The sequence below is a fragment of the Xenopus laevis genome, chromosome 7L (assembly GCF_017654675.1).
Source record: "Xenopus laevis strain J_2021 chromosome 7L, Xenopus_laevis_v10.1, whole genome shotgun sequence".
Taxonomy (NCBI): domain Eukaryota; kingdom Metazoa; phylum Chordata; class Amphibia; order Anura; family Pipidae; genus Xenopus; species Xenopus laevis.
The window spans coordinates 116,235,556-116,307,644 of record NC_054383.1 but is presented as its reverse complement, the minus strand read 5'-3'; the positions used below and the strand labels follow the sequence as shown (position 1 = coordinate 116,307,644).

The following is a 72,089-nucleotide window of genomic DNA, read 5'->3' as shown; positions in this document are numbered from 1 at the left end:
GGTCAGTTGCATGAGAGCAGTTTAGCCCTATATGCCAGTAAATGAGTCCCATTCTCTATGGGTTATACAAATACTAGATATGCTAGATATTCTATTTTCAACTACTAGATCCTGCAGCTTTATTGCCGTTCACAGGGAACGGTTTTACAATATGACAGCTCTGACTCATCCATACAGTTCCCCTTTAAGTGGTGTTTGCAATGGAAAGATAGCTGGAGCTGGGATGGGTGTAATTCATTTTGCAATGCGTGGAGCCTGCAGAAACACAGTTCTGTGTCTGTCAGACAAGAGAACGGGAAAGAACTGGTGTCAGTCAATTATCTGCTTAAGATCTTATCAGTCACAGCCAGGGCTGGCAAACTGGAAACAAACAGTGGCTCTGTTGCACAGGATTATATATTATATATATATATATACAGTATATATATATCTATATATATATATATATATATATATATATATATCTATATATATATATATATCTATATAGATATATATATAGATATATATATATAGATATATATAGATATATATAGATATATAATATATTATATTATATTACATGTATTATTATAAAATATATAATATATCTTATATATATATTTCCACCTAAAACGATCTTTTGGAGAACTGTACATAATTTGCTTTGGGCCCCAGTATTGTAGTACAGAATGTGACCTAGGGGTTTCTGGTTAACAGATCTTTCCGTAATTTGGATCTTCAAACCTTATACTAGAAAATCATGTAAACACTAAATAAACCCAATAGGCTGGTTGTGGTTCCTATAAGGATTAATTATATCTTAGTTCTTAGTAAAAGGTTTTGTTTTTCAATTACAGAAAAAAAGAAAATTGATTTTTATAAATTAGGAATATTTGGATAAAATGGAGTCTATGGGCCTTTCGGTAATTGGGAGCTTTCCCTGTCGCTGCTCACAAAATCCCAGGAATCTATTTTAAAGGGGTGGTTCACCTTCAAGTTAATTTTTAGTATGTTATAGAATACCCCAATTCTAAGCAACTTTTCAATTGGTCTTCATCGTTTATTTTTTTTATAGTTTTTGAATTAAATGCCTTCTTCTTTTGACTCTCTCCAGCTTTCAAATGGGGGTCACTGACCCCATTTAAATGACCAATGCTCTGAAAGGTTACAAATATATTGTTACTGCTACTCTTTATTACTCATCTTTCTATTCAGGCCCTCTCCTGTTCTTATTTCAGTCTTTCATTTAAATCAATACATGGTTGCTCGGATAACTTGGATCCTAGCAACCTGCTGAAATTGCAGAACAACAGAATATCACTCGCTACATCATACTAAAGTTAATTTAAAGGTGAACAACTCTTTTAAATTCCCCTTAGTGTTGGACTCTTTATTATGCAGCAGAACTGATGCTGATGATTACTTTGCTAATGGAAGGGCATATGGGATGGGAACCTTAACACAGCCTAGCAGGTCAGGTGCCATTAGCAACTCGCTTAAGGGTTAGTTCACACAGGGCGTTTTGGGGAGATTTGGTCGCCTGGCGACTAATCGCCTTGTTTTTGCGGCAACCAATCTCCCCAAACGCCTTCCCTGTTCCTGCGCTGGCTGCCTCGTGAGGCAACTTCGGGCGACTTCGGAAAACGAACCGCTGAGTGTGATTAGCACCGGTGTTTTTTTCATTTTAGCCGGCGCAGGAACAGGGAAGGCATTTGGGGAGATTGGTCGCCGCAAAAACAAGGCAATTAGTCGCCAGGCGACCAAATCTCCCCAAAACGCCCTGTGTGAACTAACCCTAAGGGTAATAATTTAGGAATAGGGGAATTCTGGAATTTCCAGTACTGCTAAATGAAATATTCCAGCATCCATCCCTGCCACCAGGATGGAACAGGGGACATTACAATCAGGGGCCCCAAGAAAAACAGATTGGAAAAGGGCTGGGGGTGTGGAAATGGTTTGGGCAGATCACGGGCAGGATTTTGGTGTGATTTTGCATGGCCGGTGAATCAGGGGTGTGTCAAACATGTATGGTCCATTTTTGTTTCATTGCGGGCAGGTTGCACCACCCAGGATTAATAATTGACTGATAGCTAAGAATTGGCCCCACTGGGGGAGGACCTTTCTTCCTTTATAGTATGGGACCTTTAGGAATAAATATGGCCCCTATCAGAAATCTCTGGACCACAAATCTCCAGTCTTATTAATGTGCTTATATATATCTATAATTTAAATATCTTCATAAATATTACTTTTTTTGTATTTTACTAAAGGGCATTGTTACTCAGCCTGAAGTGTCATGTTTTCTATTGGTCATGAAACACCTTGGGGACTTTTATTGGGGCACATAATAAATTGTGGCATCACAAAAAGCGACAAAGAGAAAAAAAGTTTGCAAATACATCTATTTGCTTATTTTTCCATTAGGGCAATTTATACTGTATGCCTCACTGATGGTTGCATTTTTGGATCATGGGAATTATCTAGTTAATTGGGGCAGCTTTGCCTTGTATCCTGGTAATACAAACAATGGCATTCATGTTGACAATTCACACACTGGCAGGTGTCCTTTAAAGGTCCTGTTACAGATTATTAGGCTCAACACAACAATTCTAATCTCCAAGCAATTTATTATTATTATGTGACTTAAAACCATTATTAGATTAACTTCCTTTCCCCTAGTAACCTCAGCCTCTAGGAAGGGCTTATGTGGCCAGTGTGACAAAGGGCCAGAGACTCAGAATCCTTTTAATCAACCCTAAGGGCAGAGACACACGTGGAGATTAGGGGAGATTTAGTTGGCCGGCAGCAAATTGCCCCTTCTTCGGGCGACTAATCTCCCCGAACTGCCTTCCCACCCGCTAGAATCTAAATCACCGGTGAGATAGCACTTGGAGCTCTTCGTTTTCTGAAGTTGCCTCACGAGGAAACTTTGGCGACTTCGGAAAACAAAGCACTCCAAGTGCCATCCCACTGGCAATTTAGATTCTAGCAGGTGGGAAGGCAGTTTGGGGAGATTAGTCACCTGAAGAAGAAGCAATTTGTCGCCGGGTGACCAAACCCCCCCCCCCCGAATCTCCACGTGTCTCTGCCCTTAAAGACCTGGATCTAGGAAGGGACTGTGGCTGTGGGATAGCAGGTATAGTAGGGAGAGATGGTGCCTATAGTAATAGTGGGATAATAGTCTCTGGGAAGGGAGTGTGACTGTGGGATAGCAGGTATAGTAGGGAGAGATGGTGCCTATAGTAACAGTGGGATAATAGTCTCTGGGAAGGGAGTGTGACTGTGGGATAGCAGGTATAGTAGGGAAAGATGGTGCCTATAGTAACAGTGAGATAATAGTCTCTGGGAAGGGAGTGTGACTGTGGGATAGCAGGTATAGTAGGGAGAGATGGTGCCTATAGTAACAGTGGGATAATAGTCTCTGGGAAGGGAGTGTGACTGTGGGATAGCAGGTATAGTAGGGAGAGATGGTGCCTTTAGTAACAGTGGGATAATAGTCTCTGGGAAGGGAGTGGGACTGTGGGATAGCAGGTATAGTAGGGAGAGATGGTGCCTTTAGTAACAGTGGGATAATAGTCTCTGGGAAGGGACTGTGACTGTGGGATAGCAGGTATAATAGAGAGAGATGGTGTCTATAGTAACAGTGGGATAATAGTCTCTGGGAAGGGAGTGTGACTGTGGGATAGCAGGTATAGTAGGGAGAGATGGTGCCTATAGTAACAGTGGGATAATAGTCTCTGGGAAGGGAGTGTGACTGTGGGATAGCAGGTATAGTAGGGAGAGATGGTGCCTATAGTAACAGTGGATAATAGTCTCTGGGAAGGGAGTGTGACTGTGGGATAGCAGGAATAGTAGAGAGAGATGGTGTCTATAGTAACAGTGGGATAATCAGGATAGTCAGTGAGGTGCAAAGCCAAAGGGACCCCAACCAATTTATGAATATTAAATTTTTTTGTGTGCATATTTCTCTATTTTTTATGGCATGAGTATCATTATAATAATAATACATACAGCAGGTTCGCTACAGGTTTTCAAGTATTTCACTCTTATTCTACAAAATAGGAAGGCAGATAAAACCCATGACATTTTGCTGGGAATCGGGAAGCACAGACATGTTAGAGGAGCTGCATTTTGGCCCCCTCTCAGCTACGCCCTCATTCCATTTTCAGGAGGATTAGCGCTGACCCCTGTGGCTTTGGGAGAGACCATGCACAGCCTGTGGCCTTAGTAAGTGCCTGCCCTGGCCTGTCCCAGTGTGAGGGAAAGCTATGCAAGCAGAACGAACCCTTATTATCGTTCTTGTGGAGACTCAACTAAAGTGTGTGTGTGTGTGTGCCAAGACTGATCTGTGGGTTTTGGCAAAAGCCAGAGGGGCTGCTGTAAGTTGCCATAAGGTGGCCATACACGAGCAGATAAAGCTGCCGTTATCGGTCGTTTAGACCAATTTGACAGCTAATCTGCCTGTGTATGGAGGCTTCCAACGGGTCTTTCCGATCAATATCTGGACACGATATCGGTCGGGAAGATTTGATTTTTCTCCCGACCAAAGATCTTATAGTGTATGGCCACCCATAGACAGTCACTATATAATGGTGGTGGTGGGGTCTGTTTGAGCCTCTGTGTACTTGAAATGCCAGGCCCTTTTTTGTATTCTAGTTTAGACCTGGAAAGCAACAGTAAATAATGATTGGCAGGGCCGTTCCAGCCATGAGGCAAGGTGAGCACTTTGTCTCAGGTGGCAGTGAACTGCCAGTTAAAAGGGGCGGCAAAAAGCCGCCTCCTGTAACTTTAAGAGCCGAATTTCCGGTTTTTAAACCGTAAATTCAGCTCTGCTAGTGCAGTAAGCGCAGTACGCGCTCATTGCACTAGCGATACCACCCCTTTTGACCCACTCTGACTCTAAACTTTTAAGTACGGGAGAGGGGACGGCATCGGGCTATTGCCTCAGGCGGCAACAGCCCACGGATCACCCTTGATGATTGGATGTGAAAGATTTAGGTTGTGCACAATATAAGAAAGAACAGACCCAGTGACTCGGGGAAGGGGGGTATAAAGTATAGGGGTCTGATGATGTAATTGGGCAGGGATTGGGTCAGTAGGGGCAGGATCTAGAAGATTTTGGTAGCATGTATTGGGTGAATTAGGGATGCAAGTGTGTGCACTAAGGGTGCACCTCCAGTAATATAAATTTACCAGCTAATACAATGTTAGTAAATGTGTTTTACTGGCTCTTGCCAGCTTGACCAGTAAAATGCCACTCTGATGGCGAGGTTTATTCCCTATGTTTTAGGTAGAAGAGGTAGAAGAGAATTTCTATAACAATCTCTTAAAGGAAAACTATACCCCCAAAATGAACACTTAAGCAACAGATAGTTCATATCATATTAAGTGGCATATTAAAGAATCTTACCAAACTGGAATATATATTTAACTAAATATTGCCCTTTTACATCTCTTGCCTTGAGCCACCATTTCGTGATGGTGTCTGTGTGCTGCCTCAGAGATCACCTGACCAGAAATACTACAGCTCTAACTGTAACAGGAAGAAGTGTGGAAGCAAAAGACACAACTCTGTCTTGTTAATTGGCTCATGTGACCTAACATGTATGGTTTGTTGGTATGTTTGTGTGCACAGTGAATCGTACGATCCCAGGGGGGCGGCCCTTATTTTTTAAAATGGCAATTTTCTATTTATGATTACCCAATGGCACATACTACTAGAAAAGTATATTATTATGAAAATGGTTTATTTACATGAAGCAGGGTTTTACATATGAGCTGTTTTATGCAATATCTTTTTATAGAGACCTACATTGTTTGGGGGGTATAGTTTTCCTTTAAAGGGAGGGGGAGCAGTGAATGGGTCCCATTTCTACTTTTACCACTGCTCTATCGTTAGTCCAAAATTCCGCCACTCTTCATTCATTTCTATGGGATTTTGAAACGAGTATTTATTAAAGGATGAACTTTCACTTTCACCCATTGATAAATACTCTTTTAAAAATCCCATAGAAATGAATGGAGAGTGGCGGAATTTCACTCTAGAGGACTGTGGCGATCTTTAACTTCACTCTTTGATAAATAAACCCCTGCCCATTTCATGCAAAGCTCTACCTCCTCTAGTTGAGACAACTGGAAGATATGGAAAATCAGCACTATCTGACTGTTTCCCATATCCCAGGCCAAGTATTTTTATGTAAGTTGAATTAATATTAATGCATTTGCCTCGCAGCCTCCTTCTTTATATGACCATTGAATGTGTTGGTGACACCTTTTATCATAGCAACTAAACAAACTCCATGGTCAGTGCCTTGTATGTGACTAGGGTTGCCACCTGGCCAGTATTTTTCCGGCCTGGGGTAAAAAAAGATGGTTGATCCCAATGTTATTAATAGGGAAAAAGATAAATATATACGAAGGCCGGTATTTTTTTCCAGAAAAGGTGGCAACCCTATATGTGACTATTCACTATATTACGATAAGTTCCTCTTTACATTCACGTGATAATTCACTTCCCTTTTATCTAATTGACTTGTGCTCATGTTTTGGGAACTGGAAGGGCCAGTTCATTTGCAGCCAGGGGTGATGTTGCCATTAGGCAGCTTAAATAATTGGCCTCTGGTAGAACCTCAGTGAGAAGACAAAGGACAAGTCATAGTACTCGGGTAGAGATGTAAATAAGAATTATTGTGCTCCACGACCATAAATAGCAACTCTGTCCCACAGACCTTGGGGATAATCTATTTTACGCTCAGATATCGTATCATAAAACAGCCAGTAGACCAGTGGATCTTCGGTACCCATGGGTTCCTGGTATTGTGCTGAAATTACTTTTGACAGGGGGGCAGGACTGGTTTTGCTTTCCCCTACAGGTATGGGATCTGTTATCTGAAAACCCGTTATTACAGGATGGCCATCTCACATAGACTCCATTTTATCCAAATAATCCAAATTTTTTTAAAATGATTTCCTTTTTCTCTGTAATAATAAACCAGTAGCTTGTACTTGATATCAAATAAGATATAATTAATCCTTATTGGAAGCAACCCCAGCCTATTGGGTTTATTTCATGTTTGTGTGGTTTTCTAGTAGACTAAAGGTACGATGATTCAAATTACAGAAAGATCTGTTATATGGGAAAACCCTAGCATTGAGGATAACAGGTCCGATACCTGTATAAGCCATTTTCTGAGCTTCAGGCACCAAAACCTATGTATAGCTTGTACGGGGCCCTCCAGCTGTTAACTCCTTACAGGAACAATAGCGAGTCATAATAATTTTAAATAAAATATTTCTGGTTTATTTAAAATAACAAAAATTTCAAACAATCACACTTGTGGATTAAAAGCATTCATGCAACATTAACTTTCTTGCCACAGCTGACCTTAGTTTCCACCACAGTTTCCTTAGGGCCTATCCCAGATCTCAGGGAGGGTTAACTCTTACCATTCCGGACTCCTCCGATGCTTGGTTTGGTAATCCGGTGCACCTTAGCACCCCTTTACCACTCCGCCAAGCCTTCCCGTCTCAGTAATAGTCCTTCTTCTTGCCCCAGGCCTCCTTAACCCTATCCTGTGTCTTCCCTAAATTCTGGGTCCCTGACTTGTGGGATGTCCACGGAAAACTAATTTCCACTAAACTCCTAGGTGGGGCAAGAAACTACCCTATCTCAGACACCTAGTGCCTGCTAACTACAAACTGCTACACTAGGTTTTACCTTTCTTTCCTTCCTGCTGTAGATCTTCTTCAGGGCAGAGCTTCCTTCTCTGACAACATCCTCCCATTAAAGACATCAACTCTAGGGTGTGGTCTCCTTTTATACCCTATAGCACTCTGGGCTCCCTCTGCTGGTGGGGGAATAAATTACACCTTTTTACCCTTAAGCACCACCTGGTGGCCAATTACTCAAATAACACTCTCAACAATTTTAACACATACTCACACACATTATTCAATCAACTTTCAACCACAAATCAATTACTACATTTGGTTCACCCTCTTACAAGCTTACAGAATTGCTACGTACGAATATGCATAATCATAGTAGCAGATCTAAAGGTTTTGTTTGGGGCTGCATGATCTCCCAAGCATCCACACCTGGGATTACACAGTCTAGGATGCTAGGAAATGTAGTTAAATAACAGGCCACTGACAGTGACGGACTGTATGATTTGAAAATTGATGGTGGAAGTTCAAGGGCAGTATAAGTAGACATGACCTAATATGAAATAAGGGAATTCAGGATACCTGGCATTCCTGTTATGGCACAATAATGCCCCAAGGACAAAGTGAGGTCCATACAGAATGAGCAAGAAAGAACTTGACTGGTTTGCACAATGCCCCTGTAGGAAGAATTAGAATTCCAAGGCCTGAACCCCAAGATCAGTGACCAACCTCACTAATGCTGTTGTGGCTAAATGGTGTCTGTGTGTGGCAATATGTGACTGTTATTGGGAGGGCCTTGCTTTCTAATAATAACAAATATTTAATAAAAAACAAAAAGAATCCACCACAATTTCAGCAACACATTTTCAGATTAAATAGTAACAGTCATGAGACCCCTCTACTCTCCAACCTCTCTCATAGTAAGTGATGCTGTTATCATATCATAAAAGATATATCAGAGATAAAAGGGAACCAGAGTGCTTTCTAGGATGCACTGATGACGAGCACAGTTCAAAGCCATGGAACAAATATTCTGAAGTTAAAACCCATATGGATGGACTTCCCTAGGCAGAGACTGCCCAAAGAAGCACCCCTCCCCCTCTCCAAAAAACCTAATTATACATCACCTTATTTCACCTTTAAAAAGCGAATGAAAATTCTGTGTGCCAAGTTCCCTCTGCCTTAATTAAGCGTGTGAGTATTGGACTGACTTAAATGGGAAGAAACTGGGAAGAATTCTGCAATATAGAATAGGCATTCTATGATTCAAAAATGCCTAGGTTCTATATTCCGGAACTGGATTGGTCTCTATTTCAAGGGGACATACAGAGCAAGAATTTGCTGTCACATTATACACTAAGAAATGAGAAATGTGCTTTTAAAATTGCATTTGGTTCTGTTATAGTAAAATATTCCCCAAAAACTGCAGTTCTGCGGAAGGGCAGAGATGTGATTGACTATCCACATCCTACTGCAGCCACAGAAGGGAATGCCTGGGGTGTAAAAGTTTCTTGGCCCAGCTTTTATGTCTGTATTCTAGATGGGATCTGAGTTCTACTGCTTTGCAGAACTATAATAAGTATAGCACTTGGATTTATAAAAAAAAAATCATAATCAAGTGGAGGCGCAGCGTTATTTCCCCTTTATTTCCCGTATCAATGTAATATCACTTAGGGTGGTACAAGCTGGTTTATTGGACATGACAGCTCCCACTAATTATGAGAGCAGAGAACTGAGGAAAAGGTCAGAAGCAGACAGTAGGGAGTATGGAGGAGAGTATTTACAATGTAGTTCTGAGAGCTGAGCTGTGAGTGCCCTGAATGTCAGTGTTTCGGTGTTTAAATTAAATATAAAATATTCCATATACAAATATTCCCCTTTGAAGCAAAAGTCCTGTTTTTATTGCAGTAAATTGCTAGTTCACTCTGATGTCAGAAGGCACCTTTAAAGTTGCATAAACAAGGAGCTAACAATTCAGTCTCAGGTGTTTGGTGGTTCTGTAGAACTTTATATAATCCATTTCCATGACTTGAAGCAAAAAGCCCTATACAGGAAAGTATTCTGAGATAAATACACCCAAACAGGACTTTGAATTGCTTTTAGTCTAACCAAGCCTTTTGGGTAGGATCCTCAATGCCTAACGTTTTACATTAAAAAAAAGATGTCAAAAGCCTGACTTCTATGCATTCAGTTTTCATAGGGTTTTCTATAGGATCACAGTATTTAAAGGGGCGGTTAATATTTAGTATGTTATAGAATGGCCAATACTAAGCAACTTTTCATTATTCTTTTTAATCGTTTTTGAATTATTTGCCTTCTTCTGACTCTTTCCAGCTTTCAAATGGGGGTCACTGACTCCCATCTAAAAAAACAAACGCTCTGTAAGGCTACAAATGTGTTGTTACTACTACTTTTTATTACTCATCTTGCTATTTACTCCTCTCCTATTCATATTCCAGTCTCTTCAAATCAATGCATGGTTGCTATGTTAATTTGGAGCCTAGCAACTGGACTGCTGAAATTACAGACTGGAGAGCTGCTGAATAAAAAGCTAAATAACTAAAAAAAACACAAATAAGATATAGCATGGACCTGCTACAATAAAGGCACCATGATAAATATATTCTAACAATGTCAAATTGGCTCAGACAATACAGTATCCCCCCAACCAGAGTCGCAGAATGCCAGTCTGCAGCTGATAAAGGCTTAGTGAGGGCATGTCCCTCGGAGCTGCTGACAGCACAACTCCATAGTACAACAGCACAACTCCATAGTAGGGTAAAGGCAGTAAGAGAGGTCACTAGACAGGAATTCCTAGATTTGTTGTCCTCTTACACATGTGTTGTGACATCTCTGAGGCTTGTAGCACTTATTTAAAGGGTAAGACAAACATAGACAAAGACAGTCTGGGGTCCCAGGCTGATTTACAATTCATTGTTCCACTGTACTTCATCAGGACATTTGTTTTAACCAAAGGACTTTGCCTCCCTGTCTCCCCTCTTAAAAGATCCATACAAATCTATTATTTAGGCAAACAACTCCATAGGGCAATGTCACATGGGACGCTGCATGTTGGAAATCTCTCCCTACTGAAGTCAGTAGGCAAGAGCTGCACCATGACTTGCATAGGCAGCAAAACAGGCACATTTTAGGTAATATCAAGGTTCCAGGATTCATTGCAGCAGCAGGCAGCTGTCAATCAAAATGCCCAGTATGTTATTGAACTTAAAGGGGAAGTAAACCCAAACAGAACAAAGCAATTATAATGCCAAGCATGTTTAATAAAAATTAATGATACGTTTTATATTATTTTAAAGATATTTGCAAATATTATTGCAATTGAAAGCTGTATATGTCTGTCCTTTGCTGTTCTCCCTGCTCCCAGTTCTGAGTTCATCATTAAACAATGTAGCAGAAGTCAGCTCCTCTCCGTCCAAGACTCCAACCAGCATAATGCATGTTCTGTGATTAATGAGAAGAAGAATGAGAATAACAGGAGCGTGCAAAGCTTTTAGAAATCAGAGCGTTGGTTGGTGGCCACCACAACACTATTTCTAGGATTCATGCAGTCGGAACTAGCAGTACAGCCAATAAAAAAGGGCAGATACAGCTTTCAATAACAATTTAATTTACAAAACCACCGCTAATGTATAATGCATGTACATATGTTGGAAAGCTGCTTACATTGGCGTTGTTCATAACAGAAATGTTGCATTCCTACACTTTGATTTCTGCCCCCATGCATACAGCATAGTTGTGTCTTAGCTCATCAAGCTGAGACCTCTCTGAGATCCTACCAAATTAGAGTTTGGGGGATGCTAATAGGATTCTTCTCCTATGCGGCAGATGATAAATGAGGGTTCTAATTTCAGCAACCCGCCAGTGTCATCTCTGGGACCCATTCAGTGTTCCTGGACATGGATATGGCAAGTCACTTACCCAAAGTCACCTTGACTCTGACCTGAATCTTTGTATGTAACAGCTGCACTTGTGCCCTATATAATAAATCAGTGCATAGCAGACTGGATTGGCTAATGCCACTGCCAAAATAACGATTATAGTTCTGTTTAAGGTTTATATTAGAATTATTTCTAAAGCAACAGGGTTCCATATTTGCAATATCAATGTAAAAAGTGACCTTTTGGTTGAGATGAATGCTAGCTCCCTGGTCATCAGATGTACAAAGCAATGAAATTCCGCAGGGATGAAAGACAGATGCCTATGTACCACACAAGGGCAGAGGGTGGCAGTATAGCACTGACAGATAAAGATTTATATACATGCTGCAACACATCTTTCAATCATGTAACCCTGGGAACGGGGCACGTTGCTTGAGGATGAGTGCGTCACGCCAAAAGCTGAACTACCAAAATGACCTGATTCCACTGATCATAGAAAAGGCAGACACCCGACATTTGCCTATTTATGGAGATGGTTGGTTTGCAATCTCCATCAGTAAGAAGATTGATGTTCCTTGATCTTGATCAAAAAGTGTAGATGTTTGAGAATATAAAATAAAATAAATATTGCCTGACGTCTGGATACAGTATTACACTCAGCAATGCAGCAGAACCTTTAGAGGTTTATTTAGTTGATGCCATCTAGATACACCCAAAGGAAAATATGCAACATAAATCCCAAGTTAAATTATGGATTTGGTAATATTGAATAATTAGACATAACCAGGGATACATTGGTGCTTCTAAAGATAGTAACTTTTCTGGCAATTTGGCTCAATGTTGTTAGCTTTTACACCAGGGCTGGCCTTTGGGGTGGACAACCTATGCAGCTGGCAGTGAGACATATGGGAACAGGCACCAGACTAATTATTATACTTCTGGAGAAATACTTATAAATAAATACAGACTACAGAAATCCCTAAAGCTTCAGCTCTTGTTGATATTAAATTCCCAGCATCTCCCGAGGTCAGATTTATTATTTTACAACTTTTTGCTCCCCAATCCCTTTGATGTTTCTCCCAGTGGCCTCAAAGCAGGTGCTTATTTTTCAACTCCTGTTTTGGACGCAAGTTTTGGTTGCATAAGGGTAGAACTACACAGGCGATTTTACCTGCAATACCTTCCGTTCCGACGCGATGAGACTAATCACAGGCGTCACATCGGATGCGCCGAATCTAATATATGTAATACAAATGTCGCATGTAGAAGCTGATTGCATCCAGCACGACTGTTGGATGAAGACGCAACATGCAGTGTTTGCATCCGACAGTTGTGTAGTGTCGGATACTATCAGCTTCTACGTGCAATATTTGTATTACTACTTACATTACATGTGACACCTGCGATTAGTCTCATCACATCGGAATGGAAGGTATCGCAGGTAAAATCGCCCGTGTAGTTCTCCCCTCCCAGGTGTACTGCCAAACAGAGTCTCCTGTAGGCTGCCAGTCCACATAGGGGCTACCAAATAGATAATCACAGCACTTATTTGGCACCCCAGGGAGTTTTTTCATGCTTGTGTTGCTCCCCAACTCTTTTTCCATTTGAATGTGGCTCTCAGGTGGATACCCCAGCTACCCTGTGTAGATTAATTTAGGCAAATCTTATGATTCTATAGAACTGGAACCTTCTTATTCATCTTCTTTCCAGCCCAAAGCAACAGGTATTTAACACAGGAACCAATCCTGAGTGTGATGGCACCAGGTCAAGAACTTACCTACACCAACCAATCATCAGGTATAATTTACTGGTCACCTATTTAAAAAGCAACATCTCTGTTGCTATGGGTTGCTAAACCAATGGCAAATGTTGCAGTTTGGGGGACTTTGGGAAAATAGTTCCAGGGGTTGCCATATAAGGGATGTTATTGGATATTCGGTAGCCCCTATGTGGACTGGCAGTCTCAAGGTGGCTCTGTTTGGCAGTACACCTGGTTATTATGCAACCAAAACTTGAACCCAAGCGTGGAATTCAATAATAAGCACCTGCTTTGAGACCAATGGGAGCAACATCCGAAAGGTTGGTGAGCAACATGTTGCTCATGAGCCACTGCTGGGGGAACATTGATTTAGGGGGTGCAAGCATGGGTGCCTGCCCTGGATCACCTACCTACTGAGGACCAACAGGGAGGATATAAACAAACTATATTGCAAAGATTTGTATAAGGGCTTTACAACCTGCAACTAGAACTTCAGGAACACACTGTTAGGGGCTTTTATGAATTGTACTTTTAATAATTACACTGTGCATGGTGTATTTTGCCCCAGATCCTTCCACATCTGCTGAAAACGTTATGAAACAAAATGCACATCTGTATGGAAATATCTTATTTGCCATAAAGGAGATCTCAGCTAAAAAAAAAAACCCTCTTATTGCACAGTGAAAGGAGAAGTAGTTCCATGCAACATTTTAATAGCAATTAGTAAATGTAATTGGCAATTTAAGTAGTATCTGTCAGTCCCTTTCTATAGACATGATGTAACAGTAGTCATTTCTCTTCCAGTTCTGTCCAACAGCTGGTTTCTACTACATTCTTTCAAAAGTCAGAACCAGAGAACGGAATGTATAAATACTGCTCCCAGTAGCAATTATATTTACAAATAACTTTCAAACTACTGAACACTTGTAAGGAATATATATATAGTATAAGTTAAAAATATTTTCTTCTTTTAGGCAAAAACTGTTTTTTTTTTAAATTTGGGAGGAGTTCCCCTTAAAGCACTTCCTCTCCCAATATGTTTTTTCAGTTATTATTTCTTAGAAATTCAGGACTTCCAGCGGCCATAAAATAAATGTTTTGCTTGTCAGACAAAACCTCAAAAGAAATCATGCCACCCAAAGATATGAACCAGAAAAATAAAGCAGCAGGCAGAGTCATAGCGGAAAAATAAAAAAGATCCTGTCCAGACGAGGAGCACAGTGAGCGGCTGAGCCAGCAGGGAGTGCTGGGAGTGGAGATGTGCTTTCCCCATCACTGCACACAATGTGCCAAGAAGAAGCAGAGCTTGCAAGCACTCACAGCTCTAATGGCAGTTTCTCCTGCTGCAGGACAAATAGGGATCCTGGGAAGGAGCCAGAGCAGATTGCAGCATGTCATCACCTGCAGCCAACTGTACAACCTAATGATGCCTATCATAGAGATACATCTGCCCTTAAAGGATAAGTAAACCTTGAAAAAAAACTGCTTTGCAGGGAGCTTTTCTAAACCCCTTTGCCATTTACATGCATTATTTATTTCAGTTTCAGAGCTATGCAGTTTAACAAGGTTTGTAACATCATCGCCACCTGCTGGTCGGTTCCTGCAATTGTACAGTCATAGCGAGAGACGTTCAATTACAAAAACAAAAAAGTATTCCGATGTTGCTCTGCTTAGGAAAGCGATCAGAACCTTCAGATGGCCTTTCTCGTCTCCTTCCTGAGCAGAGTTACTATTAGAATACTCTTTGGTTTTCTTTCTGAAGATATAGCTTTTTGACTGTACAGTTACAGGACCGGCAGGCTGTGCTATCTTGCAAAATTCATTATATTGGCAGTTAAGAAAAACTTAAATTGCTCTGAAAATGGAAAATGTAATGAATAGAAATTGCAAAAGTGCTTAGAGAAGCACCAAGCAATTTTACATTAAGGTTTATTTATCCTTTATATTCAGAGAAAGACTGCACAGTGCAGACTTAGGGCTCTTACTCACGAGCGGTTGTAGCTGCGCTCCCCTGCGTTCCGTTTTTCTGCGTTCAGCCGCAGGGGAGAGCAGGAATAGACACATTAAATTTTTTCCAATGGGGCTGTACACACACAGGCGCGTGTAGGCGCCGAAAGCAGGAAAAATGCAGCATGTCGCGTCTCAACCTGCGTTCGGCGCCTACACGCGCCTGTGTGTGTACAGCCCCATTGGAAAAAATGTAATGTGTCTATTCCTGCGCTCCCCTGCGGCTGAACGCAGAAAAACGGAACGAAGGGGGAGCGCAGCTACAACCGCTCGTGAGTAAGAGCCCTTAGTCCCTAGTGCAAAGGAGAGACACTGGCTTTTTCACGCGAGTCTCCCTACTGGTGTAACTAGCACCTCTACCTCTAGTGCAGAATCTTAAAGGAACATCATAAAATGATATCAAAAAAGTTTTTTAAAGTAATAAAAATATAATTTACTGTTGCCCTGCACTGGTAAAACTGGTGTGTTTGCTTCAGTAACACTATTATTGTTTATATAAATAAGCTGCTGTGTAGCAATGGGGGCAGTCATTCAAAGGAGAAAAGGCTCAGGTTACACAGCAGATAAACTCTGTAGAACATAATGGTGTTATTGGTTATCCACTATTTACCTATGGCATATAGCCTTTCTTTCAATTTCCTCCATTGCTACACAGCAGCTTGTTTATATAAACCATAGTAGTATTTCTGAAGCAAACGCTTTCATTTTTTGGTGTTACTGTTCCTTTAAGTACACCCCCCGCCAAATCCCAGTTACTGCTACTTCAATTATTACCCTGGATTCAAAACAAATTCATAAAAAATTGGCATTTCAGCAGTTATGTTATTTCTATGGTCCCATTTAACTTTGCAGTAAGGCAGTAGTTTTAAGGACAGGTTGGAGATAGGATGGATAAGAAAGGAGTCATAAAGTAACACCAGCAATAAAACTGTAGCCTTACAGGGCTGACATAAGGAGATTCAGTGACCCTCCAACAATTACATAGCATTTCTAATAATAATTGGAGACAGAAATAAAACCTGTAAAAAATGAAGTTCAAATAAATAAGAATATGGCATAATGCAAAGGTTTATTAATCATGCCAAGGTAACTGCCTGTCATGCCAATGTATGCCATTGGCAAAGAAGGGAAAGGGCAGAGACTGGGCATGATATGATCATCCAAAAGAGAAATGGTTAGCATAAATACTCCAATTGTTGTAGACTTACCAAGTAGAGGGATGGCCCAGGTGCTCCAACCCCGGGGAGCGGACAGAAACCATGTAGCAAAAAGAAAAGGAGGGTGTCGGGCACACTGGAGAACAAACCAAGTCAGACCAAAGTGTTAAAAAAACCATCTCAAGCCTTACGCGTTTCATGTCTAGCCTATGATTAAATGTCACCTAGACACGAAACACGCAAGGCTTGAGATGATTGTTCAATAAAGTATTCTCCTTTTTTAACACTTTGGTCCGACTTGGTTTGGCCTCCAGTGTGCCCAACACCCTCATTCTCTTGTTCCTACACGATATGAATGAGCAAAGTAAAGACACAGCATGCCGAGTTCTTATCAAATCAACTTTATTAAAAAAATACAAGCTAGGTTAAGGCCTCTGTTCAGTGAAATGTGTCTCTAAAAAACAAACAACAAAAGGAGTTATGGGCAGTAACAGCACCTCTAATAGGCACATCTGTCGAACAGAACTTTTGCTAATGATATCAAATGGCTGTGCTACCCCGGTCACTGCTGAAGTTTACTGGGTCATATCAGAACTGGAATGTGAAGTCCATTAACAGGACAGTAAGTAACTGCACTATAATAAGCCACAGGGGAGAAACAGTGGTTATTCACCCATTATCCTCATGGGGGGTCTCTTAGGCATATCTACTCCTTAAATATTATAAGAGTCTATCAAACTATATTTGTAGGGCATTCCTCAGAGATTGGAGTAAGTGTTTCTATGCTGAGAGGTCCATGCTCCCCCATACAACATATTTATGGGCTGGACTGTAATAATTAGGGTTACTCCAAGAAATGTGCCCAGGGTTTGTATGAAGCTGGACCAAACAGCTCATACAAACAAGTCAGTAAACTCCCTGAGCGGTCAATAAATTTGTAAAAACGATGGCCCTCCAGCATTTATTGAACTACACACTACAGCATTCCTTAACAGTAGGAGTATCAGTCCAAGTGATGCTAAAGGACTACATTATGAAGCTGATGGACCCACCAAAATGAAAGGTTAAAATTGTGATTTCTGAGGGTTATAAATCAGGGGTGATTCCATTCTGTCTCCAGACTCAAAGCAGTATTGGTAAAAGCACTCACAGCACGAATTTCCCTGTAGTACATTGATAACGTCATAACAGGAATTTCCCAACCTCTGACCCTCACATCAGAGTCTAGGGAAATGTGAAATATTCTTAACATACGCCTAAATATACCATTCAGGATCTTCTAGCTATTCTCCTATAAAAATTATCATAAAGTATCAGGGCATTACTTAAAGAGATAAACTGCCATAAATGCCAGAAAATAAACTGCCATATTTGTGCAGCAGTAATCCATTAGCATTAGAAACTCTGACATTGGGGTTGGCAAAACAGTCAGGTTTAGGAACTTCAAGTAATAATTATTTACAAAAACGAAAAACGATCAACGTGACCTATAGGTAACTTTTAATGTAGATTAATATTTTGAAAAGAAACTTTTTAGTGTCAGTATCACTTTAAAGGGGTGGTTCACCTTTAAGTTAACTTTTAGATGTTATGAACTGGCTAATTATAAGCTTGTTTCCATTGCCCTTTTCTTTTTTATAATTTTTCAATTATTTTCCTTCTTCTGAATCTTTTCAGCTTTCAAATGGGGGTCACTAACCCCATCTAAAAAACAAATGCTCTGTAAAGCTACAAATGAAAAGTTATTGTTAATTTTTATGACTTAGCTTTATAGTCAGGCCTCTCCTTTTTATATTCCAGTCTCTTATTCAAATCAGTGCACGGTTGCTAGGGTAATTTTGACCCTGGCAACCAGATTGCTGAAATTGCAAACTGGAGAGCTGCTGACTAAAAAGCCAAATAACTCAAAAAACACAAATAATAAAAAATGAAAAAGAGCCTTGTTGGCCATTCATTGTAAGTTGAAGCAAAATGGCAGTTGTAGAGGCGACTGCTCTGTGCACACAGTAAGTTTATCCTTTATAAATTCCAGCAGGGAAAGGCAGCCTGAGGCCCTCGAAGAGTTTGATAAAGGGGAGCTTCATTCAAGGTAATATAATTCTAAGCAACTTTCCTATATACATTCATTACAAATTATCAGTTATTTGTAAATGTAATTGCTATTGGCAGCAGCATCTTATAATAAAAAACAGTATTTGGGTGAATATCCCCTTGCATTACAATCTTTGGAGTGGAGGATTGTCCTCATTTAGACAATATTTTCCATATCAATAGGGATACTTATGTTCTCTTGAAAACCCGTAGCTGCCCTTTATTTCTACTGATTCACAGCTAACTGGCAACGCACCATGTGACAGCGAAGAATTATCCCCGAGAATTGTTTTACGCAGATTTCATTCTTTTACATAGAAAATATGTGGAAAAGTCCCTTTAGGGTCAGCAGTTTCCTCTTTGGCAAAAAAAAGGACAGACAATCCTGTTAAATTATTAAAAAAAAAAACATATGTACAAATCATTCAGCCGAGACCAAACGCTTTAACACGTCGCTCTTGCGCTGAGGATTCTGGGAACTGTAGTCATTTCAAACAGGCGAGGGTTTCTCTTTTGAACAGGGTAAGTCCATTCCAGTCTCATCCACACCCACACACTGTCCTTAACGTTTCTTCTTCAGCTCGGCTGAGTCGATCTGGTGGATCCTCTATATATAGTAATGAAAGAACAGGTTTAGAAAGAGGATTATTGATAACTCTGCTCACCCCTTTACTTGTCCTAGGTTACAACAATGGGCAACGTGTTTTCTCTAAATGTACCTTTGCTGATACAGCTCAGAGGTTTCAGGATCACAGCACTTGGTTCTAGAATCTAAAGCTGGCCATAGATTATACGATGCACTTGTTTGAGGAGGTTGGCAAATGAGCAGATCTTTTACCAATATGTCTACCTTGAGGTGGCCAATATCGGGCTGATCATTTGGCCCTTGGGTCAACAATTGGATGATAATTGCGGCTATTCCGGCCCTCAGAGTGACCACGTCTACGCACAGTTGTGATCCTCGATTCAATAGGAACATCAAACATGCCTAACCAACATCTGACCAATTTTCAGTCACATATCATTTGGGTAGATTCTCTGTAGGGCACTACACACGGGGAGTTAAACACCACCATTCCCATGCCTAAACCTTCCTGCTGACACTTTGGAATGACATAAGGAGATTAATTTGCTTACCCGAACAGTCTCCCAGAGATCATTTCAGCCCCCCCATAACTTTCTTAATTACATTTATGATAGAGAAATAGGAATAGGCCATCTATATTTTCAATTCTTTCGCTCAACTTCTTTAAAGGGGCTGTTCACCTTCCAAACACTTTTTTCAGTTAAATTGTTTTCAGATTGATCCCTGGAAATATAGACTTTTTTCAATTATATCACTTTTTTTTTTTACTGTTTTTCCCCAAAATCTAAGTTTAAATTTTAATGTTCTTGTCTCGTATTTCAATCTGGCAGCTCAGTATTCATGTGCAGACTTTAAACTGTTACAATTTCGCAATATTTAGTTGATATATTTTTCAGCAGCATCTCTGGAATATTAGCAACTATTGTATCAATTCTACCAGCTTCTTTTAATAAAATAAGCTTCTTTTTTATAAAGCTCAGGGATTCTGTTCAGCAGGGACAAAGGTAAGAAACCACCCCTCCCAGAGCTGCTTTAGAAGGTGAAAAAGGACACTTTACACTGCACACAGAAAATAGGAAGTAATTGGAAAAATGTATTATTTTTGGTGAACAGTCTGAAACCAACTGAACTGAAAAAAAAGTGTGGGAAGGTGAATAATCCCAGTTTGGGGGTGGGGGGGTACCTAAAAGCCTCTGGTCTACAGGTCTCTGTACCACAGGCAGGACCGCCATCAGAAATCGCAGGGTCCCATACGACAAAATTTCCTTGCCCCCTGGGCTGCACCTACCGCAAGCCCCACCTACAGGTCCGCCCTCCACCACACAGTAAAAAAACAAAAAAAATATTGGTGGCTAGGGTTCCCACATGTTAATAAAAAAATAAAACGATATTGGTGGTCAGGGCCCCCCATAAAAAAACATTTGTGGCCAGGGCCCCCCCATTAAAAAATATTGGTGGCTAGGACCCCACATGAGAAAAAAAATTGGTGGCCAGCCCCCCCCCCCCCCCACATTATGAGAAAATTGGTGGCCAGGGCCCCTTAAACGTCCATGCCTTCCCAAAGTCAGCAGCTCTCAGAAAGATGGGGGGCCGGCTAATCAAGTAAGTGTGGCCGGGCCCCCCCTTACCCTCGGGGCCCCCTACAACTCTCCCCCCTGTCCCCCCCTGATGGCTGTCCTGACCACAGGTATATATAGAAAGCAGAGAACATTATGCCTGGAGCCTTTGCACCATGTCACTTTCCAGGGATATCAGTAGTGGTTTCTCTACATGCTCCACCTAGTGGCAGAATGCAGAATTGCAATAAAACCTGCTTTCTGGTTGTAGGGGTTATTGGTATTAGCAACAAGGGAGCATTTTCAGTTGCATTTTAGGGATTCTTCCCTTTCATTAAAATGGTGGATTTAAGGTTGCCTGACGAGTAATTATTGGCCTCAACAGTAAAAGTGACTCTTGATGCCAGTGTTACGGCTGGTATTTCTTTTACCTAGGTGGTATGTGCAATATACAAATCAGCAGCCATTACCTTTGATACGGTGGCGGCGGAGCATCATGTGTGCCTGATGCGTCCAATGCTTCTTCGTAGCTAGGAAGTCCGGGAGCACTGAGATGCGGTAGAGGCAGATGAGTGAGAGGTAAATCTTCTGCTGCTGCTGCTGCTGGTAAGGTACTCGCAAGATGCACAGGGACCCTGAGAACCAAGAAATTTATTTTTATATATAACCATGCTTATATATACAGTACATATATCCATACATGTGTGTGAGCAAGTATGTATATGTTATTAGTTATTGGCCACTGTGGGTGACTAGGTAGACTGTCGGCTGGAAGAGGGAAGGGTAATCAGTAATCATTGGGTGGGGGGGTCAAAGTAGGAACATTCTTTCCTTCTCTTTTATTCCCTATATATCCTCCTAGACCCATATTCTGCCATGCAAAATAAGTGTTAAGTTGCAAAAACTACTATAGTGCTCCCTCAAACGCACAAGCACAACCCAAGTGATCAGGCTCATAGTCTTTATTGCTTCCATGGCCACTTACCTTCCTCTGGTGCTGGCTTTAACACTGTATCGGACACAGTACATGATCAGAACTGCAATCATAATCAGCAGGATCAGTGCACCTACCAATCCCGCTATCAAGCCGGACATATCCAGTGAAGGTGAAGCTGTAAAAAGAGACAAGGCTTAAAAAGAATGCCGTTGACCCTATATCTAATCCTACGGAATTGCCCGTTTCCACCGTACTTACTGTCCCCTCCTGCTCCATTGTTTTTATAAGTTTTCCAGAAAGCCTTCTGTAAAATAAAAAAAACAGACACAATTAGAAATGCTAAAGAGCAGACACAGAACTTTACCGCATCTCAGTGCTCCCAGACTTCCTTTTACTATACTCAGCATGCAGAACAGTCGGGACAGCTCCAAGTTATCCATGGGAGCTCAAGGAAGACAACGTGTAGAATACATCCAGCCAGTGCATTATTTAAAGAGAGGAGCTCTGGCCTGGGCACAAGTGCTGGTCTGGGACACTGGGAAAATAACCCAGAGGGCCCTTCAAAAAGTTTTAGCTGATATATTAACCCTTTAGTAAAGTATACCATCCGGTATAGTAATCCCTTGCTCCCACCCAAAGTACTCAGTCCAAAAGATTATATAATGGAACCGATACCATGAGACACAGGAGGACTGCTGCAAAAGTGCCTTAATGGTGGTGAATAAAGGCACTTTTGCAGTAGTTATCCTGCGCTTCATGCAATCAGTTCCCTTATATAATTTTTTGGGGAAGAGGGCCCTTCAATTGCAATCCTGGTGGACCCTGGGCAGCCCAGTCTGACCCTGCTGGGGACCAAAGTTTAACCATTATATTTACTGGAGTTGCCTAACAAATTGAAGATGCCGTGGAGTACAGGTATGGGATTCCTTATCCAGAAAGATCCAAATCTCAAGAAGGCAATCTCCCTATTCGAATTTTTACAAATAGCTGGTTTTCTGTAATACTGAAACAGTACCTTGTAAGTGATTCCAACAAAGATATAATTACTCCTTATTGGTGCCAGAACAATTCTATTGAAGGTTTAAATGATTTAAGTAAACTTAAGGTATTGCAATCCAAGCTATTCAGAAAGATGCGCAATATGTTGGCGCTCTATAAATACATGTTAAAGGGATACTGTCATGGGAAAAAAATTTTTTTTCAAAATGAATCAGTTAATAGTGCTGCTCCAGCAGAATTCTGCACTGAATCCCTTTCTCAAAAGAGCAAACAGATTTTTTTATATTCAATTTTGAAATCTGACATGGGGCTAGACATATTGTCAGTTTCCCAGCTGCCCCCAGTCAGGCCCGGACTGGCAATCTGTGGGTTCTGGCAAATGCCAGAGGGGCTGCTGTATGGTTCCATAGAAAGTTACCATATAGTGGGCTGGTAGGGGGCTGTTTGGGCCTCTGTGTACTTGGAATGACAGGGCCTATTTTGACTCCCAGTCCAGGCCTGCCCCCAGTCATGTGACTTGTGCTCTGATAAACTTCAATCACGCTTTACTGCAAGTTGGAGTGATATCACCCCCCTCCCTCCCCTCCCCCAGCAGCCAAACAAAAGAACAATGGGAAGGTAACCAGATAACAGCTCCCTAACACAAGATAACAGCTGAGACACATTCAGTTACATTGAGAAGGAACAACAGCAGCCTGCCAGAAAGCATTTCTCTCCTAAAGTGCAGGCACAAGTCACATGATTGGGGGTGGCTGGGAAATTGACAATATGTCTAGCCCCATGTCAGATTTCAAAATTGAATATAAAAAAATCTGTTTGCTCTTTTGAGAAATGGATTTCAGTGCAGAATTCTGCTGGAGTAGCACTATTAACTGATGCGTTTTGAAAAAAACATGTTTTCTGATGACAGGATCCCTTTAATAATAACTAAGATCCCAAGCATTATGGATAACAGGTCCCATACCTGGGACCTGATTTGCTCCCTGTTGCTTTCACTAAATTGAAACCCAGACTTGGAACGAAGAGAGCAACAAGTAACTTAGACCTGTGGGTGGTGAGAAGCTGACAAACTATACATTTTTGCCTGAATGCTATTTCAGTGATGCCCGAGGGAGATTTTTAGCATTCCTGCACAAGGCAAGCGAGCAGGTTGGAGTGACACATTTTGGCGGCAGAAAACTCACAGTCTTTTGATCGTCTTCAAAACATTCCCGAGCCTCCTCGTAGTTGCACACTTCCTCATAACATTCCCTCTCCAGATTGCCCGGTGTAACCAACTCAAAGTCCCAGCTGTTATACAGTAGCCTACGGACAAAGAAGGCATTGGCTTCCGAACTCTCCAGGAAAACTGCAAGAGATCAGTATTAGTATTAGTACAGAAGCAAAGGAGTCATAGTAAGGGGCCTCTCTTTACTTTACTGCGTTACCAAAGAAAATGTCATTCTAAGCAACTTTCCAATACAGATTTCAACGATTTTGGAGAAGTTATTCTTAAGCTTAAAAACTGAAAGCCGTATCTGTCCCTATGTGAACTGCTTGTTCTGCCTCTGGAATTCAGACTTGCAGGTGTTCTCACAGGCCTTCTGCTACATGTTTCAAAAGTCAGAACCACCAGGGCAGTACATTTACAAACAAATCCATTGGAAATGTGTACTTAATGTTTATTGTGAATTTATTTGGGGTTTTTGTCCCCTATAAGTGTTTTGACTGTAGATATTTGTTGCAATGTCTGAGCTCCCTGTTTGCACTACTGTATTGAAAAATAAAGTCTCTTTATATAAACAGAGATATTCATAAAGGTGGTTCATACACAACCCAACCCTAAACCCAATTCATTAAATGATGCATAGCATCAATCCTGAGAGCATTAATCACAATGATGAATTTCAGCCCCTATAAATTAAAGGGTTTGTTCATCTTTACATTAACTTTTAGCATGATTTAGAGTGTGATATTCTGAGACAATTTGCATTTGGTTTTCATTTCTTTTTAATTTTTTGTTTTTTTGAGTTATTTGGCTTTTTATTCAGCAGCTCTCCAGTTTGCAGTTTCAGTAATCTGGTAGCTAGGGTCCAAATTACCCTAGCAACCATGCATTGATTTGAATAAGAGGCTGGGATATGAATAGGAGAGGCCTCAATAGAAAGATGAGTAATAAAAAGTAGTCATAGCAATACCTTTGTAGCCTTACAGAACATTTGTTTTTAGATGGGGTATGTGACCCCCATTTGAAAGCTGGAAAGAGTCAGAAGCCGGAGGCAAATAATTAAAAAAATATATTAAAAAAATGGATGTCAAATGAAATTATAATTATATATTCTAGAACATACTAAAAGTTAACTGAAAGGTAAACCACCCTTTTAATCAAAACATAAACAATAAATGGGTGTATAAATTGAATATAGATATTTCTATACAAGATAAATCCCATTATCTGGGAGATCACCCTAAAACCCATCTTAAATGGCTTGAGTATGGGTTTCAAGAAGAGCAAATAATCCTGGACCTGCACCCGGTCTTAATGTAGGGCCCACCATTTACTCAGTTGGTGGTCCCTGAGGAGCCCAGCCCTACAGTATGGAAAACTATAGAATGGATATTCTCTATGGCACAGTGCAATGTAGATTATGTTCTTTAAAGGGACATTAGAAAATAAACTCACCTCCTTTATCTGGGTTTTGCACCGGTGCAACTCTCTGCGCTGGAAGGATAAAGCCGCTGGCAGCTGCAATTACTTGAAGAACCAAGAAACATCCCCTCCACATCATGTCCTGCACCTGCCCCATATAAACAGAGATTTCATATATACTCTGCCTTCACTGATCCAGTAACACCATGAGTCACGTTCAAACAAAGTGGACAATACCGTCCGCAACATGCAATCAAAGGTTAAAGGGGAATGATCTCCTTTTAATTAACATTTAGTACGATCTAGAGCAGTGATCCCCAACTAGTAGCTTGTGGGAAACATGTTGCTCTCCAACCCCCTTGGATGGTGCTCTCCATGGCCTCAAAGCAGGTGCTTATTTATGAATTCTGGAAGCAAGTTTTAATTGCATAAAAAACTAAGTATAGTGCTAAGCAGAGTCTCCTGTAGGCTGACAGTCCAAATAGCCAACCACAGCCCTTATTTTGCACCCCAAGGGACGTTTTCATGTTTGTGTTGCTCCCCAACTCTTTTTACATTTGAATGTGGCTCACGGGTAAAAAAGGTTGGTGATCCCTGATCTAGAGAGTGATCTGCATAGACAATTTGTAATTGGTTTTCATTTTTTTCCCATTATTTGTGATTTTTGAGTTTCTATATTTTTATTCAGCAGCTCTCCAGTTTGCACTTTTACCAATCTAGTTGCTAGGGTCCAAATTACCCCAGCAACCATGCACTGATTTGAATAAGAGACTGGAATATGAATCGGAGAGGCCTGAATAGAAAGTGGAGTAATAAAAAGTAGCAATAACAATAAATGTGTAGCCTTACAGAGCATTTGCTTTTAGATAGGGTCAGTGACCCCCCCCATTTGAAAACTGGAAACAGACAAAGAGGGCAAATAATTCAAAGACCACAACAAAGAAAAAATTAAGACCAATTGAAAAGATACTTAAAATGCATTCTATAAAATACTAACAGTTAACTGAAAGCTGAAACACCACTTTGTTTCCTTACTAAAAAAAACAAAAAACAGACCACACATTTTTGAGTTCAGGGAAACTTGTAAACGTTTCACTTAAGTTGGCTGAATTTGGAGTTTTTGCGGAAAAAAAATCATTGTTTTTTGGCTACTTCAAAACTAGCCACTGATGAATTTGCAGTGAAATCTGTGAGTTTGCCCGTGGCAAAGGTTTTTTTTTTTTTTTGTGAAAAATATTCATTAAGGGAGCACAAACAGGAGATGAGAGCAGGATCGCATCTGCTGCCTGTCATTTCTATCCACAAAGCCTGTGCCAAACAGGAGATCTCTACTTCTTGGCACAGGCATTGAGGACAGAAATGACAGCCGCTTATGCCTAGCAGGAGATCACTCATCACTATTAATGGACATTTGCATAGAAGACCCCTTTTGAAAGGAGAACTAAGGAGTAACAAAGAGTTTCTATACCAGTCCAAACAGCCCTTTAGCAGGAAAGATCTGTAGCTCCTAAGTTACCCCCAGTAGCTTCTCATCTTCTTTTCTGCCCATTCCCAGCACACTCTCTGGGCTGCTGTCACTTACCCACGCTCAGGGACCCACTTACAATTTTAAAAATTGATGGTTTGGATCATTATTGCTATAGGGCTGCTGAACCTCAGCTGGACTGGCATTGCTTCATTACATTACAAATCAGTAGGGAATATTTCATTGTAACAGTTACTGTAGAGGCCAGAAATAGGCACAAAATATAGTCATCCTTTTTCAAATAAACAAACCCAAAGATTTCATCCTACCCCCCCCCACCAAAATTACAGTAGAAACCCCATTTTTCCCTTTGTCAGGGGACCAGAAAAAAAAATGGTGTAAAATTAGGGAAAATGTAAAATCAGGTATATGTATTATATATTAGTGGGACCACAGAAATAAGTGTAAAATGCAGGAAAACTTAAAATCACATGTCTTTTTTGCCCATTCAGACTGTGTACATAAACATAATAAAATATACTGAATTTTCTCATACTGCCTGGTAATAGCTTTTCTATGCAACTTTTCATTATCCTTAAAATATAACTTATGGTTTCCTATGGGGCAGGCCACATGGACTACAAACTGCAGCTCATACTGTAGAAAACCACTGACCAACATTCCAGTTACAGTAAATATAATATGCTTCCCTGGTGTAACCATAACAATTATGTTAGTATTGGACATGTTGCTGACAGACCATATCACAGAGCTGTGCAAACAAAGGAAAAGTGAAAGCAATTGTCACTGTCTTGTGTTGTCTCAGAGAAAAAGCAAATAGAGAGTGGACTCTGGCAAGCACTGATAACGTCCATGTTCTCCTAAACAGAATGCTTAGTGTTATGGCACGAGGCCATCCAGCACCCGGAAGAACCCGCCGCCAATAGAAGTGCATGACAGACCTACACTGGTTAGAAGGGAATAATATCCCTATAATAATAATTGTAGATTATGATGATATTAAAGGTCAATGAGGAGTGCCATGATCATATAAAGGTACTCCAACGTGCCTTCTAATATCCTTATATTCTACAACAGGGGGTCCATTGATTTTTTTTCTATAATACACAAGTTTCAGTGAGTTAATTTGTAGCATGAAACACTGGGCAGCGATAATTACTGATGACATCTCTAAACTTCATTTATAAGGTTATTTCAGATCACCTTCTACAGTAGTTCTGCCCAGACAGTATCATCGTCATTTGTGTGTGTGTGCGCGACTGAGTGGTTAAATACAATATAGATTGTGTGTGTGGGCGTGAATACAAAATCACTGACCTTTGGGCTGGTGAAAGGTGTGACCATCAAAAGGTCTTGCTTGCCGTGCTAAAGGAAGGGGAAAAAAATCCCTTCACCAGTAAAAAAAAAAGTGAAAATTTAAAGAATTTTAAAGTCTGCCCTTCATATTCATTATATGAATGTTTATTAAAAGAACCTCTGCCCTGTAACTAAAAAGTCTTAAAACAAAGGTGAATTTTCCCTTTTAAAGGAGAAGGAACGTTGTTTAGCACTTTGGGGGTGCCAAATGTTAGGGCCGATGCTCCAATCAGCAGAAAACTGCACCGGGTCAGGGTTATACCAGTGAGCACCACGGAGCGATCCTCTTCCGTCTTCTTCTTTCTTCTCGTGGCATTAGAGTGAGGAGCCAAACTTAAACTAAAAAGTCGGCTACTTCATTCTACTGTGCATGCGTCTGCCCCAGGAAATTTGAAGAAAGAAGAAGACGGAAGAGGATCACTCAGTGGTGCTCACTTGTATAACCCCGGGCCGGTGCAGTTTTCTGCTGGTAGGAGCACCGGCCCGGGGTTTCAGGTAAGTAAATACATTCACTTGGGGCAGGGCCACTTTAATAATGCAAATCAAGGGGCGTCTGCCCAGGGCCCACTGCGCCGAAAAAAATAGAGGGGGCGGGGCGAAACTCAGGGAGGGGACGCACACACATGGAGGAAGTCGGAAGGAGGAGACACAGGGAGGGAGGAAACACGGGGAGGCGGTACCGGTTTCAAAAATTTTCAGGGGTGTGGGGGGCCCACTAGTTGACTCTTTGCCCAGGGCCCACCAAGGCCTTAAAATGGTCCTGCTTGGGGGTGCCTAACATTTGGCAGCCCCAAGTGCTTTCCTTATACTTTGAAGCCTAAATACATTCTTGCGTCTGGGCAGGAATCTCAGCCTCCTGGGAACTGGATCTGGGTGGTTTTAGCTGTACTAGTAATGTCTAGCAACTTGCCGGCGGTAGAATTAACATGGGCATATTCATAAGACAGGTTATCCAGAATGCTTGGGAGCTGGGGGTTTTCAGAAATAATGGATCTTTCTGTAATTTGGATCTTCATACCTTAAGTCTACTAGAAAATCATGTAAACGTTAAATAAACCCAATAGGATTGTTTTGCCTCCAATAAGGATTAATTATATCTCAGTTTGGATAAAGCACAGTGTACTGTTTTATTATTACAGAGAAAAAGGGAAACATTTTAAAATTTGGATTATTTACTTAAAATGGAGTATAGGGGAGAGGGCATTTCCGTAATTCGGAGATTTCTGGATAAAGGGTTTTTACGGATAACGGATCCCATACCTGTACACCAAATAGCCCGCACTTTTAACGCCACTACATGCTGTGTAACTGCATATTTGTATATCTGTGTAATGTGAATGAGAAGGTCAAATTCACATGATTAATTTAAAAAAATCTGCATAAAAAGCTCTATATGATATGTATGAATATGTAGAAAGCCTTGAATGACATCGGACTTCTGTAAGTTGCCACCATGCACTAAAACCATAGTATTCTGAAAGCAGGTGTGTAACTGTGGGCATACAATGTACAGGTATGGTACCTGTCGTCCAAAATGCTTGGGATCTGGGGTTTTCCGGATAAGGGGTCTTTCTGTAATCTGGATCTCTACATATTAAGTAACATTTAAACATTAAATAAACCCAAAAGGATTTTTCTGCCTTCAATATAGATTCAATATCTCTTAGTTGGGATCAAGTACCAAGGTACTGTATTATTATTAGAGGAGAAAATTAATTTTTTTTAAAAAAAAATGTTAATTATTTGATGAAAATGAGAGCAGGCCTTCCTGTAATTCGGAGCTTATGGGATAACTGGTTTCCAGAAAACGGATCCCATACCTGCACCTCCAAAACACAATGATGGGCACTGCTAATATAATATAAACATACTAATATATACAGGTATAGGATCCCTTATCCGGAAACCCCGATATCCAGAAAAATCTGAATTATGGAATGGCTGTCTCCCATAGACTCCATTTTATCCAAATTTTTAAAAATGAATTTCCTTTTTGTCTGCAATAATAAAACAGTAGCTTGTACTTGCTTTTGCTTGAAGCAAAACCAGCCTATTGGGTTTATTTAATGTTTAAATGAATTTCTAGTAGACTTAAGGCATGAAGACCCAAATTACGGAAAGATCCGTTATCCGCAAAACCCCAGGTCCGGAGCATTCTGGATAACAGGTCCCATACCTGTAATAAGCATTTATAGCCTTTTGTTTCCAAATGCAAAGCACTTTCTGCCTAATTAAGATTATTCCAGTCTTCAATTCCCCTAACTAAATGCATCCCAAACCCTTTGTGGTACAACTGGTCCTTTAATGTAAGCAATGCCGTTAAACACCAGTGGCATAACTTAATATTACTGGGCCCCACAGCAAATTATTTCTCAGGCCTCCAAAATGTTTTTTGGGGCGGCCCTTTGGGGTGCCTATTTTTTTCAGGTTTTTTTTATAGGAAATTCAGTGACATGGCTGAGGGGGTGAGGGGTAGGCTGAGGAAGAATGCAGAAGTGACATCACGCGCATGGTGCGCTGATGTCACTTCCACTAAATACGTTGTGTGACGTCAACGAGCACGACGTAGGGGTGTGTTTAAGTCTGATGCCTAGGGTAGCATCGGACCTAAATACAGCCCTGGATTGACCTGTTTTACCAACATTTATTGAAAATGTATATGAATTAGGGCCTCATGGGGCCCCTATACCTCCTGCCTTCCTCTGTGGTTACGCCCCTGCCATGAAGTTAATTTGTTTACGCAAGGTGAAAAGGTGAAATGTATTCTTGTGTATTCGCCGCCCCTCCCTATTGTACAAAAATAGCCACAATGCCCATGTGACACACACTGCCCTGGGCAGGGGCGTAACTGCAGAGGAAGCAGAGGGGTCCCCAAAAGGTATAGGGACCCTAATTAATTCATATACATTTTCAATAAATACTGGTAAAACAGGTTAATTCCTAGACATTTTGTGGCCTTGAAAAATAATTTGCTATGAGGCCCAGTAATATCTACTGGGGGATACAAGGGGTTAACCAAAACCAACCCCCAGGCTGTTATTCTGGAAGTAAAATAAATAAATAAATGGACAAGGAAAGACAATTTACATGAACCCCTTTCTCCTAACAAAATAAAGGGCAACCTTGTCATGTCAACAAACTTTCTTTAGCTTATTGCCAAGTTATTTTTATATCTATGACTGGTCTCCTTTTCCATTCTCTGCGCCAGAGTTACTCCAGGAAATAAACACTTTCTAAAATAACATGCCACAGATGAATGTACCTGCCCCCTCCCAGCCTCTGGATAACTGGAGTTGTAGTTCAGCTACAGCAGGGAAAGGCAGACCAGGTGGCTGTGCTCCAAGCCAGACAAACATGAACTAAATGAATCAATACGCGCACACACCCCTCTGCATATAGATCAATACAAATAAAGAAGCGGTCGCTTTCCGACCCAACGCAATCACCTACCAATTCAGCGGCAATCAGCAATCAATAGAAACTCCCCAGGGGTCTGCGCTCGTCCTGTTTCCTGAGCGTGGGATTAGCGAGTTACAGGTGCAGTGTGGGATCGCCTGTGGATAATCCAACGCTATTTCCCATGCGTTTAGATCTTGGGCTGTTGCTCCATGGGGTAGAGAAGGAGCTGCGGGCAGGGGATGGCCAGGCACTGACTGATGACTGGTTCCCAGGGGCTGGTTCTCTCGCGGGTTCAGCCCAGAGCGCTCGCTGATAAGGTGTCCGGCTGTCTGTAGCGCAGGTAGTGACAGGAGGGGCTGGTGAAAAGATCACGTGACGGGCTGGGAAACAGGTAGACGCTGTTTAAAGGGCCAGGGGGCAGGTGCGTGCGTTCCAAGCGGGACTCAATCTCTGCTAATGCTTCCAGACCCAGCACTCTGTTAATTGTAGAGGCATAGAAAGAAGTTCTAAGAGTCACCCTCCCCAAGCCCCCATGCCAAGGTAACTTGTTGCTGCTGCTGCACCTGTTGCAGGAATATTACTCCCAGGGGGTGAGGGAGTAGAGTTACCAACTGCAGCTTAAAAGTTTAAAGGGGAAACTTTCTAAATACAATCAATTAAATATTCTGCATTGTTTCTGAAATAATCAAGTTTATAGTCACTATTCAGGGGTGTAACTGTAGAGGAAGCAGACCCTGCGGCTGCAGGGGGGCCCAGGAGGCCCTAATTCATATACAATTTCAATAAATATTGGAGAAACAAGTCAACCTCTAAACATTTTGGGGGGCCTGAAAAATAATTTGCTGTGGGGCCCAGTAATATCTAGTTACGCCACTGTCACTATTCCTCTCTCAGCATCTGTTTCTCCTCATTCTCTCTTCATGCAGCAGTGCAGGATGCAGGGGCGATCCTGGTCATTTTGCCGCCCGAGGCGACCTTTCTTTTTGCCGCCCCCACCCCTCCCCACGGCACTCACCTCTTTAGTGCCAGAGGGGGTTGGTCCACATCACGCTAAAGGGGTCGGGGGCGGTCCACGTCACTACTGCAGAGAGCGCAATTGCGCTCTCTGCACTAGAAGAGCCGAATTTCCGGGTTGAAAAGTGTAAATTCGGCTCTTAGTTACCAGGAGCACCTTTTTTGCTGTCCCTGGCAACCAGGGGGGCGCTGCTGCCTGAGGCGAGTGCCTCAACTCGCTCATTGGTGGAGCGCCCCTAGTTGGGTGTCAGATATTTATTGATAGTTAGATCCAATATATCTTATGGGGGGGCTTCCTTTCCTAGTTGTGATGGACGAATAAATTCTCCAGGCACGAATTGGCGGTGAAATACCTTGTTTCACCGCTGATGAATACATTTGCGACACTGCAGCAAAATCTCGCCGGCGTAAAAAAAAATCTGGATGCGAGTCAGAATAGTTGCTCATGTCAAAACTGTGGTACACCAACATTATTCGGACTCCCATTGACTTTAGCGCGGGTGTCAAAATTGTTGTGAATTGACGTCAAAATTGAAGTGGGCATCAAAATTCGCATTCCGCAGGAAGTTTGTGAATTTTTCAGTGAAGCAAAATGGGACAAATCTGCCCTTCACTCTTTCCTAGCAGATGAATTAGAGCTCACTGAAATAACTAATTCCAGTACAAACAAAATCTAACAAAATGACTCCCTTTTGCACAAATTCTGCATGTAGAGAGACATGAGGTCTGGTATTTAAATAGAGTGAGCTCTAATACATCATCTAGGATTCTAGGCAAAATAAGCCCCCCCCCTAAGATATATTGGATCTAACTGTCAATGATTATCTGACACCCAAACTGCAAAGCTGAAATGATACGGATCATATTACTAATACATTGGAATTAGCTGCTTACAGTGAAGATTCCTTTTTACCTGGTTTTAATGGGACTGATGGCCATGCATAGATTAGAGCTGGGGTTCCCAACCTTTTTTTACTTTTGAGCAACATTCAAATGTAAAGAGTTGGGGAGCAACACAAGCAAGAAAAAAATCCTTAGGGTGCCAAATAAGGACTGTGATTGGCTATTTAGTAGCTCCTATGAGGACTGGCAGTCTGCAGGAGGTTCTGTTTGCAGTTCAGCTGGTTTAGGGCAGAGACACACACTTAGATTCGGAGAGATTAGTCGCCCGGCGACAAATCTCCTCTTCTTCGGGGCGACTTATCTACCCAACTGCCTCCAGCCATCTAGAATGTAAATCGCCGGCAGATGGCACTTCGTTTTCCAAAGGCGTCCGAAGTTGTCTCACGAGGAAACTTCGGGCGACTTTGGAAAACGAAGCACTCGAGTGCCATCCTGCCAGCGATTTACATTCTTGCTAGTGGGAGGCAGTTTGGGGAGATTAGTCAGGCGGTTAAATCTCCTCGAATCTGAGCGTGTGTCTCTGCCCTTTTATACAACCAAAACTTGCCCCAAGCCTGGAATTCAAAAATAAGCACCTGCTTTGAGACCACTGAGAGCAACATCCATGGAGTTGATGAGCAACATGTTACTTGTGAGCCACTGATTGGCGATTACTGGATTAGAGGTTTCCCAGCAAATTGAGCAAAACATGTCTCATTCACTCACTGCTTCCTGGTATTATTTAATGTAGAATAATATTTTCAGCCTCAGCCATGGAAAATATGAATGAGTGAATAAATCCAAGGGCAACTGATTTCCTCGGCTTGCAACATGACCGCACCCACAATAGTGTTCCAATGAGACATGGGAAATGTAACATTTAAAGGGCCACTATCTACAGTATTTACAATTTACTGGAGAAGTGTGCTTATTACAGGGGATGCGTACACTGGTATATATTTATACCAGGCTCATTGGATGGGTCCTAAACAGCGTCAACCACACTCACAGATTTTACAATCTACAGCAAAGGGACAGTAACACCAAATAATGAAAGTGCCTTAAAGTAATGAAAATATAATGTACTATTGCCCTGTGCTGGTGTTTTTGCTTTAAAAACTCTACTATAGTTTATATGAACAAGCTGCTTTGTAGGCACGGGGGGCAGTCCCCCATGCAGCTGAAAAAGGAGAAAAGGACACACAGCAGATAACAGATAAGTTATGTAGTATACAATGGGATTCTTCAGAACTATTCTGTTATCTACTGTGTATCCTGTGCTTGAATGGCTGCCCCCATGGCTATACAGCAGCTTGTTTTTTTTTTGGTTTTACTGGTCCAAGGGATTCAAATTAGTAAATGCATTGAGCATTTCTGCAGTTCTCTCTGTGACTACAGGAAAGGAAAGTGAAAGAAAATCATATTATATAAATACCCCTTTGACAAAAGATTCCTCTCCCTATACAGTGCCCCTTACACTTATCACAAACATTAGCGCATATATGTATGACACACTGTCACAAGAACATGCCACTAGATCTCACAGATCAGATACAGGTAGGAAACGCTCACCTGCAGGGCTGGTAGTAGGGGTAGGCAGCAGAGACATGTTTCTAGGACAGAATTATGAAGGCACAATTCTGGAAACAATTTTATTTGCATCATAGTCTTCATGGTCAGCCCAACCTCGTCTGTGCCAGTGTGCTTCTCAATCTATAATTCTAGTTGGGTCAGTTTTGTGGTAAGGCACAAAGTATTTTGCCCTGGACCAGGTCCGGACTGAGAATTAAAATAAGCCCTGCCATTTCAGGTACACAGAGGCCCAATCAGCCCACATAGAGGCCCAAACAGTCCCCACCAGCCCACTAAATAGTGACTTTCCATGGAACCTTATAGTAGCCCCTCTGGCATTTGCCAGAACCCACAGATTGCCAGTCCGGGCCTGCCCTGGACCCCTCCCCATGTATATCAAGAGCCACCTGAGGTTAAAATGTGTAGCAATTAACGCCACCGAGAATATGGACACTGGTCCATAAAATAATGACCACAAATAGCTCCAAACCCTCACCGAATGCCCCACTATGTAGGAACTCTAATTGTCAACATCTCCTGCAGCTGCCAGTCTTCCACTATTGGCCTAGACTGGGGGTCTGGCACTTAAAAGAACGATTTTACTTCGATGTGTGAAGACTTAGAAAATGATTGTAGAAGGTCCCCATAGGCTAACATAGCACTTGGGCAGGTTTAATTTGGCAAAGTATTGAAGTCAAAGTTTTTTTTAAAGAGACAGTACTTCGATTATCGAATATTTGAACATTTTTACTTCGAATTGAAGTCAAAGTAAATTCGAAGTCGTAGCATCCTATTCGATGGTTGAATTATATAAAAAATTACTTAGAATTTCGAATTTTTTTACTTTGAAAATTCCCTCTAATTCACTTCGACCCTTGATAAATCTGTCCCTAGGAGAATCAAAGCTGCATCCTCCAACTCTCAGCATCACCCGGATAGCCGAAGGCTTCTCAAGAATACAGGTTGGTCATACCTGAGCTGCATTACCTTGCTTCCCTTGACCTTTAAACTTGGCCCTAAAAACCAGCCTCAAGTGCCAGGTAGGCTCTGGTAGGGCCCAAGTGGAATCCTCACTGCCCCAACACAATAGTAGCTGCTATCTCTACATAGATCCTATCTAAAGTGCCAGCACCCTGAACTGATAAATAGGAAAAATATGTTCTGGTTGAACTAGACGAGTCAATTTAGATGGCGAGGAACCTACAGAACAACAGCATTTACTAAATGCAGGATACAAATATTTGCAGTGTGTTTGATCTGGGCTTATTTGTCTTTCAACCTATAACCAGTTTGGGTAGTTTGTAAATAAAAAGTGCTGCTATTACTATATTCCTTTCTTTTACCGAGCAAATATAGTATTTTTGAACTGTCGCCAGCAAGATCTCCTTGCAGTCATTTCATAGATAAAGAAGACATTGTGATGCTCATGTGCATGATTTGTATGACAGTCACATGACATATAAACACAAGGAACAACTCTCTGCACATCTGAAAAGTAATTAAAAGGGTGGTTCACCTTTAAATTAACTTTTAGTATATTTTAAAATGGCTAATTATAAGCAACTTTTCAATTGGCCTTTATGTTTTTCTTTTTATAGTTTTTGAATTATTTGCCTTCTTCTACAGACTCTTTCCAGCTTTCAGTTGGGGGGGTCACTGACCCCATGTAAAGACAAATTCTCTTTAAGGCTACACGTTTATAGTCATTGCTACTTTTTATTACTTGTCTTTTTATTCTGACCTCTCCTATTCAGGGCAGCCATCAGGGTGGGACAGTTGGACATCTTTCTGAGAGCTGCTGACTTCGGGAAGGCATGGACGTTTAAGGAGCCCTGGCCTGTGTGTGTGGGGGGGCCCTGGCCATCAATTTTGGCCACCAATTTTTTTTCTCATGTGGGGTCCTAGCCACCAATATTTTCTAATGGGGGGCCCTGGCCACAAATGTTTTTTTTTGGGGGGCCCTGACCACCAATATCTTTTTATTTTTTATTAACATGTGGGAACCCTAGCCACCAATATTTTTTTACTCTGTGGTGGCGGGCGGACCTGTGGGGTGGGGAGGGTGGACCTGTAGGTGGGGCTTGCGGTGGGCGCAGCCAGTGGGGCCCAGGAAATTTTGTTGTATGGGGCCCTGTGATTTCTGATGGCGGTCCTGCGCCTATTCATAGTCCAGTCTCTTATTCAAATCATGGTTGCTTGGGTAATTTGGACTAGGAAAGTGGAGAGCTGCTGAATTAAAAGAGAAATAACTCAAAAACGAAATGATAAAAAATGTAAACCTCAAAATATCACTCTCTACAACATACTGAAAGTTAATTCAAAGGTGAACAACCCCTTTAAAGGACAACTAAACTGCACAGTTTCGCAATTATTTTGTTAGTCATGCATACAGTGGCTGTACTGATTCAAATGGACCCTAAATAATAGTAGTAAAGACTTAAAAATTTCCCACCTTATTTACCATCTGGATCAGCTCACTGATATCCCCTCCTGTTGATGATGTCACATGCAGTCCTCAATTATTCCATGAGCGTGATCACTTGCAGCCTAAGGCATTGCAGTGTACATGTACTTCACTCCACTCATACTAGAGGAAGCAGGAACCTGTTAGGTGAGTTGGGGAAGGACATTATTTCTGCATTAGTGAGAATCACTATAGCCGTTTTTTGCATTAACCCATTACCCGCCAATTACAGTATATAATCTATCAATATATTTATTTTCTGTGAATCAGATCATAGTCAGTATTGTGTCACATGCAGCATCTCCCCTCCATTAAGGGACTAAGTGCAGTGTTGTGGATACAGACCACATGGGGAAGGATGGGATCTGTTAACTCATTCCTTCTTGGGAGGTCAAATGCATTAAAATTCCACTGCAGGGAAACAAAGGGGTATAAACACTCCTGTGAAAGAGCCCTCATTCAGCCAAACAGAATAAAAACTAAAACCTTGCATTCCATTTTTTGTGTGTCCAAATTTCTGTGCGGTCTTAGTGCATTTTTAATATTCGCAAAGGACATCACATGGCGCAAAAAGTGTATAGTTATAGAATCATAGGACCACATATATACTAACATTTGGATTTCCTTTTTTTCCACGAATCACATTTCTTCTCTCAAATTTAATTATTAAGTGTAAAAAACACAAAAGACTCTAATACAAAACATCCCCAAGTAAAAGCATTCAAGGTCCCATAGAAGTCAATGGAAGCTGTGCTCATCCTATTGGGGTTTTTTTTAGCCATTTAGACTTTTAAATGTTTTCGGATTTTTTTCCCCGCTAGTAATTATCCAAAAAACTCAAATTTTTAGAGGTTTTACAGATATTTTTTTTTTCTACACTTTTTTTCCATTCATATTTTATATTTGGAACTTTCATGGCATTCGTGATTTTTGAAAAATAGAGTTTTTCAAAAAGGCTATAATGCCATTATATTTTGACATTAAACAAATGGGCCTTCCCCGTGGCACATAGGGCACATGCAAGCAGGGTAAAACCCTTTTTATTTAATTTAAGTGCAACATTTTGGGGACATGCCCTTTTGTTTTAAGTAATAATAGAGGGTCAGTGATTAAGTGCATGGCTGTTGCAAAGTGCAACAAATGTTTGTAATTCACTTTTCTTTCCATCACCCCATGAATACAGTGCTGCCTGTGTTTGGCAGCACTATATTCATGAGGGGTAGTCAGTGGGAGGGCGAGCACAGCCAGACCCTTGGTGCAATTTTGTGCCCCTTAGTGCTCTTGCGCCAGTTGTCTTTTTTAATGCGCCCCAATACCACGAGCATTGTGTGCGTGTGATGAATGCTATAAATCTGTTCATTTAATGACTGAATTTCAATATCCCAAATTCAACATTCAGGGGGAGATTTATCAAGGGCTGAAGTGAATTCGAGGGAAATTTCGAAGTAAAAAAATTCTAAATTCAAAGTAATTTTTTTATACTTCGACCATCGAATAGGCTACTACGACTTCGACTTTGAAGTAAAAATACTATTCGACCATTCGATAATCAAGTACAGTCTCTTTAAAAAACTTCGACTTCAATACTTCGCCAAATTAAACCTGCCGAAGTTAGCCTACGGAGACCTTCTAAAGCATTTTTCTATGTTTTTTGAAGTCGAAGAAAAATCATTCGATCGATTTTACTTCGATCGCAAATCGCCAAATTCGATGTAAAAAAACTTTGACTTCAATATTCGAAGTCGAAGTATTCCAATTCGATGGTCGAATTTCGAAGCTTTTTCTACTTCGAAATTCGACCCTTGATAAATCTGCCCCTCAATATCCAAAATTCTACCTTAAAACCATAAGGTTAAAAATCAGTAGGTGCCCCATGGAGACAAAACAAGTGGTCTATATAAACCTGAGAATTGGGATATGGGAAATATCTTGCTTCACATTCAAAGCCTGGAAGACAAGAATCTGAGAAGGAAATGTGGTTCTTTATCACCTTACTAACGTGCTTGTGTGTATAAAATCCCCATGCTTGCCAAGGGTGGAATCCAATGTAATCACTCAAACAGATGACACGTATGCTTTAGCTGTTTATTTCTTCTTATTTTCCAAGGCTGTAGACCGTATTGAAAAGCTGCTAAAAAGTAAACATAAGGCAAGTTAATTGGCTGCTGATTACACTGACCCTACTATGTATGTGCATATTATAGTTACTTGGATTGTAAGCTCCAGTGTCGGTGCTGCAGCATATGCTATAGTATATACAGGTATGGGACCTGATATCCAAAATACCCGGGACCTGGGGTTTTCTGGATAAGGGATTTTTCTGTATTTTGGTTTTCCATACCTTAAGTGCACTAAAAATCATTTAAACCCAATAAGATTGTTTAGTCTCCAGTAATATCTCAGTCTTATAATTTATATATTATATCTTATCTTAGATCAACTCAAAGGTACTGGAACCCGTTATCCAGAAAGTTCCAAACTACGGAAAGTCCGTCTCCCATAGACTCCATTTTATCCAAATTCTTATAAATGATTTCCTTTTTCTCTGTAATACTAAAACAGTTCCTTGTACTTGATCCAAACTAAGATGTAATTAATCCCTATTGAAGCCCAAACCAGCCTATTAGGTTTATTTCATGTTTATATGATTTTCTAGTAGACTTAAGTAATGAAGATCCAAATTACCAAAAGATCCGTTATCCCAAAAAGCCATACCTCCCAACATTTTGGAAACAGAAAGAGGGAAAAAAAGTTTTTTTTGACCACTCCCATTTTTGTGGCCACACCCCCTATATACTATGTCCATTTTACAAAATTTGTCAGGTTATGAAAGTTTGAACACATTTCTATGGTTTTTATATGTTATTACAGTTTTGCTAATGAAGGTGAATTGCCCTTTAAAATGGGAGTCTTCGTTCTTATCTTATCTAAAACTGTTACAAAAGTATCTTAAGTATGTGTTCTGAGCCAATTAAGTTAGAAACTTTGTATCTTTTTCGGGCTGTTCAGTGCAGCATATCAAAGTGAAACTTTGGAAATATCAGTAAAAATCCGGGACTGCGGGTTGAGCTGTCCAAAGCGGGACTGTCCCGCTCAAAACGGGACAGTCGGGAGGTATGCCCATACCTGTATTACAGAAATAAAGGAAGTATTTTTTTAAAATTTGGATTATTTGATAAAAATAGGGTCTACGGGGTAAGTGGAGCTTTTTGGATAACACGTTACACGTCCCATACCTGTGATACAGCAGCTGTGGAAGCTTAAAGTCCACAGAAACCCTATATTTTGCTCTCATGAAAGCTTGTATACTGTATATAGTGTGTAATTATGAACCTTAGACAGGTATTCCCTAGAGGAGAAACATGTACTTTAGTTACTTCTACATTACTTCTTGCTCCCCTTGTGTGGGTTTCCTCTGGCTGCTCTCATTTCTTCCACACTGCAAAAACATACTGGTAGGTTATGTGACTCCCGATGAAACCTGCCCTGGGTCAATGAATCAGTATCATTTAGAAATGCTCCTGTGTGGTATTTGTTTTTCTGTGGATATGTGTATATGAGTAGGTAATGTTTACTGCATGCAGACTGTGTCCTCATATGTTATTACTTGCAGGACACACATACATGTGTATAATACACCGTTGTTATTAACAAACATAAGCCCTATTTTTTAGAAAATACAGGGGCAGTGTTCTGAAAGTTTGAACTGTAAATCCTGCAGGACTCCCATCCATTTGATCAGTACAGGAATGTTTCAAAGATCAATTAAACAATGCATCAAATCAATTGATCTGGCGGGGCTTTAAACCCAACACACAAAATATAAGTGGTCCAACAATGTCAAATACTACTGAAGACTACTGAATATTTTTTCCACAATTAATTCAATCAATATCAGTATTGATCTATACCAGGGATCCCTAACCTTTTGAACCCATGAGCAACATTCAGAAGTAAAAGGGGTTGGGGAGCAACACTAGCATGAACAATGTTCTTGGGTACCAAATAAGTGCTGTGATTGGCCATTTGGTAGCCCCTATGTGGACTGTCAACCTACATTGAGGCTCTGTTTGGCAGAGTACCTGGTTTTTATACAACCAAAACTTGCCTCCAAGACTGGAATTCAAAAATAAGCTCCTGCTTTGAGGCCACTGGGAGCAACATCCAAGGGGTTGGAGAGCAACATGTTGCTCATGAGCTACGGGTTGGGGATCACTGATCTATACTGATCAACCTGAAGCCCAGACTCATTTTCCTAGGTAATTAACCAGAAATAGATCAGATGAGAACAGGTCATTGTGATTATGAATGTAATCCATTCAGTTGGATTTGTTATGGATCGTGATTTGATTTAATAAACGCCCAATATTAATATGGATCAATATTGTTAATATATCTGCCCAATAATATACTATGTGTAAATATAGACTTTCCCTAACCCCAGTGGTTTACAACTGTAGAGATGGTCCCCCTTGGGACTTAAGCTGTGGCAGGTTAGAGTGAGAAATGTGGAAAATGGCTGTTCGCTCTTCTAGACACACCTGAATGCCCAGCGTGATGGCCAATATTTTAAGATTTGGGGTGAATATGTATTTTCTGTCCCAGATATTCTTGGAACTATGGCTGAATGACTAATACACCAAAAATGTTGTATAGCTGTTCCCATTTCATAAGTTAAATTGGGTGGATTGGGGCCAAAAAGGTTAGTTGCAGGTCTAGCTTCAAGCAGAGCCCCTCCCATCCGATGTAATAGTGCTGATCATATTTCAGTCAACATGGGGGAGTCGGGTGCAGGCCATAAGAGTAGAAGAGAACTTTGGGATCGGTTGGGAAATAGCAGGTTACAGTCAGGGTTTGAGTTGAAAAGTTTCAGACCTGCTCATCACTAATATCACGTGAACTGGAATTTCTTCTCAGTGCACTGGTTCTTGTTGTGTTTTTATTAAGCATTCACTTAAGCATTTAAAGGAGAAGAAAAGGCATCCCCTGTTGATTTTAGCTACTTATTTCATATCCTGGGCTAGCAATCCGCTGCACTAGGCCTGGACACAGCCATTTTATTCCCAGGCAATTACCGTTAAAACTGGGCTCAGTTCTGTACAGTACAGAAATTGGCAAATTTATTTGAAGTTACTTGAATTGTGACCAGCCATTGCCTGTTACAATCTATTGGAAACCTGTCCAGCGCAGACCCCCCTTTGCTGTTCTCTGAGTGATTCCTAAGGCCTGCAGCTCGCCCCTTGCTTGACATCATGATTTTAATGCAAGATTCCCTCATGGTAACTGCTCTGGGTCACAAGAAGTGGTTTCCAAACTGTGAGGCTGGCCCCCTCGATTGCCCAAGCTGAAGGCTGAATAATTAATTACTGTTTTGGCCATACCTGCTGGAAATGTAGTATTTCTGTTATAACCTTGTTATTATCTAAGGGGGGACCCAACCAAATGTTTGATATCAAACGGGGGTCTGAACCTCTGCCATATGCAGACTTGCAGTGTAAAGTCATATTCACATGCCTCATGTTACACACATAACATTCCCTTAAACCAAAAATGAAAGGCTTTACCCTTCACATAAAAGAAGAACTAAACCCCCCTAATGTAAAAAGCCCCTTCTGCTACCTTCCATAATGCCCCCTCCTTGCTTCTGCCCTGCACAGTGTATTAGTGAAAAATGTGCCCCTAATTGTGAAACTAACGTTTCCTGGTCCAAACACATGGCAGTGTGCAAGGCTTTCACAGTTACCCACTGCCATGTTCCAGTCCAGGAAAAGTAAATCTCGTAAGTATGATTTGATTTTCTCGTATCTGTGCAGAGTAGATCAGCAGAGCTCAAAGGCGCCATCTTCCGCATCTTGGTTTTCTTCTGAAAGGGAACGCCAGACACACAGATATTTGCACCGGAAACGTCATAATTGGCCGAAGGGAAGGAATAGGATCCAAAGAAAACCAAGATGCAGAAGATGGCGCCCTTGAACTCGACTGCGCTACTCTGCACAGATACACGAGTTTCACAATTAGGGGCACGTTTTTAGGTAATGCAGTGAAGAAGCAGGGAGGGGCACTATGGAGGGTAGTGGAAGGGGCTTTTCACATTAGGGGGGTTTGGTTCTCCTTTAATAAACTATAGGCACTGACATTCAAATGACTACTTAATGTACCTGCGGCCAACTATGCATCCAAAACAGCTGGTTTAATAGCACAGATATAACTTAATAATTCACCTTTCACCCTAGATATAATTGTCCTTCAGGATGAGAATTTTGGAGTATCTCAACACAAATCTCCCCCTAATGACTTTCAAACTCTGCCCCACAGATCTAAAGGTGACAGCGTTTCCCTATATTTAATTTTTACCTCCAACAGAGGTATGGCAGCTCCCATTTTCAGGGCAAGGACAAGTCACAGGCAAACTTGGGGCGCAATTAAGGTTGCCACCTGGCCGGTATTTTACCGGCCTGGCTGGTAAAAATTATGGTTGACCCCAATGTTATTAATAGGGAAACAAGAGATATATATAGGAAGGGCTGTATTTTTTTACTAGAAAAGGTGGCAATGGCAACCCTAGGTGCAATGGAATGAGGGTTGGGGGTCAGCGACCCATGGGGATACATGAGCGAGTGATCATTACAGGGGTGACACGTGAGCTATCATCATGGAAGGAAGCAAGTGAGCAATTAGTGGTGGAATTGGAAGTGTCACACATTGGGTATAAACACATTCTAGTCCAGTGCTGCACATTTTAAATGATAAAAATAAATACTACAATTATTTCATGAGACATCTTTTCCAACTGCCTGTAATTTCCAGGGCCAGTGGGCTACACCACTACAGGAGAGGAGTGTACATTTTGCGCCCTCACAGACAGCAACACCGTCACTCCTCCCTCCACAGAACTAAGCCTGACGTCTGCCCTCAATAACAGCAACGTTCCCATTGGCCGCAGTCACGTGTTAACAGCGCGACTAAACCTTTTTACGTCATCTCTACGCGCCGTTTCCTGCCTTCCGATCACTTCCGCTACCTGAGAAGTAAACAGAAGTAGGGAATCTGAGTTGGTATGCCCCGTTGCTATGGCACCCTACCTAGTTGGCATGTGCTCTGTGTGTGAGCGTGAGGTACAAGTGTGTGTATTTATGAGTGTATTACAGTGATAGAATTATAAGTAAATAGAGTGACGGCATTAGTTTAAATGTACAAAGGGTCCCTCTTTTTGACACATGGATGCTTCTGTAACTAGGGCCCCTCGTTGCACAATATTTAAATATTCCAGTTCTTAAACAACGATGTTAGTTAGCGATATCCATCCTGCGTATTCCTTACGTGAGATATAGTTCAGGTACAACTGCAGGAAGGCAGGTCAGACCTTGTTTCTACATAGGGGGTTCCCTACGGGGAAATCAACCCAAATCCTAAGCAACATTCCAATGTCATTTTACAGTGTCAGTTGTTTTGTAGAGAATTGTACATCTAATTGCTGATGAAATTGGAATCAGTCTTTATTCCATGGTCAAATATGAAAGAATAAAAGCTCATTGACTCCTCCTCATTTGCATTTTCCCCTGGGATCTCTGATCTGTAAGAGAAGTTGACAAGGCATGGCAAAAACTGTACAGCCGGGGCTGTGTATACCTATTATGAGAAGAAAAAGGATACAGGGTGGTGGTTTTTTTCCCGTGACTTGCATTGTGACACATTAGATATTGCAACATGTGGTTTTCTTAAAGGGATACTGTCATCGGAAAACATTTTTTTTTTCAAAATGAATCAGTTAATAGTGCTGCTCCAGCAGAATTCTGCACTGAAATCCATTTCTCAAAAGAGCAAACAGATTTTTTTATATTCAATTTATTTTTCCAATTTTTTTCAAATCTGACATGGGGCTAGACCAGTGATCCCCAACCAGTAGCTCATGAGCAACATGTTGCTCTTCAACCCTTTGGATGTTGCTCCCAGTGACCTCAAACCAGGTGATTATTTTTGAATTCCAGGCTTGGAGGCAAGTTTTAATTGCATAAAAACTAAGTATAGTGCCAAGTAGAGCCTCCTGTAGGCTGCCAGCCCACATAGGGGCTACCAAATAGCCAATCACGGCCCTTATTTGGCACCCAAGGGACTTTTTCATGCTTGTGTTGCTCCCCAACTCTATTTCCATTTGAATGTGGCTCACGGGTAAAAAAGGTTGGGGACCCCTGGGCTAGACATTTTGTCAATTTCCCAGCTGCCCCTGGTCATGTGACTTGTGCTTGCACTTTAGGAGAGAAATGCTTTCTGGCAGGCTGCTGTTTTTCCTTCTCAATGTAACTGAATGTGTCTCAGTGGGACATGGGTTTTTACTATTGAGTGTTGTTCTTAGATCTACCAGGCAGCTGTTATCTTGTGTTAGGGAGCTGCTATCTGGTTACCTTCCCATTGTTCTTTTGTTTGGCTGCTGGGGGGAAAGGGAGGGGGTGATATCACTCCAACTTGCAGTACAGCAGTAAAGAGTGATTGAAGTTTATCAGAGCACAAGTCACATGACTTGGGGCAGCTGGGAAATTGACAATATGTCTAGCCCCATGTCAGATTTCAAAATCGAATATAAAAAAATCTGTTTGCTCTTTTGAGAAATGGATTTCAGTGCAGAATTCTGCTGGAGCAGCACTATTAACTGATTCATTTTGAAAAAAAAAATGTTTTTTCCCATGACAGTATCCCTTTAAATATAAAGCGAAGCACTTTTTATATTTTACAGTTTTCACAATATTTTTCAGCGTTCAGTGTAAAAATAATAACCGGGAAAATAGGCTGTGCAAAATAAAAAATATTTCTAATATAGTCAGCCAAAAATGTAATGCATAAAGGCTGGAGTGAGCGGATGTCAATATAATAGCCTGGACACTGCTTCCTGCTTTGTAGCTCTCTAACTCTGAGTTAATCAGCGACTTTATGGGGGGCCACATGGGACAATAACAATTCAGTGAGTTTGCAATTGATCCTTAGCATTCAGCTCGTTCAAAAGCAAACGGTTAAGACTCATGTGCCCCCCCCCGCCCTCAAGTAACTGATTGGTTACTGCCTGGTAACCAATCAGTGGAAAGCAAGAGAGCTGCAAAGCAGGAAGTAGTGTTTGCTGTCTGCTTACTCCAGCCTTTATACATTACATTTTTGGCTAACTAACTATAATAGAAACATATTTTATTTTCTATTTACCTAGTTTTAATTTTTACACTGAACAATTCCTTTAAACTGATAAAATTATGTTTTTTGAAACAACAGCGCCGCCTGCTGGTCATTTGCTAATTGCCTTCAGCTGGCTGACAAAGTGATACTGACACTAAAAAAAAGAAAAACTAGTCTTCGATATATTAATGTGCATTTAGGGTGAAACCAGGCCTGGATTTGTGACGAGGCCACAAAAGCCTGGTCCTAGGGCAGCAATTTTTTAGGGGCTGCAATTTTTTTAGGGGCCACATGCCACCAAGCCGCAATTTGAGGAGCACTGGGGACGCGTACACGTAATCCCCAGTACTCCGGCGTCTGTGTGTGCTTGTGCGCAGGAGGGCTTCAGGCACTAGGACCCAGCAGCCCGTGATTACTCATGGCAACACTGCTCTGATGGTTCTGACTGATGGCAACACTGAGTAACAGACCTGTAAAGAAGCATCCAAGGCTGATTTTGCTACATTGTTGCTACAGGCAGAACCAGCAGTGCACAAGGGAACAAGAATACCCTGCTTTAACTGCAATCACTTTAACAAGTAACTTAGAATCATGTTTTCTTTATTTGTGGGTTTACATTCCCTTAGTAAGCAACTAAAAATAAAAGTTTGGAAGGTGAACTACCCCTTAAGGGTGGGCTTTGCTCTAGACTCCAGGGATGGCTCTGTGCATCTGTGTAGCCTTTAAACCACGACTATCAAAAATGTGACCCCCCCCCCAAAAAATTCAAATTTGATGGCTGACTGACAGGTTTAGTAAGAGCTATTGACAAATTCAGAACAAAATGTCTTTAAAAGGTTGTACAAAATCTGAAAACTTAAAATACACATTCACAAAAGTTGAGATAGAGGTTTGTGAATTTGGTGGGAAATCCAACATTTTTTTATCTCCACTTTTTTTTTATTTTGTCTCAGTATCAGCACTTTTGTGAATTCCCCCCATGGTGTCTAGGTGCCTAGCAGCTTTATAACAGTAGTGCTACTGAGGGCAGTGCATCACACATACAGTTCAGCTTGTGGGAATATATATATATATAATGGCCAGCCAGATCCCTGTATGTGTAGGGCAGGGTCAGTTAGTGTGGGCTCCCCAGCTGTTCCTGTGTCTGATGTACGACAAGTTGCATTGATATATCAGGTGAGACTGGTAGAGTTGTGCTGTGACTGGTAATGTTACAATCATTATATCTATGCGCTGTGCTTCCCTCAGGCTACTGCTCATTACTGAAATGCAGCACTTGCACATCATGGCTCCCTCCCCAGGGCCAGGCAATACTGCAGGCCAGGTCAGTAGCTGGAAGTGGCTGGTATTGTAGAATACTAATTAGAAATGAATTACAAATTAGCCCAACGACTTTCCTTTGAATCCCAATGGCAGTTAATGTATATTATTGGCACTTTTTCTTCTCTGTCAGTGACCCTTCATGTTGTCATTTCAAACTGTAGTCTAGACATCTGTCCCCCAATCCTCACAATGTACGTGACCAGTAGTTCTGGCTTCTGACAGCTCTTTACTGACCTCTAGTGGTGTAGATTTATTTCTATAATTAGAGAGAGAGAGAGAGAGAGAGAGAGAATGACAGTAACATGTAAAACACAATAAAATGCAGCTCATCCCCTTTTATTGGGTGCACGTAGGTGTGACTTGTATCCCATACTAAACACATAACCCTAATACAGGACTGACACATGGACCAGGGTCGGAACTAGGTGTAGGTAGAAGAGGCACGTGCCTAGGGCACAAAGGCAGAGGGGCGCCAGGCATGTACCTCTTTACGCCTTCCCCTAGTTCTGACCATTGTGTGCAGAACTTGTGGCATCCGTTATCTCGAGTGTGCGCTCTTTGGCACATGCGCACTCTCGCTTCACCGTCTCTTGCGATGTCTCGCACTTGTGTAATGGCGCGGCCTTGCTGCTCTTCTGCGCATGCGCACTCACGCTTCCTTCCTCTGTGCAGGCGCGAGGGGGGGGGCGACATAGTCGGCTGGGTTGCCTAGGGCTCCCAGTCAACTTGGCCAGGCACTGACATGGACACTGCCTTGACGGGGCGTCAGTTTACGCATACTTTGTAAAAACGTTGTAACTAAAAGTGTCTTTTTACTAAATGTAGAAATGTTCCTTTCAATGTGTGCAAAATTAGGTTTTGTTTTTCTCTTAAGGCTATATATTGGAGTGCTGGGGTTATGTGTGTAGTATATGTACACACACACACACACACTCTCTCTCTTTCACACACATATGTACACACACACACACTTATGGCATCCGTCACCAGAAAGCTCTAATTTAGGGCAGGCAGTCTCCCATAGACTCCCTTTTATTCAAATCCAAATTTTTAGAAATGATTTCCTTTTTCTCTGTAGTAATAAAACCGTATCCGGAAAACCCCACGTCCCCAGCATTCTGGATAACTGGTCCAATACCTGTAAGTACTATTACATATGCTGCAGTGCCTACACTGGAGTTTACAATCCAAGTCCCTATAATATCCACTGTAATATCCACTATAATATACACTGTAATATACACTGTAATAAACACTGTAATCTCCACTGTAATCTCCACTGTAATATCCACTGTATTATCCACTGTATTATCCACTATAATATCCACTGTAATGTACACTGTAATATCCACTATAATATACACTGTAATATACACTGTAATAAACACTGTAATCTCCACTGTATTATCCACTGTAATATAAACTATAATCTCCACTGTAATGTACACTGTAATGTACACTGTAATCTCCACTGTAATCTCCACTGTAATCTCCACTGTAATGTACACTGTAATATCCACTGTAATATACACTATAATATACACTGTAATATAATCTCCCTGACATGTCTTCCCACCAGCAAGAATGTGAATCACAAGGAAACGTCAGACAACTTCAGAAAACCGAAGCAACACATATGCCATCCCGCTGGCGATTCTGATTCTTGAGGCACTTCGGGGAGATTATATCTTGCAGGAGCCAAGGTTTATCGCAGGCGACTAAATCTCCCTGTGTGACACCAGCCTTAGGTGTTGCATTTGGTGCCTGTGTATCCGCAAACCTACAACCTTTTCTACAGGAGACCCATTCACATCAAAGCAGAATAATTTAAAGAACCAGTAAAGTCAAATTTTTTTCAATTTATATTAAAAAATTGTTTGTATAGAATGAAAAAAAAACCACCAAGACATATGTAACTTTAAAATCGTAAAGTCTTTATTAAAAAATAATTTACCAAAACTCCGCTTGCGCTCCTCCATCGTGCGGCGCTCCATTTCTCCTCCCTGCCTTCTATAGGAGATAGCCACGGAGGAGAAATCGAGCACTGCACAATGGATCGCTGCCCTGTCGGCTTTTCTGAAGAGGAGCGCAAGCAGAGTATTGGTAATTTATTTCTTAATAAAGACTTTGCGATTTTAAAGTTACATATGTCTTGGTGGTTTTTTTTTTTCATTCTTTACAAACAAATTTTTTTTAATTTTTTTTTACTTTACTGGTCCTTTAAGGAGGGGGGGTGAGGCACCCTTATTTTAAAGGGACACATCTTACTTAAAGGGTTACTGTTAACAAAATGTTGGCTCCATTGAATAAAAGTAAGTTGTTTGATGTAATGAGGGTAGGATCTGTGGGGTGTATGCTCTGTTGCATTCATTTATGGGTGGATGAGGAGCTGAGCCGAGCAATGAGTGATGACTGAGCTACTGTTTAAGTAAGGTTGGGTGATAAAGCTGAGCCCAGTGATTGTTTCTCTTTTATATAGAACCAGAGAGTAAATCCATGTACTACATATTGTTTCCCATTAGAATGAATAAGAATGAGCTGCTGTATGCTGTGGCTAATACCATAATGCATGTGCCCTACTTGCCTGCTCCGGGCACAAAAGTGACTTATGTAAAGCCATGTCAGTGGGCACCTTTATGGAGAATTCAGCTCTTAAATTAAAAAAACCCTCCCCCCACCTTACATAGACCCTTCTCCCTCCTCCCCGTGTTACCCCGGGCAAATGCCTCTAATGTTTTCCTTACTCCTCTGTGCAGATTCAGGCATCGGAGTTCACGGGCGCCATCTTCTTCTCTTCGTAAATCTTCGGAATTGAGACCGGAATGCTGGAGCAATTTTCTGATTCACGACAACTGCACATGCATCGACTCACGCAAATTGCCGAATCGCGGGTCTCGTTACTAAGATTCCCGAAGCAGCTGAAGATGGCGCCCGTGAACTCCGATGCCTGAATCTGCACCGAGGGGTAAGGAAAACGTTAGGGCATTTGCCCGGGATAACACTTAGGCTGGGGGGAGGAGGGCAGGGGGACTGTGTAGGGTAGGGCGGTAATATTTTACTTTTTACTATACCCAGGATCTAGGAGTGCCAGTCCAGCAAAAAAAAAAAAAATTTAATACACGGGGGGGGGGGGGGGGTAACATATCCCCACCCCCTGTGTTTTTATTACTTTGTCCTTCAAATGAAAATCAAACCTTTTTTTAGTTTCTGACATTTCTTTATTTGTTGTTTCCCAAAATGATGTAATGGAATTACAGACCATCCCCCCCCCCCCGCCATCTTCTTCACAGCAGGTGGTAGTTCTCAAGGGATGGGAGAAATGCTGCCGAGTATAAAGACACGTTCTTTTGTCAATAAAAGATTTAAATCTAATCTGGTTTGTAGTGATTACTATGAATGTCAATCCCATAGCAACTAAAGTTGTGTTTCAGTATTGAAGGTGAATGGAGGATATAGTAAATTGGGGGCAGTCATATGCTTAATGTCTTCCCACTAATATTGTGCAGAACAATATTTCTCTTTAAAGAATGAGCAATGAAAATGCAGGTACCGTTGTATAAATTCACATATCCTATACCCGGACACTGTCGGTAGAAACCTGCTAGTGAAAAAGGCAAGTCTTGTGATGTTCACTGAAAATGAAGTTAGTGAGAAGGGAAGAGCCACCTGACATGACATATCATGTTCTGTGTGAGCCTCTAGAGCAGGAAAATAGCAAGAGAAATAATCCCACAACAACAGTGCTGAAGACCAACTGGAAGCTGCTTAAAGGACCAGTAACATCAAAAAAATGTAAAAAAAATTCTAATATGCATTGAAAAAAAAACCAAGACAAATGAAAATTTAAAATCGCAAAGTCTTTATTAAGAAATAACTTACCGAAACTACGCTTGCGCTCCTCTCCAGAAAGCAATAGATTTCTCCTCCTTGCCTTCCTTATAGGAGATAGCCAGGGAGGAGAAATCAAGTGCCGCACGATGGATCGTCGCCTTTACTGAAGAGGGGCAGAAGCAGAGTTTTGGTGAGTTATTTCTAAATAAAGGCTTTGCGATTTTAAAGTTTAATTTGTGTTGGTGGGTTTTTTTTTCTGATTTTTTAAAAAAATGTTTTTTGATGTTACTGGTCCTTTAATGTCCACCCAAAAATAATGTTTAGCCTAATAAAACATAAATCTAAGTAACTTTGCAATATACGTTCATTACAATTTTTTGTTGGGCACAGTCTGTAGAAAATTAAGTTTAAAGGGGAATTGTTATGAAAAATGAATATAAACATCATACTGAAATAAGAAGTTTTTTAAATATAAGTAATTAAAAATTCGGTACGGTTTCTGAAATAATCAAGTTTATCTTCACTATCCCTCTCTCAGCATCTGTTTCTCCTCGTTCTGTCTTCATGCAACAGTTGGGTGTCAGATAGTCATTGACAGTTAGATCCAATATATCTTATAGGAGGGGCTTCCTTTCCTAGCAGATGTATCAGAACTCACTCAAATGACGGATTCCAGTACAAATAAAATCTAACAAAATAACTGCCTTTTGCACAAATTCTGCATGTAGAGAGACATGATGTCTGGTGAATTTAATAGAGTGAGATCTAATACATCTTCTAGGCAATAGGATCCCTCCTATGGTGTTTCAGCCAGACAGCACGACCATGAGACGATGTACCTGATCACAGTATATACTGTAAGTACCGTCTTATTGTACGGGTGATGTCGTAATACTTTAGGTTGGGATGTGACTCCTGTTAAATCTATGATGGGAGAGTTCTGGTATATATATGGCTCGCTCCTGCTACACCTCTGCATTATGGAGGGGATTTACGTTGTAGCCTTCGGCCCATGGCAGTTTTTTTTCTATAGGGAGTTTCTTTCAGTATTTCTGTTTGTCATATTTTTATTTCAAGAACATGATTCTGCCTTTTTTTTAGTTTTTCAAGCCTTTGCGTTTATTATTATGGCCTTGTTTTGGGTTTGGGGGTCTTCTTTATCTTTTGGGAGGGGGGTGTGGGATGTGGATATTTTGGTTTGGTGGAGGGGAATGGAAGCCAAGTTGGACAGAGACAAAGCTATCCATTGGGTGTTATTGGGATTAATGAGGGTGTGGGGAGGGGGTCAATATGGACAAAGGGGTGTACTTTTATAATTGGCTTTCCTCATTAGGGTGGAATGGGGAGGGGATTTCTGGTGGTGGGTATCTTAAGTAGACTTCTCTAAAGCTTATTTAAAGGAAAACTATACCCCCAAAATGAATAATTAAGCAACAGATAGTTTACATCATATCAAGTGGCATATTAAAGAATCTTACCAAACTGGTCTATATATTTAAGTAAATATTGTCCTTTTACATCTCTTGCCTTGAACCACCATTTTGTGATGGTCTGTGTGCTGCCTCAGAGATCACCTGACCAGAAATACTACAACTCTAACTGTAACAGGAAGAAGTGTTGAAGCAAAAGACACAACTCTGTCTGTTAATTGGCTCATGTGACCTATCAAGTATGGTTTATTGGCATGTTTGTGTGCACTGTGAATCATATGATCCCAGGGGGCGGCCCTTATTTTTTAAAATGGCAATTTTCTATTTATGATTACCCAATGGCACATACTACTAAAAAGGTATATTATTATGATAATGGTTTATTTACATGAAGCAGGGTTTTACATATGAGCTGTTTTATGCAATATCTTTTTATAGAGACCTACATTGTTTGAGGGGTATCGTTTTCCTTTAAAAACTATTGTTTCTCCTGCTCACCCCCAGTGTTTCTGAACCAATGTGGGTGTGGTTGAGCAGCATGCCGCCCTAAACCTGGGCCTTGGTGGTCTTTCCACAAATTCAGGCCTGTATTTGGGTTCCATTATAAAAAAAAAAGTTATAAAAACCTGTATTCCAGGCTATTTGCATACGATTCATTACCCAAGACCAGATCTCCCCAAGAAGCAGTAAAACATATCTGAACACTCCGTATCTTCTTTTTTTTTTTACATTTTTATTGGATGTTTCGTGTACAAAAGCATCAAACACATAGAATTCCAAATGGCTAAAAGTGCAGTGGTGTGACCTGAGGAGAGACTCTGCTTCACTGGTGCTCCTATAGCTACTGCCTGACAGTTGGAACAGGCAGGTGTCCCTTTCACTGGTGACGGCACAGGGCAGCGAAACATCAGTGTAGCGGAGTCCTTAGTGTTTTTTTTTAATGAAAGATGTACTTTTAATAAGAAATGGGACTTTTGGTTGAGGGTAAATGCACAATTTTACTTCCTGTGGTTCAAATAAAAAAGCAAACAAAAAAAAATATTAAAAAAATCATACCACCACCAGCCCCCCTTAGTTATTGGACGATTGGTGATTATATGACACTTGTAGCTGCTGGGCCCTATAGTTACTACTGGAATGCATATCCCCTACACTTGCAATGGGTAGGTCACCATGAAAATTACTTTTAGTATTATGCAGAGATTCTGAGACAATTTGCAATTAGTCTTCATTTTTAAGGATTTCAAACAACTAAGCTTTTTTGTTCACCTGCTCTCCAGACATTTTAGCCCCTCTCTGGAAGATGAAAAGGAGAGGGACTGAATGAAACGATAAGGAATAAAAAGGACATTGAAGCCTTAGCAATGGTTTTGTAGCTGCCAAGTACAGTGACCCCCTATCTGACAGATGGAATGAATCCGCAGAGGGAGGCAAATAATTAAAACGACACTTTATAAAATGAATTGCGGCAAGTTAGACTGTAAGACTTGATGCCCACATAACACTGTAATCACTTGTGCGTTAACCCTTTATGTGCCACCTGCCGTAGAATTCATGGCACTGGCCTAAAACAGCCCCCCCCCCCCCCAACACAGGAGGTGCTTAGTGACCCCTCCACCAATAAAAACCCTTGATGCAAACTGACCACTCTGACATTGAGGTGCAAAGGGAGACCTTCCTATAAGTTGGGGGGCACCAACTGGTCAGTGCAGATTTACATGAAAGTTTTCCCGATTTGCCACCAGATGGCGCTTGTATCACTTTCACGGCATTCTCTGCCCAGGATAATGTGCAGTAAGGAACAGAACTCTGAATTTTTGCAATATTACTCCCCCACCCACCCTTTTTATGTGTAATGAGGTCCAGCAGTGCTAAACTACAACTCTCAGCAGCCACCCAGCGTCCGTAGATTCTGTGGATGGCTCACTAATGCTTTGCTGTTTTAATACTAATTTGCCCACCAACTCGTTAAATAATTAAGACTACTATCAGAGTTCTCAATGTTATCCCAATACCCACCACCCGCAAGACTGTTGGGCCGTAGTGTTGCTATGGAGTTAGGAATGGCGTATATAGGAATCGCTCTGCCCACAAGTGGTCTGTTTTGCCTTTTACAATGTAGGGATAGAGATAGAGAGATATATATATATATATACACACACACCTCTGTATGACCACACCAACCCCATTGCCATCGTCGTTAAGATTCCTGGGCCTTTCACATCTCTAATCGGTTTTGACGGAAAACTTTTTGACATAAAAATAAAAAAAAAAAACCCTCAAACAAAAATAAATATGGCGGCAGAGACCCTTGGTTTCCACTGGCACAAGACAAGGTATAGAAGGCCAGCAATATGCTGAGATGTAGGGACTAGGAAAACAAGTCCATCAGAATTCGTCGTGCCGCCGCGTCAGGTCTTCGCCATAGTTTGTCGCCTGGCTACCGACGAACATGTTCCAGTTGTCCAAGATCTCACGTTTGGTCAGTTTGCTGTCCTGTAAAGAAAGAGATCTCCATTGTTCCAACCATAATAATAATAATAATAATAATATTATAAACAGCTTTCCCTTTTTAATTCGGGCCTCAATACAGAACTAATGAGGCTGCTGACATTATAGAAATGCTAGTTCTAGGCAACTGGACTTCATTTTTTATAGTTTTTTTTTTAATTATTTGCCATTTTCTTCTGACTATTTCCAGCTTTCAAACGAGGGTCACTGACCCCATCTAAAAAAAGAAATGCTCTGTAATGGTGGCCATACACGGGCAGATAAAGCTGCCGATATCGGTCGTTTGGACCAATTTGACAGCTTATCTGTCCGTGTATGGGGGTTTCCGACGGGTCTTCCCGATCGATATCTGGCCACAATATCAATCAGGAAGGTTCGATTTTTAACCGACCGACCCGTCGGAGCCCCTTGGCGTATCGTAATTCGATTGTTCAAATTACCCTGATATAGCCATGCCGTTAGTGCACTTTTTATTACTATTATCGTTCTATTCAGTTCCTCTTCTATTTATATTCCAGTCTCATTCAATTCAGTGCACGGTTGCTATGGTTCACATGTGAATCAGCTCTACCCCCAAACTTTACCTCTTTAGCCCCAAATCTCACCTTGTCTTTGTCAGATTCGAAGATCAGGTGTTTGGTTTCCAGGTCAGCGTGGTCGTAATCGTGGGGGAGGATCCATTGGCTGATTTCTGTTCGGTCCATCTTGCCGTCCTTGTTTACGTCACGGAAATCTGTGAACTGCTGGCGCTCGGTCTTGACCCAATCTGGTTCTGGTTCATCATTATCAGGGGTGTACATATCAGCTAAATGCAGAGGGGGAAAAGGCTTGAGGCACTTGAATTACATGAACGTGCAGTGCGAAAGGGTAACTTAAAGGACTAAACTAAAGCTTAAACTAAACTAAAGTTTAACTAAAGAAGTAGGTAGAAATGTTGTACATTATGTTTTGGGCTTCTGTACCAGGCCAAGGCAACCACAGCCCTTTAGCAGTAAAGCTCTGTGTCTCCAAAGATGCCCCAGTAGCTCCCCATCTTCTTTTCTGCTGATTCACTGCACATGCTCTGTGCTGCTGTCACTTACTGAGCTTAGGGACCCACTCACAATATACAGTACACATAGAATAGAAATGTCACAATATAAGGCTGATTAGTAATTAATACAGATAATTACTACATGGCAGCTCAGAAACTAGTGCAATTAGCATCAGCATTTAATAATCAGCCCTGTAGCATCAGCTTATATTACAGACCAACCTGATTTTCTGCTGGATAATTAGTGACGAGCCCTAAGCTTAGCTTCTCAACAGCTGCTCAGAGCCCACTGAGCATGTGAGTGTCACAGACACTTTCCAAGATGGTGACCCCTTATGACAAGTTTGAAGTCCTGGATCATTGCTGCTATTGACAAGCTGAAACTTTAGGCTGGTGCAATAAGTTCACTATATAAAATATGACATTTGTAGCCATATTCATTTTTAGGGTTTAGCCCTTTTATATCTGTGTCCTCTTGCAAATTAAGTAAGGGTCCTACTCAAAACGTAATACAGGTGTGGAGTCCGTTATCTAGAAACCTGTTATCCAGGAAGCTCTGAATTACGGGAAGGCCTACTATAGAATCAATTTTATTTTTAAAAAATAAATTTCCTTTTTCTCTGTAATAATAAAACAGTAGCTTGTACTTGATCCCAACTGAGATATAATTAATCCTTATTGGAAGCAAAACCAACCTATTGGGTTTATTTAATGTTTACATGATTTTCTAGTAGACTATAAAGGCACGAAGATCCAAATTACAGAAAGATCCATTATCCTGAAAATCCCAGTTCTCAAGCATTCTGGATAACAAGTCCCATACTTGTATTGGAGCAGTATTGGACTGGGGCGCTGGGAGCCTAGTCTCTTCTATTTACATACTTCCATCTAGTCTCTTTGTTCTGATAAATAAATCAGGAATGACCATAGGCAACAGAGATGTTCAAATAAAGTTTTTTTGTTTTTAACTTATTTTTGGTGACCTAGTGCTTTTGGAGTGCCTGAAGAATCCCCATTTTTGTGGTCAGCCCCTTTTTGAGGGTTAGCGGTTGATGCTCCTGGACCATGTTATATACTGGGTGAGTTGTATGGCCAAATAAGGCCAATCCATTGGGTCAGCAGAAGGGCCCACTGGGAGATTTCCTTATATTGTGGTGGGCCAGTCCATCATTGTACTGGGGGGGAGTTAGTGACTTTAACTTAATTTTGACTACTGTGAGATGTGTTTAACATATTTGTGCTAACCGAACTCCCAGGCAGCATGTACAGCGCTCATGTATTTGGCCTATAAGCACTTTCTGTTGTGGCAGCGGAATACAAGGGCGTCCCCTGCTCACATGCCCCATTTATATACAGTATATTGTTTTTTTCGTTTTAAATAATTGTACTGGAGTGGCCTATTAATGACACTACAACAATGGAGACCATAAGAGCTTTAAGTTTTTTCCTTCTTCCAGTCCTTACCTATATACTCATTCACATCCACAGTGCCGTCGCCATTCTTATCAATGTCCTCAATGGTTTCCTGAAAACACAAAAATTAATGTACAGTCAAAACGCTGCAGCGCCAAGGCTTTTGGAACTTTAAAGAGATGATTCACCTTTAAGTTAAATTTTAGTATGTTATAGAATTGCTAATTCTAAGCCACTTTTCAATTGGCCTTCACTTTTTTATAGTTTATTTAATTATTTGCCTTTTTCTTCTGACTCTTTCCAGCTTTTTAAATGAGGGTCACTGACCCCATGGGCCAGGGCCCGCACCCCCTCAGGGCCCCCCGGCAGCTCACACACCGCTGATTCTGGGCAAAAAAATGGAGGGGGCTGGGGGTCCTGGCTGTATGTCCCGCACCAGGACCCGGCCCCCTCTAGTTACGTTACTGGCATGGTTGCTAGGATCATTTGGACCCTAGTTACCAGATTGCTTAAATTGCAAACTGGAGAGCTGCTGAATAAAAAGCTAAATAACTGAAAAACTACAAATAATAAAAAATGAAAACCAATTGCAAATTGTCTCGGAATATCACTCTACATCATACTAAAAGATAACTCAAAAGTGAACAACCCCTTTAATTCCTAGAGTGCTGTGGGCCTTCCGTGGCTGTCTTTATGCCATGAAAATTTCAGTAGGGGTCACTTATTGCCAGTAACGTAACTAGAGTGCAGCCATGCCCCCCACTCCCCTCCGTATGCCCAGAATGGCGGGTGAGCTGCCGGGGGTCCCTGTGGGGGTGTGGGCCCTGGTCCAATTGCACCCCCTGCTCCCCCGGTAGTTACGCCACTGCGTATTGAAGCGGAATTTAGGCTTATACTGGCATCAGTGAAAGCTGGTAACCCACTTATTGGGTGGGGGGGGTCCTCCCAAATAAACGGTTCTGGACACTAGCCCTATGAGTGGCCATTATCATTATCCAAAATAGAACAGACTGGGGCCACACTTCTGCTCAGTGATCTAATTTACTGTCATAGCTGTAGGGCTAATGTTTAGATTGGTGCAATTGGGCCACTGACAAAGGCATAAGAGGTCACTCACTGTTATGACAATATCCTGCATGTAGCCATATTCCTCTGGGTGCAGAAACGCGGTAAACTCATCCCGGGTGGCAATCAGATCACCATCTTTATCTGCCACCTTGAACCGCCGCTCATCCCTCTGCATCATCTTTCTGTAGCGCTCCTTATCCTTATCTGCCACGTCATAGAATTCTTCCCCTGGAACACCCCAGCACAAACAGTAAATACTTTATAGCAGTTTCATGACAGATGTTGCTGAACTGGAGCTCCCATCGGCAGCCTTCCAGCCTTATCCTTCATGGAAGTGGATGAAGCTGGGCAATATCAACAGAACTAGTCCCAAAGGATAAAAAAAAATCAGAATGAATTCATAAGAACATTTATGATGCAATTGGTCAGTAGGTTGGGGGGTAAAGGTGGCCATAGATGTAACAATTACCATCTTTTCAAGAAAGATGGTTCATTTCAATACACACGTGTAGAGCTGAATCGTCGGTTATACAGATTGAAACAATAGAATTGACCTGTATCTGACAATTCAGCACTAACAATAGTCGATGTTTGGGTCCCTTCAAAGACACCCAATCAAAATTTACCATCCAGCCCAATCGACGAGCCGATCAATATTCAAGTTTTCTGTCGACATCGGTCGGCTCTTATCCCACCATACACACACTGAATATCGTACGAAAATTTGTTTTGTAATATATTATCTGTGCGTCTATGGCCACCTTAATCCTACTGATGGGCCAATTCGTATTATATCTGGTCAAATCAGCCTATCAATGACGAATTTAACAGCTGCCCTAGGTCTGCTCTAAGGCACTGAAGACATCCAGGACTAGTAGACAAGTGCAGTGAGACTCTGCTACAGAAAAAACCAATAAGAAATGTTAGTACACAGTAGTAAATATGGTTAGTAATGAAAGGAAATATAAATCTTCCCCCAAAACCAAGGTTTGTACTCAATAGGGATGCACCAAATCCAGGACTCTGCCTTTTTCAGCATGATTCCAATTCGCCGAATACTTCTGCCCGGCCAAACCGAAGCCTAATTGGCATATGTAAATTAGGGGCCGGGAGGGAAAGCGCGTGACTTTGTCACCAAACAAGGAAGTAAAAAATGTTTTCCCCTTCCCATCCCTAATTCAGGTTTCGGTATTCAGCAGAATATTTCATGAAGGATTCGGGGGTTCAGTCGAATCCAAAATAGTGGATTCGGTGCATCCCTAAAACTCAATGCACAGACACAGGTGTGTGACAAACAGGTCCGGACTGAGAATTAAAATAGGCCCTGCCATTTCAGGTACACAGAGGCCCAAACAGCCCACATAGAGGCCCAAACAGCCCCACCAGCCCACTAAATACTGACTTTCTATGGCACCTTATAGCAGCCCCTCTGGCATTTGCCAGAACCCACAGATTGCCAGTCCGGGCCTGGTGACAAAGCTTCCACATGTACAGACTCTTAGGAGAGGATAGTGTGCCAAGTGTGAGTTGTAGTTTAACAACAGGTGAATGTGGCACAGCCTCGGTGTAATAGAAAGCACAGGAATTGGAGCTGCAAAACAGAAAGGGATGGTTTCTTTCCATACAGGATCGTGCAGTGAATAGCAGGTTAAGAGAATAGAAGCCAAAACTGTGAGAGCGTGATATGATAAACATGCAACTGGTCTTAACAGCACCGCAGTAAACCAAGGCCTGAATCAAACTGCCCACATCACAAAATCAAACTCATCTGGGACCCCAGTATTTCAGTTTGAGTAGCCAATTCCAATACCCGCCATTAAAGGGGTGGTTCACGTTTAAATTAACTTCTAGTATGTTATAAAATTGTCAATTCATCTTCACTATAAATTTTTTTTTAGCAAATTTTAATTATTTGCCTTCCTTTTCTGACTCTTTCCAGCCTTCAAATGAGGGTCGCTGACCCCATCTAAAAACAAATGCTCTGTAAGGCTACAAATCTATTGTTGTTGCTACTTTGTATTACTCATCTTTCTATTCAGACCTCTCCTATTCATATTCCAGTCTCTTATTCAAATATGCATGGTTGCTAGGGGAATTTGGACCATAGCAACCCGATGGCTGAAATTGCAAACTGCTGAATAAAAAGCTAAATAACAATAAAAAAAAGAAGAAAACTAATTGCAAATTGTCTCAGAATTAAACTCTCTACATAATGCTAAAATTTCAATTAAGGTCAAGAAACCCTTTTATGGGTATTATAGTGGAAGGTCACAGAGCTGACATTCTATAATCAGTGGTAGAGACTCTCTGTACTAGAGAAATGCACCAATAACTATGCCCAGGGGCCTTATTTCCATAGCAATGGGTGATAAATGCATTAAGCTTGCACTTCGGGTTATTGAGGGAAGAATGTATAAAGTGCACTAGAAATAACAGATGGCCAGGAGTTCCCGAATGTCAACGAGATGGTTGTTGGCTAATGCTGAAGGAGACATTTCCAATCAAGGGAAATCAGGGTTAATGTGGGATACAGGGGGGCGAATAGTGATGGGCGAATCTGAGCCAGTTCGCTTAACCGAAAATTCGCAAAACAGCAAAAATTTGGCAAAATGCATTGAAGTCTATGGACGACAAATGTTTTTTGATGCACATTTTTTTTTACCCATTGGAGTCTATGGGCGTCATTTTTGCTTCGATCAATTAAAGGAACAGTAACACCAAAAAATAAAAGTGTTTTAAAGGAATGGCAATTTAATGTTCTGTTGCCCAAATCTGGCGTGCATGCTTCAGAAACTTTACTGTAGTTTATATAAATAAGCTGCTGTGTAGCCAGTGCAGGGCAACAGTACATTATATTTTCATTACTTTAAAACACTATTTTTCTGTGTTACGGTTCCTTTAAGGGCCCCGTGGCAGAGAGTTGTAAAGGTCAGATTTTGTAGCTGGGAGTGGAGTCTTGTGGAGGGATTGGGCTAATTGCAGGAGTGTTTGGGGTATAATGGTGCATAGGTGGGCATGGACAGGCCTAAAATAATAATATCACAGGGATCCATCTTCCCTGAGTTCCCCCCAGCAGTCAAATGCTGCTCTTGCTGTACCAATAAGTAGCCAGTGAATAACCAGAGATACCTGCATGGGGCCATCAATGGTAATTCATAACAAAACTCCCAACTGACTTTGTCATGCGAGTTAGTTTTTTCAGCAGCGGCCATGCAGTGCATTTTATGTCGAGCTACAAGTATTAGCAGGAGACAAGGACAGGTGCTCCCTGGGACTCTGGTTCTTCTGGGACTTCCCAAACACCAGAGTACAGAGAATTCCTGTTCTTGCCTCTTCTCTCCCAGGCTTTGGCCTCATTCTCTTACCTGGGATGTAGCCGTAGCTGGTGTTCTTGTATTCCTCCCATGAGATCATGTCGTCTTTATTTTGATCATAATCTGCCCAGTGCTTGTTGACATTCTCATAGATGTAGCGGTTCTGGGTGTGCTTAATCCAATCCTTCAGCTCCACTTCGGTCACAAAGCCATCCTTATCTCTGTCTATTTTATCTACTATTTTCCTGAGGGAATAATGGGGGAGATAGACAAAGTGGCAGATTAGGGCACCAATCCGAAATAAAATAATCTCTCACCTTTGATTTCTTTGCCTAGCAGGTGTCCATATACCCCCTTAGCATACTCGTCCCAAGAGATCATCCCATCCTTGTTGGCATCAAACTTTCTCCCCTGTTTCTCTGAATCTTCTACGTTCCAGCGCCTACCCACATACTTTATCCAGGCAAAGAGTTCATGTGATGTGATATATGTGTCCTTGTCTTTGTCCATTTGATCAATTATCTTCCTGCAATGAATCAAAATGGTTCTGTAGGCTCAAAGTTCTACAGCGGCTGGTGGGACTCCAGCTCTTGCATTGAGCAGTGGGAGGGAGAATGCTAATAAAGAAACAATCTCTTGGGAAGGCTTAAGGCAGGGCTGGAAAAGCCCAAGAGACAGACACTCATGGTTCAGCTATCACCTTCATTAATGGGATTGTTCACTTTAAATTAACTTTTACTATGATGTAGAGCACAGGTCCCCAACCTTTTTTTACCCGAGAGCCATATTCAAATGTAAAAAGAGTTGGGGAGCAACACAAGCATGAAAAAGTCCCCTGGGGTGCTGAATAAGTGCTGTGATTGGCTATTTAGTAGCCCCTATGCCGACTGGCAGCCTACAAGAGACTCTGTTTGGCACTATACTTAATTCTTATGCAAAATTTGCTTCCAAGCCTGGAATTCAAAAATAAGCCCCTGCTTTGAGGACACCGAGAGCAACATCCAAGTAGAGAGTAACATGTTGCTCACGAGCTACTGGTTGGGGTTCACTGATGTAGAGAGTGATATCCTGAGACAATTTGCAATCGGATTTCATTTTTTTATTAATTGTGTTTTTTGAGCTTTTTATTCAGCAGCTCTCAAATTCAGCAATCTGGTTGCTAGCATCCAAAGTACCCTAGCAGCCATGCATTGATTTGAATAAGAGACTGGAATTTGAATAGGAGAGGCCCGAATAGCAAAACGAGTAATAACAATACATTTGTAGGTCTTCGTAGAGCTTTCCATAATTTGGATCGCCATACTTTAACTCTACTTAAAAAATGTAAACATTTTTTCATAATTAAACCCAATAGGTCTGTTTTGCCTCAAATACAGAGTCAGTATATCTTAGTTGGGATCAAGTACAAGGTACGTTTTACAGAGTATTACAGAGTGAGGAAATCATTTTTAAAAAAGATAATTATTTATTTGTTTAAATTGGAGCCTATGGGATATGGCCTTCCTCTAATTTGGATCTTTGTTACTTCTCCATTCAGCCCCTCTCCTATTCCTATTTCATTCAAATCTTGGTCTGGTGTGAATGGACCCTAGAAACCAGAAATTCCAAACCAAAAGGATTGCTGAACAGAAAGCTAGAGAACGCAAAATTCACAAAAATAAATAAATAAATAAAGACCAATTGCAAATTCCCACAGACTTTCAGTGTTTACATCCTACTAAATGTTAAAGCAAAGGTGACTCACCCATTTAAAACATTTCAGGTTTGGGCACCCTTTCTTGTGCAGCACTTGGCAAGGTTATACATATATGGAAACATGAATATCCATGCGATGAACCTTCAGCTGAAGTTGCCTCACTGAGGCAACTTTGGGCGACTATTAAAAAAGGCATCGCCGCGTGTGCATTAGCGCAGACGACTTTGCATTGTAGCCTATGGGGAAAAACGCTGAGGCAATTCGGGGAGATAGTCGCGCAAAAGAGGAGGCGATTAGTCGCCAGGCGACAAAAACTCCCCGAATCTCCTCGTGTGGCCTTACCCTTAGGGCAGAGACACACGCTCAGATTTGGGGAGATTAGTTGCCCAGCGACAAATCTCCTCTTCTTCGGGGCGAACGGCCTCCCGCCGACTAGAATGTAAATTGCAGACGGGATGGCAATCAGTGCGTTTAGTTTTCCGAAGTTGCCTCATGTGGAAACTTCAAAAAACAAATCGCTCCAAGTGCCATCCCGCTGGTGGGAGACAGTTCGGGGAGATTAGTCGCCCTGAAGAAGAGGAGATTTGTCGCTGACGGGATGCAATCAGTGCGTTTAGTTTTCCGAAGTTGCCGGATGTGGAAACTTCGAAAAACAAATCGCTCTGAGTGCCATCCCGCCGGTGGGAGACAGTTCGGGGAGATTAGTCGCCCCGAAGAAGAAGAGATTTGTCGCTGGGCAACTAATCTCCCCAAATCTGAGCATGTGTCTCTGCCCTTAGAGTCACCCAGTCATCCAGAGCCGATGTGCCGGAGCTGGTTCTGCACCAGTGAAAGTTTGTCAGTGTGATGCTTCCTTTAACCTACACCCGGAGCTCAAGATCACAGACTGGAAATGCACACGGCATGCTTACAATGTTATCTAGAGAGCCTGCTTTTATATAATAAAAAAAAATCAGTTATGGCAGCCCCCTTTCATGTCGGCATTATTATAAATGATATTATATATTATATAATGCCCTGGCGGTTCCTTCCTAACTGAACTGAAGCAATGTAGCAGAAGCCAAATCCAAAGAAAGGGACAGGCAGACACTGCTTTCTAGTTGCACTTACATTTGCAAACAACTTCAAAACAAAAGCATAAAAGGAAAAATGGCTAGAAGAACCTTTTCTTCATTAAATTACATTTTTTTTCGGCTTTACCTCCCTTTTAAATGTAAAAGCGCGTGTGCACCATAAAGGGAAACAAAAGCATAACGGAGAACATCATCTCTTACACTGGGATGGCCGGACTGAAATCCCCAAATATAGGCAACAAGTAGAATGTGCCCTTTTGATGCTGCTTCTTTTTTGTATCCCACCCACCAGCGGTGACTGCCACGTTAGCATCTGGAATCTTCAGAGCCCCCCCCCACCGGGGCCCTTCCCAGGGTGGGAAAAGTACACAGTCCCACCCAGTTGGGCTGTACCAAGTTTGCTGCTGCCTGAAAGTGACAGGGGTGGTGCTGCTCCTGGGGGTGAGAGCACTGACTCGCAATTGTGGCTCCTGTTACACCCCAGTGCATTGGAGAAAAAAAAAAAGTGTGGGGGGGGGGATCTGTATTTACTTTTGTTAGCAATGGTTGAATGGTAAAAAAAAAAAAAGTTTGCACAACTGTACAAGCAACTGTATTGGAAATAGCTTACTTGCATCTCAATGCTAATTATTTCTGGGTAAACGATAGGGATAGAGAACTGTTAGGAGTGTAAAAGACAAAAGGCTTCCTCTGTTCTTATGTAACTACAGAGGAAGCAGACCCTGCGGCTGCCAGGAGGTATAGAGGCCCTAATTCATATACAAACCCCTAGAAACACAACTGAGTCAGCACTTAGTAAGTAGTAGTAGTATTATACTGCTAAATCTGTGAGCAATAACCAGTCTCCAACACAGAACTCCAGTGCCGGAACAACTGCCCCAGGGTTGGATCCTCCTATTGGACGTGTGGCAGGAAATACCTACACGTCACCCCCCAATATCTGCCTTTATTTCTACATTTAAAATCCCAATGAATAATCATCAGAAAAATAAATGCCTCTCTATAGAAAGAAAGAGATCAAATGGGGGGGGGGGGAGCTGGAGGTGGATTATTAGAAGGGCACCATGTTGCTCTTGGTAAACTCATGCCCCTGCTTGCCTCCATCCTACAAGCCTAGGGGCATCATTTAGCTGCTGTTTTACTCCGGCCGACACCCTGTATAGCAAGGGAACGCTCTGCTTAGTTCTGGGGATGTCTCTTGCTGTGCAACCTTAGTGCCTGGGTAAAATAGGAGATAAAAGATTCAACTGAGCCTGTGGGATGGAGGCAACTGGGATACAGGGAAGGTACTTGAGACGCAAGGGGGGGTAGGGCGCAAGGCTATCTAGTTCAGGTCTGTACTGAACCTAGGATTGGGGGTGCCCAAGGCAAGCAGCTTCCACAACTGCACACTTTGCTTTATTTGAGATGTGCTAAAGCACTGCGTATCTTGACAGCACTATATAAATAAATGATAATGATGATGATATGCACACACCCAATCTTGTGCCTGCACCAGTGTGCACTGAATTCTGACTTTAGATGGGCCTAAACTAGGGAACAGTAGGCAGAAGAGGTATGTACTCAGTCCCACTGCATTAGTCACATGCCTCTTCTGCCTATTCCTAGTCCTGGCCCCAGGCAACCCTGTCTCCTGCAACTGTCCAATACTTGAACGATCATGTTTAGCATCAAGAGGCATTATAAGCATCACATGCTGGGGGTTCAGGGTAGCACAGACATATAGTTAAATGCCCAGAGCAAATAAAAGCTGAGCATACCATTGGTGCTTACGTTGGCTCCAATTAGGTGCATTTTATACATGCACAGACTCATTATTACTTATATGTGCATCACAACTTCCGGGCTGCTGTAGTGCTGAAAGTATAGGATTTTTTTTTAACCAAGTGCCGCCCAGGACATCGGGCACCCCTTCTGCCTTATACAGAATATCAATACCATGGTTCCAGTAATGGATTTCATTTGCCCAACTGCTGTACCCAAACAAAAAAGTCACTTTTTGGCAGGTATCAACCCTTGTTTGGATGCATAAAACTGTGCCACAAGTCTGTGGTTACATTTACCCGTAGCAACACAGAGAGCATTTATGGGGGGTATTTCTTGGGGGTACAGTCATAAAAATAAAAAAAACAGTCAGGGGCCTAATGTATACACCTATGCAAGGAGATGTCTGTAGGTGGAGCTCTGAACATCCCTTTAAAGAAACCCACCCGTCCGTTCAGCGCATCCCTGGGAAGAAATCATTTAGGACCCGGTTCCTTACCCCAGTCTGTGTTGGCTCTCTTCCGGGGTGAGCTGATCAAAGGTCCTGGCTTCTTCCTTGCCTAGAAAGGCCTCATGGTCGTACTGGAAACCCTTATGGTCATCATGCTCGTGGTCACTGAGGTCCTTACTGTGATGGACACGGTCCTTCTTGTCTTTGGTCGGTATCCCCATTACCCAGGAGGCACAGAGGGTCACAAGCAGGAACACAGGCAGGGATCTCATGGTGGCGACCTGCAGGAAACACATTGGAGAGGGGCAATTAGAAAGAAACTCTACCTCACATTAAAGCATAATGAGGACAGCTGCCATCACACAGGGAGCTCACACCTGTTGCCTTTACACATAAATAAAGGCAATTGGCTCAACCAGCCCTGAAGGCTTTTGGTTGAAGGAGGGACACTGGGAAATGTAGTTCAGCGTCTACTAAAAATAAATAACAGAGCCTTGGCTCTCTATAACCACCAGTCTGGAGCAACTCCTGCTCAGTACAGCAAGAACAGCCTGTGATGCTTCTGTGCAGACCTCATTCACATAACTGCCACGTTGGAGTACAAGGGACAAAATCAATATGGCAGCTCCCACACATGTTAACAAAAATTGATTCATACAGTGAATGTGCAAGTTCTCAGGCATTAAAAGCTCTATTCATAAAGATATTGTTTCCCTTTCAAAACCACTGCCGTTTACTTGGGAAGGGGCAACGTTTACCCATTATGGACATTAGTGGGGTGCCCTCCTGCTGCATGTCTGTGCCAATCAGCTATTCTACTAATATCCCATGCCCATAAACCCCCAACAGACAGACTCACATCCCATGCCAGTCCCCCATGCAGCCCTTACCTACAGCAGTCTCCTCACCATCCAAGCTCAATGATACACTTATGTTTGCCACACGGCTCCTTTAAAAAATGCACATTCCAGGGGCGGGGCCCAAAACTTTGCCAAACCAATCCTAGCCCCACCCCCAGTCGCATTTCTGTTACTTCTCTCAGGCTGCAGTAAACTTAGTACAGCCCTGCTGGGTGGGCCTGTGGATTTTTCCCACCCTGGGAAGGGCCTGGGGGGGGAGCTGTGAAGATTCCAGAATGTTAACGTGGCAGTGTAACCTGCTAATATTGGGCAGGAAAGGGATTTTAAGTGATTTCGCTTTGTACTCAGCAACTCTCTAGTTTGGAATTGCATTGGAATTGCAGCAATGACCTGGTCGGTCCATTCAATGAAATACTGGAATATGAATAAGAGAGGGCCTGAATAAAAACAGAAGTATTAAAAAGAAAGCATAGTGATAAAATTGCAGGCTCACATATCAGTATTTTTTTGCCTCCCCCTATTTGCATTCTGAGAATAGAATTCTACTCTAGGCTCGGTGCATGTGCGCTGCGTCTACTGCAGTTGCGTCTGATTCGCCAAAACAGATGCAACTGTACATGCACTCTATTGCAAATGGTTGCAGTTGTTTTTGAAGTCTGCCTGATGTCCTTTCCGCATGTGAGTGATGTGGGCACCCAATTCTTTAGGCGCTGCAGCGATTGATGCAGGGAACTCAGGGAACCCTAGAGCTACTGCCACCTCCTGACTGGCGGTAGCTCCAGAGTTTCATTAACACTTTGCGTCTGTAGCTGCACCTACTTCTTAAAGGAGAACTAAAGCTTAACTAAAGAAGTAGGTAGAAATGTTGTACATTATGTTTGGGGCATCTGTACAAGCCCAAGGCAACCACAACCCTTTAGCAGTAAAGATCTGTGTCTCCAAAGATGCCCCAGTAGCTCCCGATCCTCTTTTCTGCTGATTTACTTCACATGCTCTGTGCTGCTGTCACTTACTGAGCTTAGGGACCCACTCACAATATACATAGAATAGAAATGTCACAATATAAGGCTGATTCGTGATTAATACAGATAATTACTACATGTCAAATCAGAAACCAGTGCAACTAGCATCAGAATTTAATAATCAGCCCTGTAGAATCAGCTTATATTACAGACCAACCTCGTCTTCTGTTTGATAATTAGTGACGACCCCTAAGCTTAGCTTCTCAACAGCTGCTCAGAGCCCACTGAGCATGTGAGTGTCACAGACACTTTCCAAGATGGTGACCCCCTGTGACAAGTTTGAAGTCCTGGATCATTGCTGCTATTGACAAGCTGAAACTTTAGGCTGGTGCAATACGTTCAGTATATAAAATGGCATTTTTAGCCCTATTCTTAGGGTTTAGTTCTCCTTTGTTACCCCTTAAACAATGTAGGTCTCTAGAAAAAGATATTGCATAAAACAGCTCATATGTAAAACCCTGCTTCATGTAAATGAACCATTTTCATAATAATATACTTTTTTAGTAGTATGTGCCATTGGGTAATCATAAATAGAAAATTGCCATTTTAAAAAAATAAGGGCCGTCCCCTGGGATCGTAGGATTCCGTAGGATGGTTCTGTTGTTCAAGTATTCATTTTGGGGGTATAGTTTTCCTTTATGCCCCCAATATGTCTAGAGATTTACTTGTTTACCAATATTTATTGAAACTGTATATGAATTAGGGCCTCATGGGGCCCCAATACTTCCTAGGCCCCCCTACAGGGGGTTTTAGGGCCATGTTTTATGTATTATTACAGTTTTGCTAATGAAAGTGAATTGCCCTTTAAGCTGTAAATCTTAGTTCTCCCATGAGACCTGCTGATCTTAAATAGTAAACAATTGTATCTAAGTACAGGTGCTGAGTATAGTGTGCTCTCTGCCAAAAAGCCTCTTGTTCAGGGCCGGATTTACATAGTGGACACCCCTAGGCCCGCTGATGTTCATTGCCCCGTCCTCTCCCTTTTATTCGCATACATTTTCAATTTTTTTTCAGTGTTGGTGCAGTTGGGCGCATACTGCCCCCTAAATTCCTGCCGCCCTAGGCCCGGGCCTTCTCTTGTTTAATTAAGTTTTAGGCTACGGGCACACAGGCTGTTGTTAGTTGCTGTTGTCAGGCTGCGTATTTTTAAAGGCTGAGAGAAGCAGATCTGCTCAGCGCCCCTGCTCCATTGATTTGAATCCGATCAGCCTGTGTGTGGTCACACACAGCGGAGCTGAAGCTGAGGTCAGTATTTGGGTGACCACACACAGGCTGATCTGATTCAAATCAATAGAGTTGGGGCGCTGAGCAGATCTGCTTCTCTCAGCCTGTAAAAATACGCAGCCTGACATCAACCTGTGTGCCCATAGCCTTAGAAACTTTGTATGTTTTTTGGCTGTTCAGTGCAGGAGATCAAACAGAAACTCAGGACATTTCAATAAGAAACGGGGACTGCGGGCTGAGCTGTAAAAATTGGGACTGTCCTGCGAAAAGCGCGACTGTTGGGGGGTATGCATTGTTGACCTTATTTTGGGGTAATAAACACAAGTCCCACTGCATCAGATCAGATTTCTCAGCCAATATTGCGCTCTCTTGAGAAGATCAAACAATATCACTGTCAACAAGAGCAAACAGAGTCAATCCCAACACATTCCCCATTCATCAGCAAGAACCACCCTGCTGTTATCTCACTGCTCACCTTCCCTTACTGAAAAGTAACAGGGCCTGATGCACAACAGGGACGGCTCACTGGCTTCCCTGCATCACAGTTTTGGAGAGTTCTGGATATAAGGATGCCAGATAACAGATCTAATAGCTGTACCTTAGGTCAGAGACACACAGTCAGATTTGGGGAGATTAGTTGCCCGGCGACAAATCTCCTCTTCTTTGGGGTGACTAATCTCCCCGAACTGCCTTCCCCTGCCTTCCCGCTGGCTAGAGTGTAAATAGCCGACGGGATGGCACTCGAGCGTTTCGTTTTCCAAAGTCGCCCGAAGTTTCCTTGTGAGTGCCATCCCGTCTGTGATTTACATTCTATCTGGTGGGAAGGCAGTTCGGGGAGATTAGCCGCCCCAAAGAAGAGGAGATTGTCGCCGGGCAAATAATATCCCCAAATCTGACCATGTGTCTCTGCCCTAATGGTTTAGCAAGCATCATGGGAAAAATTACTGGATTAGCTTTCTTGCAAATTACGTCTTTAAATTAATTTTTAGTATGACGTAGAGTGTGATATTCTGAGATAATTTGCAATTGGTTTTCATTTTTTATTATTTGTGGTTTTTAGGTTTATTTAGCTTTTTATTCAGCTGCTCTCCAATTTGCAATCTCAGCAATCTGGTTGCTTGGGTCCAAATTACCCTAGCAACCATGCCCTGATCTGAATAAGAGACTGGAATATGAATAGGAGAGGACTAAATAGAAAAACGAGTAATAAAAAGCAGCAATAACAATAGATTTGCAGCCTTACAGTGCATTTGTTTTTTTAGATTGGGTCAGTGACAATTTATTGAAAGCTGGAAAGAGTCAAAAGAAGAAGGCAAATAATTAATTAAAAAAAGACAAATGAAGGCCAATTGAAATGTTGCTTAGAATTAGCCATTCTATAACATACTAAAAGTTAACCACCACTTTAAAGGGGAGGTCTACCCAAAATGGCTTTTTTGTTGTTTACATTAAAAAAAATTATTCTAAGCAACATTCC

General features: G+C 41.6%; 2 protein-coding genes and 1 long non-coding RNA gene across 5 annotated transcripts; 1 reads left to right on the top strand and 2 right to left on the bottom strand.

Moving 5' to 3' along the window:
• Positions 1 to 18,110: 18,110 nt before the first annotated feature.
• prrg2.L (proline rich Gla (G-carboxyglutamic acid) 2 (transmembrane) L homeolog) lies at positions 18,111 to 31,807 on the bottom strand (the record flags this gene model as incomplete). The annotated part of the gene is given in 7 exon segments (NM_001096511.1): positions 18,111 to 19,167; positions 21,173 to 21,337; positions 21,688 to 21,814; positions 21,898 to 21,943; positions 23,823 to 23,986; positions 25,301 to 25,415; positions 31,560 to 31,807. Coding segments are annotated over 6 exon segments (636 nt in total). The 3' UTR covers positions 18,111 to 19,136.
• Positions 31,808 to 43,374: 11,567 nt separating this feature from the next.
• On the top strand, positions 43,375 to 49,830 carry LOC121395625. Its single transcript, XR_005962599.1, has 3 exons — positions 43,375 to 44,555; positions 49,001 to 49,062; positions 49,502 to 49,830. It is a non-coding gene; the product is annotated as an uncharacterized LOC121395625 (long non-coding RNA).
• Positions 49,831 to 53,899: 4,069 nt separating this feature from the next.
• On the bottom strand, positions 53,900 to 68,546 carry rcn3.L (reticulocalbin 3 L homeolog). 3 transcript variants are annotated; one of them, NM_001093490.1, is given in 7 exon segments: positions 53,900 to 55,679; positions 56,300 to 56,499; positions 58,192 to 58,252; positions 59,258 to 59,436; positions 62,574 to 62,767; positions 67,555 to 67,787; positions 68,397 to 68,512. In NM_001093490.1, coding segments are annotated over 6 exon segments (966 nt in total). In that variant the 5' UTR covers positions 67,779 to 67,787; positions 68,397 to 68,512; the 3' UTR covers positions 53,900 to 55,571.
• Between the last annotated feature and the right edge of the window lie 3,543 nt (positions 68,547 to 72,089).

Coding starts and splice junctions, on each gene's coding strand:
- rcn3.L (XM_018224535.2), bottom strand. CDS start 67,778: ATGAGATCCCTGCCTGTGTTCCTGCTTGTGACCCTCTGTGCCTCCTGG. Junction 58,253..59,257: donor TGCAGGATATTGTCATAACA/GTGAGTGACCTC, acceptor TTGTGTTTTCAG/GAAACCATTGAGGACATTGA. Junction 56,500..58,191: donor GGATGTGAATGAGTATATAG/GTAAGGACTGGA, acceptor CTCTGCATTTAG/CTGATATGTACACCCCTGAT.